The sequence below is a fragment of the Arachis stenosperma genome, chromosome 2, assembly GCF_014773155.1.
Source record: "Arachis stenosperma cultivar V10309 chromosome 2, arast.V10309.gnm1.PFL2, whole genome shotgun sequence".
NCBI lineage: Eukaryota > Viridiplantae > Streptophyta > Magnoliopsida > Fabales > Fabaceae > Arachis > Arachis stenosperma.
Genome location: NC_080378.1, coordinates 12,879,158 through 12,940,105, shown reverse-complemented (window position 1 = coordinate 12,940,105; position 60,948 = coordinate 12,879,158). Strand labels below are relative to the sequence as shown.

Sequence of the window (60,948 nt, the reverse complement as noted above, 5' to 3'; positions counted from 1 at the left end):
TATATCAAAAAAATAAATTATATAAAATATTTATTAAAATATAAAATATATATTAAAAAATATATAAAATAATATATATTTATATATAAATATCTAATATTTAATTTGATAATTAATCATATATATATATATATATATATATATATATATATATATATATAATATTTTGGGCAAAACACAATAATAACGTAAAGAGAATGAAATTTTACACAAATCAACCAAATAGAAAATCGGTTCATGAATCCACCAATGCACATTACTATATAGTTCGAATCAATATATTTTGAACTAGAATTACTCACACACGCAGACACATTATAATTCGAATCACCCTGATTCGAATTACACTCACACACCCTGTACATAGTAATTTGAATTGGCCAGATTCAAATTACTCATAATTTATTTCTATCCATTTTTTATTAAAAAAATTAATAATTGATTAAAAAAATTAATAATTTAAAATTAAAAGATATATATTTTATTTCATACATTAAAAAAAAGCTAATAAAATATTTAATTACGAGACTTCTTTAAAATATTAATGAGCTATCAATTTTTTTTTTGACTGAAATAAATTAAACAAAGAAAAACAAAACAAACAAAACAAGGAACTGCTTAAATAGAGGGACAGTCCTGTTTAAGATTACTCTTAAACTCCTCCCAAAGTGAAAGAAGCTCCACATGCGAAAGTTGTAACTTCATCGCCATCTTTTCCATAATATCTGCCACCGTGTTTGCATATCTCATAATCAAACGAAAGTCAACATGCCAATTTCAACGCATGATATCTCTTATTTTGAGCACCAATGGATCAATAAACCCAAAACCATCTTGAGTAACAAGATTAAATGCTTCCACACAATCCGTCTCACAAATAACATCTCGTTGACCCACATCCCAAGCTAAGATGTATCATCCCCAAATAGCAAACAATTCTCCTTGAAAAATACTATTAATCTCAATGATTCCCAAACACCCCTCTTTGTCAACTTCCATTACAATCTCTAATAACACAAGCAAAACCAACACTATCACCTAACCAGCATCACAATTAATCTTACAAGTACCAATGGATGGGGGATTCCAAAAACCATTTAGAGTAGAGGGAATGTATTCAAAAATATTCCTAAGCTCATTTTCTGAAGTTAATGCCAGAGAAATCACTTTTTCCGGAGGCCAAATTTCATGGGATTAAAGATGTCATTATTCCTTACTCGCCATATCCACCAAAGTCTCGAAAAGAACTTGAACGAATGCTCTCTGCTATTATACAAGAACTAGCTCTTCAAATCCAAAGGATGACAAGAAATATCCAACCTATGCCAGACAAGTTGAATTTTTTGACAATTCTAAATACAATGTAAAACCGATTATGGCTAGAAAGACATCTTGGACACCTATCCCGAATCTAATGAGCTATCAATTTGAATTTCATACAATACTCTTTTGTCTATTTTTAATAGTTCATGAATTTTTTTAATAAATTTATTTAAATTATACCACAAAAAATTATTTTATTCTATATAAAATAATTTTAAAAAATGGCTAAAAAGATGTTAGAAGTACTATAAAAATTTGTAATGTCCTTAGGACATTAAAAAAATACTCTACATAGTCAATAATAATTTAGAAATTAAAAAATATAGTTATAACCAATATTTACCTAAATTACTAGAATATTACAAACTTTTATAGTACTCTTAACATTTTATAAGCCATTTTTAAAGATTATTTTGCATAGAATAAAGGGCATTTTAAGCTATTTTAAGCCATTTTAAGCCATTTTTTATGCAAAATAATTAAAAAAAGGCATAAAAAATGTTAGGAGTACTATAAAAATTTGTAATATTCTAATAATTTAGGTAAATACTGTTATAACTGTATTTTTTTAATTTCTAAATTATTATTTTCTAATTATTATTGACTATGTAGAGTATTTCTTTAATGTCCTAAATTATTAGGACATTACAAATTTTTATAGTACTCCTAATATCTTTTAAGCCATTTTTTAAAATTATTTTGTATAGAATAAAATATGTTTTTTGTGGTATAATTTAAATAAATTTATTAAAAAAAATTTTATGAGCTATTAAAAATGGGAAACGAATATTGTATGAAATTCGAATTGATAGCTCACATTAATATTTTATTTTAAAGAAGTCTCGTAATTAAATATTTTGTTAGCTTTTTTTTAATGTATGAAATAAATATATATTTTTTAATTTTTAAATTATTAATTTTTAATCAATTATTAATTTTTTAATAAAAGAATGGACAGAATTAAATCATGAGTAATTCGAATCTGGCCAATTCGAATTACTATGTGCAGCGTGTGTGAGTGTAATTCGAATCACCCTGATTCGAATTTCTGTGGGTGTAATTCGAATCAGGTTGATTCAAATTATAGTGTGTCTGCGTGTGTGAGTAATTTGAATCACATTGATTCGAGTTACATGTAATTCTAGTTCGAAACATACTAATTCGAACTATATAGTAATGTGCATTGGTGAATTCATGAATTAATTTTTTATTTGACTGATTTTTATAAAATTTCATTCTCTTTGGTTTATTATAGTATTTTGCGCAAATATTTTTGTAGATAGGAGAGAAAAAACAGGGGTAATTGTTGATGAGAAACATAGAGCTTAGCACAGCCATGGAGGAAGTGCGTGAGTGTTGAAGGGAGATGCATTTTAACATGATTTTTTTTTTACATAAATCATGGGTTTTCTTCTATTATTTTTAATTTTGCAACATAAATGATAAATCATAAAAATTTTTCATATTTTATTTTTTTTAGCGTAAAATTCAGGTTGATGTCATAATTTATATTCAAAAGAAAAATGTTACCACTGTACACTATCAGTACATATGAATAGTGATACTCATATAAATTTTATATAATTTTTTAAAAACCTATAACATATTCACAATTTATATAAAAAATGAGAGGACAACAATGTTGTCTTTTTTTTGTGTAGGATAACATGATAATTAATAATTTTCACACTCGATTAGTTTATTTAAATAATTTATCCTTAAATTAAATTATATTAATATCTTTTTTGATAAAAAATGAGTTTATTTATTTTAAATTATTTTTTAATAATAGTGTCTTTTTAAAATTAATTTATAATTTATTCTGAAAACATAAAAAAATTTTGTATATAAATAATTAAATTTGAGATAAATAGACTAAAAATTTTAAAAATTAAAATTTATTAATTTAAGAATAATTATACATAAATAATTCAAAAATATTATTTTAAAATTTTTCAACGACTATGTTAATATTTTTTTAAATTTTTTAAGGATTGTTTTGTACTTCTCTCTAATAATTAATTTGTCTCGATTGCACAGGTAGACACTTAATGATTATATACGCGAGTTAACGTTTCGTGTTAGTAATTACTGTTAGTGACTAATTAACGAAAAAAACTATATTGTCTAACAAAAATAAATATTAAGAATTATTTTGTATATTTTAAAATGTAAAAGACTATATTGTCCAATTTAAAATATTTTTAAAATTTATTTGAGTAAAAATAATAATTTTTTATATGAAAAAAATAGTTTTTTCCCATAAAAATCTATTTTTTATTTATAAAATCATTTAAAAATCTAAAACTGATTTTTCTTTTCAAAAAACTGATTTTTTTATTTAAATTATACAAAAATGATTACAACTTATAAATTATTTTATAACATTTTAATAATTTTATTTTCGATAATATTTATCTAAATTTTAAATCTTAAATTTTATAATATTTATAATTTATAATAAATTTTTTTAATAATTTATAAAAAATATTTATAATAATTATTTTTTTAATTTATTATTAAATGTACTCTTTATTATATTCATTATGAATATTATTAAATGTACTCTTTATATACATTTGGACCATAATAAATCGAATTAACTTACATTCATTTATGTACTTTAGTAAATCGGTTTAGTTATTAACTTAAACCAAATTTTTAGTTAACTAAAATTAATAAATTTTGTTTTTTTGAGTAACCTTAACCGTATATAGCATGTATACCCCTACTTACATATGTTAAGTACTGTATTTTCGATTGAGTGTCACAGATAATAATCTTGCTTAAGAAGTTAATTACATATATAATTTTACTTAAGAAGAGAAAGAATATAATTTTACTTAAGAAGTTAATTACATATATAGTTCTTGTAATAATTTGTAAAATTAGAATAATGGAAACTTTAGTTGTTTTTTTTTTCTTTTAAATTATAAACTTATACTTCATTCCCTTGATAAAAACTCTTATTTTATTTCGTCCAATCGTTACTTAGAAGATACTTCAACCTAAAGTAGAACACAAAACACAGTGCCAACTTTCACTTAGCTTAATATATAAAGCTTAGTTAGAATGAAACCACTTGGTATTGTTTTAGAATGTGATATATGATTGAAGGACTTAGTCATAAGGTTTGTGCCTAATATTATTATTAGCTTAAACTAATAATAAATATATCTATCAAGTGACGGTTCAATAATGTATAAAGAAACCGTTATATGATCAGCTTAACATTGATCACCTAAAGAAAACATTATTATATGCTTCGTAAGCAACACGAACAGACACGTGAAAGAATACAAATTATTGTTAATTGTATGTTCCAAATGGTGAAGTTTGGAACAGTCAAACAATTAAGTTATTTGATGTATTCTAAGGATAATGAAGCTTACTTGTAACAAAAGAAATGGATGAGATATATACATCCACGTCATAAGCGTCTAGGCCATGTTGGCGAAAATAATTTTCTGAAAAGATAAAATTGATAAAAAATATAGAGTTTAATTTTGATGCATTAATAGTATAAAATATTTTACATAGTCATGCAATAGTATCTATTCTTTTAGAAGATTATTCACATAATAAATATAAAAAATAATTATTTTTACTAATATAATGTTACATAATTAGATATACATACAAAACTACTTTATACTGACATTACATCAAAATTAAATAGTAAAATGCTAATTATTATTACTAAATAATTTATAAGTTTTATATTATGTGTAACTTGTACTATCTAAAATTTGAGGTAATTAGAGTCTTGCTATATCAATTTTCAAAAACATGCATGACATAATAAAAATATATACAGAGATACAGGCATATATATTTAATTGTAGAAACAGATATAACATAATATATTTTCAGATATAGACTTAATATATTTTCTACATAAGAGACACAAATGTAATTAAAAAAATAAAATAAAATTGTTATATGCACAGTAAAAATTAGCTATCAAATAAATTATTATATATTTATGTATAAATACATATGATGTTTCATTTATTTTTAATGTGTATTATATATTTTAATATATATATGATCAGTAACTGATTTTTTTGTATACATATATCATAGTTGTCTTAAAAAATACTTTTTGCCGCTCAAATTAGTATTGTTAATTTGTTATTATATTTTTTTGTTACTCACGGTATTTTTCAATCTGACAAGTTAATATCCATTATAAATGGAGTTCTATTTAAAAGTCTGTCGTTGGCCAATAAATTACTTTATGCACAATTCAAAATAATACATTGGATTGGTGTGTGGTTAGCTCTTATGTATGCAATAATTCATTTAACAAGCAAAAAATCCTTAAATTAGGTTTTGATTTCTAATGAATTAGTTCTGGCCTGTGGAGTAAAGGATACTGTGACCCATCTGAAACTAAAATATATTGGGATAAAGATCACTTTTTTTTCGGTTGGGTGGATAAAGGTCACTTTTTGTTTTTTATTTTTGGTACACGGTGGGTCATTATCTTTCTATTTTTGGTACGTATTGGGTCAGTTTTGTAGTAGATGGAGTTTTATGGCCATTAAAGCCCAATTAGGCCCAAAATCTTTGCACACCAGCTTCAGACACTGCACAGAGACCCCGTCCAAAAAAAAAAAAGACACTGCACAGAGACATAGTTCAGTTCAGTGCTACAATCGAAGCTGTGTTGAATACAGCAACGCATTAGGGATGGATGAATCCATTAGAATCCAAAGATACGAAGAGCTTCCAACCTCTAAACACTTCCAATCCTTCATTGAATCCACTAATCTTCCCGCTGTAAACATTAACCTTCTCTCTCTCCCCTAATATTATTTATTTGAATTTTAATTCATTTTTAATAAAAAAAAACTGAAAAAATAGGTGTTCGTTGGATGCACCAAGAGCTGGAGAGCTTTCTCTCAATGGAACCCATCCAACGGTGGTCTCAACTACTTGCAGGTTCACAACCATTCATTTATTTGAAGTTTCTATTTTACTTTATTTTATTTTTCAAATTCTGTGTTATGTTGAATATGAAAATAACTGAATGTGTTTAGTTTCTGGTATATGCTTGTTGAAAATGAAACCTAGGCGCGGGTAGGTTCTGCTACGGTGGAAGCTATGGTGTCACAATCTGCACCCGTCTTTTATGGTGATCTTGGAAGCCATGACCGGGTAATTTCCCACGTAATCTTGTTTTAATTTTATGGAGCGAAATTTATTTAATATGGTTGTGGCTATGTAAAGTTTGAGTTTGACTTATATTTTTCAGCCTCTGTTTGGTTCAAGTGATTCAGTACTTGTTAATTTTGATGTTTGACAGTTTGAGTTGTGAATGATGATTCTATTCTTATAGGGTGTTAGCTTGACTCAAACTAGATCATTCTCAATTTAGTAGATTTTAATTATTGGTGGTTGAGACTGAAAAACAAACTTTTATTTTCACTTTCCCTTTTCGATTCCGTTGCTGGCAGGTTCCTCTACCGTTTTCTACCTTCATTGGTTTATGTAAGAAACGAATGCTGACGAAATGCAAGGACAGAAGAAGCTCTTGATCCTTGTCTTAACATGGAAAATCATGATGCAGAGTGTGGTGATTTGTCCTTGGAAGGTGTTCCTGAACAAATTTATTTAGCACAGGTTGGAAATTCAAGAGCAATGAGATAATATGTAATTTTGCCGATCAGTTCAAAGTGCTAAGTTCTTTTCTTTTTATTGTTTTGGGGTGAAATGTAACTTAGGTTCCAATTATGAACAGCGATCGCGAGGAGAGGGTCCAATTGGAAGCTCTAAGGGAAGACATTCAGACTGTTAGTACATTATCCAGCTATTTTGCTATGCTGTCTATATTTCGACATATCATAGCAGGAATTTTTGGTCATAGAAATCTAATTTATAATAGTTGTTTTCTGCAGCCTCCGATTTTGGAGGGAAAAGAGCTGTCTTCTATAAATTTGTGGATGAACAATGCCCAAGCCAGATCAAGTACCCACTATGATCCACACAACAATCTTCTGTGCATAGTTTCTGGCCGAAAACAGGGTATTAAATATTTATATATCTTTCTTTTCTTGATATATAACATTACATCCTGCTATGAATTTTTCCCTCTTTTGTGGAGGTTCTCTTGTTCAGGAATATACTATCAATTATTATAGGAACCTTTTACAGTTTTCATTGCTTGGTGATGTTTTGAACTACCTAATGCCTGAACTCTGAAGCAGTATTGCAGTAAATAATATAGAACTACCGTTGGAATTTTGGAACTTTTTATTTGCTTCTCCCTCTGTAAACATTTTCATTGTTGATTTTTCCAGAGCTTATCTGGTAAACAAAAACTAGGAGAGAAGCTCCAGCTGATTTACTGCTTTTTATTATGATTCGTCAACTATTGATTCTGTGCCGTGTTTCAATTACTTTGTTTTGAATAGTTTATTACAGATGAACTTTAAATTAGGGTGAAACACTAAAACTAAACACTGATAATTGTTTTAATCATGCTTATAAGTTCTCTAGCTGTTTTTATTTTTACAAAAATCCATTCCAACTTCCCAACTCCTTAATCCTTTCTGCCCTTCTTTAACTGGAATCAAATGCTTTGCAGTTGTTCTGTGGCCTCCTTCTGCTAGTCCCTCACTTTACCCGATGCCTATATATGGGGAGGCTTCCAATCACAGGTATGCTTTCAAAACGAATAGAGTGAAAGAGAGGGTAGATAGATATTTTTTGGGTACTTAGGTTCCCTGTGTGTATAGTAGTGAATGGGTTTAATACTTGTGTGAGATTAATAGAACTTTAGAAGTCAGGTCCATGGCACATAACACTAACACTTTATCACACTCTAACAATTCCTTTTTGTTTTAGTTCTTTTTTTTTTTTTGCTTTTTTTCGTCCCGTAATAAAATTCGTGTGGCAGCTCTGTTGCATTAGAAAACCCTGATTACTCAATATATCCAAGGGCAGAATGGTCGATGGCTTTTGCGCAAAAGGTTGTTCTTGAGGCTGGTGACGCACTTTTCATTCCTGAAGGCTGGTAAGATTGCAAATTCAATTATTTCTATGTGATCTTCCTCTGATTGAGGGTAGATTACTGCCCTTTTTAATTTGGGGAAAATGGTTCATGCTGGTTGGTTTTGATGGAGGTGGTTAACATGTGTGTGCCTCATATGCTCAATTGCTTATCCAATTGTAAAATCTAGAGTTTATTGAGAATACAACCTTTAGTCAGCTAAATGGTTTTTCAGACACTTAAAGTTTATTATGAGTTACACTTCTGCTGTAGACCTTCACTTCCTAAAAGCTCTTATGACTTCCACTTCTATATCTTTTCTTTGTGTAATCTTTATGTTGATTCTAGGATATTGATCCTGATGTAATAATTTAAAAAAATATCAAGTATGACCTTGTTCATAGATGCATGAATTTATCAATAAAATATTTCTCATACGCATGATAGCCTTCAAGATTTCACATTCTAGAAAGATAACGCACACTTGAGTACATGAAACAGGATCTTTCTCCTTTTTTCCCCTTTGTTATTTGTCATTTTGTTGTGGCCAATATAGCGTAAGATTCAAACTTAATATGCTCTGCCTTGTCAAGATACATATTTCAGATGCAAATAAACTGTTTGTTTTTGTCAATCACTTGATCTGGAATTCAAGTTCAATAAGAGGTATGCTAATATTCTAGCTTAGAGGTGAAAATTGGATATCATATCATCCTGCAAGTCACATGGTGTTAGTTCCTTGGGTGCATCCTCCTAAATGAAGGGAAAATAGAAAGAGATGTAAACTATAATTTCAAACTAGGTTGATGAAATGGAGTCTGTTTGAATTGTTGTTACTTATTAGTGATAAGAGATTGCCATTCAAGCTTAAGAGAAAATATACTGTATAACTTAACGTTGTAGGGATGTTTTATTATGTTGACTGAGTGCACACATTAGATAATATATAATTAGCAATGAATACATTTTAGAAAGAAAGCTGGGGTAGCATATGTGAAAACTATGGTAGAATTCTACCTTAGTAGTTAGATAATATGAGAAGATCACCTGTAATAGCCTAGGAAGAAGAGTAGAGTAGAAATTCAATATTGCAAATAGTTATGGGGGAATATGAAAGACTAGAAACCCTTAAAAATGATTTAGATTTTAATGGCGTTTCTATAAATATGGTTCTTGATAGGACCCATTTGATGCACATAGTTGATTCCACCCAATGGAAAAAGAAGTCTTTGTTGTAGTTGTTGTTGGTACTTGTCTTCCAATGTTGCTAAAGCATGGGATTTGGTGCACTATGCTTCATTTTCACTGCATGCTGTACCAGTCTATCTTTTTTTGTAATTTCTGTATGTTTGGTTTTTAAAATGCTTTTATCATATTGCACTTCTTAGTCTCTATGCTTCATTAGGCAATCTACATTTCCTTCATCTCTGTAAACTTGATAGATGTCACACTTTTCCCCCCTATATATCATTGGTTTATTATTTTTATTATTGTACAGGTTTCACCAAGTTGACAGTGATGATTGGACTATTGCTATTAACTTTTGGTGGAGATCCTACACAATGTCTTCCATGCAGGAACACATGGATGCATATTATTTACGCAGAATATTGAGAAGGTATTGGCTAGGATTTATTTCTTATACTTGTGATAGTCTGACTTATGAATAATGCTATTGTTTTATTTTGCAACCATCATTTGTGCATTGGCCAATGGACACACTTCAAGATTGATCGACAAAGAAATGGTAGGTGCTTCATTTGTATACATCATTTACTACAAATAATAAAGCCTATCGTTATTCATTCATTCATTAATCTATTGGGTGGTGGGATATGCCAAAATTGATACCTTAGGATTTAGGTCAACTTTATTAACTTACTTGTGAACACATCTGAATGTAGGTAACTGATTCACCTTTTCAAAATTCTTCAGATTATAGCTTTGAGTGCATTACCTTTACTTCTTTTTCTGTGCAAAGTAGTTCTTGCTGGCTGTAAATTTTCTGATTCATCATGATTTGATAGTTATTTGGTGTTGAATTACAATATTTAGAAAATTTTCATAGCTAAAGTTGAGGATTAATAGATTTGAGGGTAGTGTATAAATGGCGTGATCATCTAACTTGTCAAAATGCATTTTGGAGCTAACCATCCTGTGGTTATTTCTTTTCTCTTGTTTTTATTTTTATTTTTGTTTGGTAATTAGAAGTTTCTGTAAGGGGCTTGACATATATTTTTAATTTATAGGACAGGACCAGGTTCTGCTTGAGTTGGGGATGGCGAAAACTAGGACGTTAACACAGAAGTTGCCTAACGGTGGAGAAGCAGGTAAGTTAATTATAGAATGACTTCTCATGTTGAAGTTATTTTCCATATTTGTCATCTGACTAGAAAATAAGCACCCATCTTATGGTTTCTGCCATTGCCATTACCAGATCATGGGGATGACAATTGTGGTAAGATGTTAAAAGGAATGGATATTAAAGAGAAACGGCTGTGTGAGGGGAACACACTGGTTGAATTAGAACCTGCTGCAGTTCAGGTGCTTCATGAACTTGTTTCCTGGGTTCACAACTGCATTAGCGTGAGTCAGGATCAGGAATCACACTCAGCTTCTACAAGTGATCATAACCTAGGAGAGAATGATGAATGTAAGAAAGCAGTGACTGCTGACTTGAATGATGATCCAGTTGCTAAAATTATTTGGGATGTCAAGCCGCAAACTCTCCAATATGTCTTTCTTGCAATGGCAGTGAGTGAATTCTCTTACAAAGTTTGTAAATGTCAAAGCAGTTTGGTCTTCTAATTCACTACTTGGTAGTTTTAACTGTGGCTTTACTGCCTTAACTATTATTAGACAACATGACAAAGTAAAGATTGAAGCATGACATTATTATTTTTTACCAGATCACACCAAAGGAATCTAGGTTGACAGATATGTTTTGTTTTATATTTCTTCATGCTTTTGGGATGATTTATGCCATTTTCTTTCTGGGAGAATAACTTTCTTATTTGAAAGGGAGCTGCTTTTCCTTCAATATCTTGGGTTTCATTAGAATTTAGAATTGATTCTTGGAGTGGACAAGATTGAGAATTTTGTTTGTCTTATTAGGATAGGACATTATTGCCGCTTCTTTCAGTTTTATATATTGTGGTTTGCATAGTTTTCCAGTTATCCATGATAGTGTAGCTAGTTCTGCATCTGCAACTGAAATCATATGCTAATCATCTCTTTTGTTTTTCATCCATATAGTGCATATATTTGTTTCATAGTTCTAGCCTTCTAGGTCATATAATATTTGCTAGTTTCAAGCATGTTGGACCATTTACTATTTTCAGCACAACTTTCCAAGAACTCTAGAGGCACTTGTATTGCATGTACTTTCTCCAGTTGGGGCTGAAGTGCTTACTCGGAAATTTGATGAGATGGATCAACAAATACTTGAGGAAGATAGGTACATACTAATACCTATGGGTGTTTCACATTTTTGTTTGTAATCAAGATAACATCCAGCTTTTGCCTACTGTTGTGATTACAGGAATAGATTTTATGAGGTCTTCTACAGTGCTTTTGACGACCAATCAGCAGCAATGAATTCAATTCTAAAAGGGAAGGAGGCATTTGCTCAACAGGTAATTATTTCATAGAATCTTGTATTTTTCATTTATTGTTTTTAGTATTAATTACGAAACTGTTACGTTGTTTTATTTTTCTTTCCATGATTGGTGAGAAAACAGTAAAATATCGTCTAAAATTTATGTGTTTGGTTGGGTATTTGGGCCTGTTTGTTTGAGCTTTTTTTTTTGTTTTTATGTTTTTTTTCTATTCTTTTTAAAAGAAAAAAAGAAAAATGGGCTTCATTGATTCAAAATAAAAGATATTTTAAAAATTTAAGATAATTGGATAAGTTTCCCTTGAAATAAAGGCCAAAACTCCACAGAAAAAGAAACTCTTTCTTATGCTGGAAGCGTAATATCTGCAATGAAGCTCTAAAATAAAACTATATCTCACAAGTCTTTTTCTTTTTGGCCCTACGTTTAAATGGCCACAAGGGCAGTGTTGTTCATCTGAGTGTTAACACATTTAATAGATTTCTAATTTAATATTTTAAAGAACCTCTTAAGATTTTTTTTTCTCGTTGAGAATTTGTTTTCTAATTAAGTTAGTATATGTATTTACTTTCTCTATTTTGAGACAATGAACGACCTAGCAGCCTCTAAAAATGTGTACTGGGGAAGTATATCTGTTTCTTTTAGCAACCTTATTCATATAATCAGTTTACTTGGGTAAAAAAAAGTGAATATGGTTGTTCACAATCTTATTTATTTTCACTTTATAAATGTTACTCCATGTTTTAATTGCTGCTGCTGTGAATGGCTTGCAATCCTGAGATATTACACAGGATCAAATTTCCCCCATGCCGTGAAATACTCGATCTCACCCTCCCACTTGTGATCTTATTTTGATAGTTTACGCTAGGCACATTCTTGTTTCTATTTGGTCCTTAGTTCATTACAAGGCTACTTAATGGTTTCAATTTGGCTCTAGACATCTCTTGGATTGAGTAACATTCTGAATTTGTCTTAACAAGTCATGAATATAAAAATATAATTGTGTGAAAATTTTGCCTATCAACTGTGCCTTATCTGAATGGTGCCATTAATTGCATCACTTAAAATCTTAAATACATCTCATGTTATCTTCTTTTCTACTATGTGTCATTTTCAGTTTGGATTCAAACTCATTATGATTTCCTGACCAAACAAGCTGTTTTTCCATTTCTTGGTATCAAGTGATTAAGACAATCTTGACTGTCCTGTTTCATTTTTCTGTATTTTTTAATTTTTATTTTTTTTCCTCGAGAAGGACAGATTTCCTAAATATACTTTGATGACCACATCTTTTCTTTTTCCAAGTCTCTATCCTTATCATTATTTCAGTGCATGAGTCTCTGGCATTTGTTGCCCTGCATGTGCGTTGAGACTTTAGTTTCACTTTCATGCATCATGAGAGAGAATATATGCAGTTGGGTTAATGAGATTTCATAGTTTAATTTCAGGCTACTGTATGGTCCTTCAAATGTAGAATTTGTTAACTAAACCAGTCAAAGCCAACTATATCAGATGTTGAATAACTTTAGGCAATGTGTAATTTAAAGTGCATAAAATTGAGAATATTCATTTTCTTTTTGTTGCATGATGATGATGCAGGCATTTAAGAATGTGTTGGATAAATTTGTGGGAGTGAATCTTAAAAGCTAAAGCCAGGTGTCATTTTAGATGCTTAGTGACATGAACCTTATGGAAGAATTGGCCCACCAGGTACCCTCAGAGCAAAAAACATTGATGCATATTTGAAATACAATCTTTTTTTCCATTTGGGTCTGTACTATGTACTTCTTATATTTTGTCACTTTGTTTGAATTTCAGTAGATGATCATCACTGATTTGAACATCATTCAGTGTTGTGTATATATAAGATTACAACAATTTTTTATACCAACTATCTCTTTAATAGTACATTGAATTATCTCAATAGATTTTGAAAATCAAATTGTACTGAATATTAGAGATTGGTGGTTCCTTTCTTAAAAAAAAATACTATAAGAAAAAATTATATGAAATTCTTTAAGCCTAATGAAATTCCAACATTTCCACGTGCCTATGTCTCTGTTTGAAGTTATATTTGTCGTTACGAGTTAACATCTTGCACTCTGCAGCATAAGAGAGTGTCAAACTAGCATGGCAAATGTATCAGAATATATATTATAACTTCTTAGATGCCTAAATTGACATTTGGTTATTGTTGTATAAGTATGAATTTTACTTGTGTTAATGTTGAAGTTGAACTACTATTGTAACTCAAAATATTAGTATAATCTCATTTTTGGCTTTTATTTTCTTTATTTTATATTTTCAAGATTTTGTAAAGAATGTATTAAAAACAAAAATTAAAATTGTATTGTTTTTCGCTATATTTGCGTTTTCTTCGTAAAATGCTAAAAGTAGGAAATGAAAATAAAATTAGGGTAAATTACAGTAGCATTCTCCATAAGTAGGTAGTCGAACATACGACACTTCTGTATTTGTGAAGTTATATTTATTAGGTCTTTTTTTTACAAACATAAAACATGACAAATCAAAGAGTGTTCTGCCTAATATTACCTAACTTTCAGAGACATTCGGTATAATTATTAACTCTAGAAACTAAACACCTTTAATGTTTTTTTTTTTTTAAATGATGCTTAATGAAAATTAGTTTTCTGTTTTAAGTTCCAAGAATATTGGTTCTGAAATAGGGTGAGCAAAGCATATCACCTTCCAAGATTTTGCCATTTAATTTAACTACAACCTTTACATCTGTCAATATATTGTCTGATTCTTGTGTGTTTGTGTGGAGTGGATTGCATTGTGTCTAGTGTGCAAGGATTTGCAGCAGAAGGGAGAAAAAAGGGTAGAAAATATAGCATTGAAAAGAAAGTTTAGGTAATAATTAATTCTCAGTATTTTGTAAAGAAGAAAAAGGAGGTAGATTCCCTAGTGGAAGATGACATATGCAATTAAGGTGAAGAGAGGGGAATAGAAGAAAGAAAGAAAGAAAGAAACAAGAGGATGTTGGTTTTGTCTACTTGTGATTCTTCTTCTGCAGAGGGAGAGATATTTGTATTGAAAAAAGAGTCACTCACTCACACTAGTTCTTTTCTTCTTTAGTAGGCAAATGGGATGTTTTGTACCTTAACCCTGCAACTTATGCCATATACTTTCTAAAAGATTGGATATACCATAAAAAATAAAAACTTTTGTTAATCCCTATGTTCTTTTTTTGTTTTTTTTTTTTTTTTTTACCCTTGTAGTAATTGTACCTCCTCTCTTGTAGTTGTAGTTGCATATACCGAGGATTTAGTGGCAGTGAAACTTTTCTCCATTCCTTTTGTAGTTTTGTTTATATGTTGAGCACGCAAAGCTCACACAACTTTATTTAATGCCAACCTCAATGGTAGTTTCCAAACAATTTGCTATATTTATATTTTATTTTTGCATTTTTTTTTCTTTTGGCTTCATTTTTCAATATAAATTCCATTTTGAGCAGACATCACACTTTACTCCTTCAATTATTAAAAAAAAATTGAGAGGATTCATTCCTACTTTATTATGAGATAGCCAAAGCCAAATTATGAATTAGATTATACTATTAGGATCCGTCGTGGTAGTGGTCCTTTTTAAGAAAATTATGAAGAACTAATGGGTATTATTATTATTATTATTATTACATGTGTACAAAAAATTAACTATTAAATTAGCCATCTTATAAAATATATATCGAAAATAAGTTAAATAACACATATATTTAAACATAAATACATGACGATTAATTTGGTGGGTGATTTTTTATATGCATGTAGCATTTTTGTTGTTGATTAAGTGTACTCTTACTATTATTGTTAAGAGTTTGACAAACAATTGGTGGCTTCCTTTGAGATAAACATATGTTTAGGGCAAATGTAAGACATCAAAGACGAAAGTTTTCATCTTGAGATAATTCACAAAGCAAATCTTATACTTTTAAAATAAATTGAAGGACAAATAAGTCATCTGATCTCAAGAACAATTTGAAGTCAATATTTGTATTACACACAATACATATGATACTGAGTTTTTCATCAAATTGACTTAGCTAATGTTGAATTTGCATTTGTGGATTTAGTTGCCAACCAAAGGCTGTGTGATGTTGGGGGAGTGTGTGCACAAAATTTGATAAAGTATTAACAGAAAAGATTGCTCAGAATTTTAATTCAAGCTTTCAAAGCTACAATGACCAATTTTTCTTTCTTTCTTTCTTTTTTTCAACCCCCTTAACCGTTGACATTTATTTTTTCACCTTTTCCTTTAATTATTTTCTATTCTCTTCTTTTCTCTTTTCCTTTTTAATTGATTACTATCTTGTGTCTGGACCACTATTACACTTAGCACAAATATACATACATACATACACCATGGGCTTAATTTACCTTTTCACTCACGCTTGTAAGATTTTAGGGTTTGGAGCGTCACTTGCTTCTTTTTACAAAAAAAAAGTCTCCATTAATTTCTTAAAATTATACCCATTTCCCCCCTTTCATTTCTCTTTTTAATTTTTTTTTTCACTTAAACCCCCTTGAAAAGAAAAAGTGCCAAGGAAAAGAATTTCTTGGAATTTGGTGTAATGCTGCTTTGTTCAATAAAATTTGGATGGGGTTGGATATCCCCATAACATTCTTAAAATTCCTAAAACCATAGTTGGTGTATGATATTGCATTCTTCGTTGGAAGTGGAATGGAACTAGAAAATGGTTTTTACTATGAATGAACACTTGTATGTATTTAGAAATGCTTTTATCTTTGACTTGTCTGCTCCAAATTGTTAATAAGCTTAATTTGTTTGCAATGTCTTTGAATCTTTTTCAATTTTATGGACCCACATACACATAACTCTCATCATTGTAATATGGAATTTAATTATCTTCTTTAAATAAAGTTTGATAATGATAGTTTGAGACTAAAATGAATAATAATCTCAATGGTTGATAAGAAAATTAAAAAGCAACTGATTAATAGTATACATGCACAATCATCATGTTGATATTTATATTTTCTAAGAGTTTAATTTTTATAAAGTATAGATTTTTAAATTTTTAATTAGATATTTTTTTTAATAATTGCTGGTACCTACTAATTTGATATCGCAAGAAATTAAAATCATTTGACAATATTAAACTTATTAATATAAATTTAATTTTGATGCATTGTTAGTATGCATTATTTTTATATGTGTATTTAATTACGTAATATTATTTCAGTAAAAATAATTATTTTTTATATTGATTATGTGAATAATTATAATAATTATTTAAAAAAATAGATATAATTAGATGATTGTGTAAATTAAACTCTATTAATATTTAGTTAATAATTGATATTGTGAAAAGTTACACTTGAGAGGACTCATGATGCTTGGTTGCATAGTACAATTTACTTATTCACAATAGACTCACGGGCAACAATATAGAATTTATTTCACAAAAGAATATATATATATATGATGAGCTGTTTCGGTCTAAACCAGTAAACCTTCTTTCACATCCTTAAAATTTTCACTTGAGGGTTTTTTTTTTTTTATTTAAAAAAAAAGAAGTGGAGTGAACTTAAAATAATAATGGCCTACTTGACCCAATTAGGGAGCCATGATTTTAATTTGCAATTTACACAAATAAAGACAAAAGCTAGAGACGTGGAACCCTTTGGCATTTTTAGTAGCTAAGTCCAAAATTACGTCACTTCTTAAGAACAATCTTGACAATTGACAATCTACATCGTTCACTATCTACAGAGACTTGAACAAAATCATTGTCAAATAATGTCCCAAAAGTCACAAGTTTTCACCAACACCACTAACATATTTTTTGTTTTAGTATTTAAATTCAGATTTTCGTGATTAATTTAACCAATTGTAGAGGGATCAGGCAAGTTGATATCTTCTATATATACCTTTTGTTTTATTTAATGTTAAATGTTTTTTGTTAAACAACTAGTACATAAAATCTACTAAAGAATTAATTTGACCTTAGTTGAACTAACTTACTATAAGTAGTAAAGCTTGTTGTTGTTGTGGTTATTATTCTTAAAAAAGAATTTAAAATTTTGATTTTCATGCCATTTTTTGAATTTGGTTAAAAAAAATATTTTTTTACTCTTAAAAATTTGATAATTTTATACTAAGTGAATGTTTTTATAATTTTTTTGTGAATAACTGGATTTTTTAAAAAAATGAAAAAAATGTCTATAACGATTGATTTTTGGTTTGGTTATTTTTACATGCATATTTTAAATACTTATTCAAATGTTCACTAAAAAATGCAGATAAAATACATAAGTTATTTGTTAAATATAAAATTTATTTATTACTTATAAAATGAAAATATATTTTTTATTTTTGTTATATTTTTAAAATTTTCAGAATTTATTTATCATTTATATCATTTTGAGTTAATTTTTACCAGCGACATAAATTTTTAAGTACCATTTTACACGTTTATCTTATTATTTTCTTAAGATGGTGGGTTGAATACAAGGGCATTTGAGTCTTAAAAAATTGCATGGTTGTGGTTGACCTCTTTTGCCGACATGTGATAACCTCATCTATCCTCTATTCTCTATTCCTCTTCGACGTGATAACCTACTTCATACTCATAATTATTTTTTTGCAAAAGTAATACAAAAACTATGCCCTTCAAATTTTTATATCTTTATAACCTATTTTGAAATCTTTATTTTAACAGATTCAACTTCGTTGATCTCTTTGTATGTGTATGTATGATAAGGATGCGATAACCTATGAAATAACAATTATTATAGGTAAAAAATTTGAATAATACTACATGTACACTAAAATTAATGACCAAAATTAGTCACACAGCATAAAATACATATTGAAATATAAATACACATTAAAAATAAATTAAACCACACATGTATTTATACATAAATACATTGATAACTGATTTTAGTAACTGATTTTGGTGTACAAATAGCATTTTTAAAAAAATTTATACAACTACATCATTTGTTTATACATTTGTCACTAACTGAAGTTCAGTAGTTAACAAATTTAAATAATATGTAGACAAATCAGTTTAAGTTTTAGTATTTATGATAACAAAACAGAATAATGATTGGAAAGATCCAAAATCTTTTATGTACTTCTAATATTTTGAGATAGAGTTTTTAATTTCCAAGGATTCAATATTCTCATTATTTGATGAGATTTTGCTGTGTACCATACCAAATTTATTAGATATATATATGTACCCATCTGTTGTCATTGTTTTCCAATTTCCTCTCCGAATTTATAGCATATATAAATATATAGCTGAATTTTTGCTCATAAATAATTAAATATTTCAATGGAATGGAAGGGAAAAAAAAGAAAATGGATTTAATTTAAACAAGGTTACATCACTAACAAAATGTATCACTTTTAGTCGATATTCTAAACTACTAAGTACTAAATTTTAAACCTTAAATTCTAAAATCTAATAATATAAAAATAAAGTATTGGATTGATAAAAAAATATTGATTCCTAATATTTTTTAAAATAAATATTTTAAAGTTAATAAGTGTAAAATTTAACTCTATTTTTCTACTACACAATATCTTTTAATTAATTTCTAGTATAAAAATTGAATATGCAAAAAAAAAAAAAATTAAAATTAGGATTTTTCTATTATCAAAGATATTAAGGTTTTTAAAAATGTTGTATGTATACAAAAAAAATAATCATTAAATTAGTTATTATATATTTATATATAAATATGTTGTTTAATTTATTTTTAATATATATTTTATATTTTAACATATTTTATACTATTGATGGATTTGATAACTGATTTTTAGTATATACATAGTAAAATATATAAAGATTTTTATGTAGTGAAGATTTTAATAACTTTCAACATGCATCAAAAGAGATTAATAACTTAAAGTTATTATCTTTTTAGTTAAAGATTTCTATTAACAAAGAGTGTGATAGTAAAGTTGATGATGATTAATGTTGAAAGTAAAGAGAATAAAATGGAAGGGAGGAAGAAATAGAAACATAATATTTGCAAGTAGCAGAATAGAAGAGAATCAAAAGCTGTCAAGACAAAGAAAGGACATAGCTAGGTGTGGTGATAGCAACAAAAAGGACTAATGATTATGAATCTCTCTCGCATGTGACATTTTCTCTGACAACAAAAGAAAGGCCACCATCGTCCCCTCTTCCATACATGCCTCAACACTCATCTATACTCACTACATAAATTTAATTAATACAACATATTCATTCAAATTACTAATGTTTCATAATCCAAAACCGTTTGATAATAAAAACAGTTAAAATTTATTTTTATCTTTTTAATATTACCATTTTGTAGTAGACATATACAAATGTTTATATGTTTAACGAAAATACTATTTAATAAATTAATTATTATGTATTTATATATAAATATATAAATTATTTAATTTATTTTATATTTTAATATATATTTTATAAGAATAATTAGTTAACTTTTAATTTTATATAAGTGATATAATTATATATTTAATATATTTATTCGCAAGTGAGCGTTTTTTTAATACATCTAATAAGTTTTATTTTTTGCCTTACAAAAAATGATAGTAATAGTGGAGTTTTAAACATTTTAGTTATAAAAATTTGAATATGATATTATAAAATTATTTAAAAAAATATTAAGAGACCATCAGAATTTATTATTTTTTATTATTCTTTAATTATCAACTCAATTTTCTTAATTTAGTAATTTAATAACATATTTTATTTTAAACTTTTAAATATTAATAGTTAATCGATAATCAAAAACAATAAATTCTAATGGTTCTCTAGCATTTTTTAATTACTTATATGATTAACTATTTCAATCTACTTATACAATAAATAATGAATAAATATCAATACAATTCTTAAATGAAAAAGAACATATGGTAATTAACCTCTAATATAATATCAATAGACATAGCAAAGCTACTCATTTAGGTCCATTATATATTAATTGCATATTATAATATAAATTTGTATTGAAAGTTGATAACAACTAACTAAGCATTATAATTAAGTACAATAAAGGATTGCACCTTTAGGAAAGAAACAATAATAAAAAGGCTTAAAAAGAAGCAAAGACCGAGGAAAATAAAAACTAAATAAATTCACACTCATGCATATAGTTCATTCATTAACGAAAAATCGAAACAATTTAAAACCATTGTAACTAGCTAGCTGGTTCAAAGAGAAAGGAAATACACGTTCATCATGACAAGGGTATAAGTGACAATTCATATTCAGTTTCCGATTTTACCCCTATAGTTTTGCACTCTTGCATTGTGAAATGGGTTCGCGCAAATACAACTCTAACACCTCGTATTTACACGCATAATGCCGAAGAATACGAGATGTTAGATTTGTATCTACGCGTTAATTTTTCGAATATAATTGCATCATGATCAACAATTGCCCCATGATTCTGGGGCAGTTGTTGTTCCAAGAAATCCAAAACCTTGTTGTGGTGACTTAAACAACGGGTGTCGAAGATGATGGTGGTGTTGTTGTTGGTAATCTATGTTCCCGGTGTACGTTAGCATGTCCTTCACGTTCATGCTAACGTCAACTGCGCCAGCATTTCCTCCGTCACAGCCGCCGCCTCTTCCGCCGTTGTTATCTCCGGTTAACCCTAGAAAGTCTCTTGTAAGATCATCACTACTCTTGAGGCTCCTTGTGTTGTTGTTGTTAAACCCTCCCACTCCCATGTTGTTCATGAAATGAACCGAGTCAAGCTGAGTCATGTCGCCGAGCTCAGTCACGTGCTGGCCAACTCCAAGTGAGGCATTAGGGCCCGTGATGGCGGCCGCGCCCACCGTCGCGGCCTTCTGGAGGAGTGCAGTGGCTGAGAGATGTGCTGACGTGGCAGCAGCAGCAGCATTATTAGCAGTGTTGGATTGTGGTTGCATGCGCACGTGCGGGTTGTTCCTGAAGGGTGACGTCATCATGATGGTGTTATTCTTGCTGGGGTTTTGGTGAAGGAACAATGGAGGGGCATTATCGGAATTTGGGATGTGAAAGTTTTGAACTTCAGGCTTAATGTTGATGTTATGAAGAAGTGTATTATTATTATTATTATTAGGGTTAGGGTTTTCTTGAGATGATTGTGGGTCCCATGGATTGATGAAGTTGTTTTGGGTTGGGAAAAGGAAGAGGGATTGGAGTAATGGATTTGAAGGTGTTGTGATTAATTGATGCTGGTTTGCTGAAACTCTTGCACTCTCTTCAGCCAATGCATCACAGAATGCCCTATGAGTTATGAAGCTGTCCTTCCTGCATTTTTTTTTTCAATTCAACATCAAATTCAAAAATAATAATCAAAATTTCTCTTATTCCTTTTTCTTATATTCATTCTACTGTGCTTATAGTTTTATTATCACAAATCATGATAAAATGATAAGTAAATTGGTGAAGACACACAACACACGTGTAGTTGTCTTTGTAAAAAATTAACAATTAAAAATTGTTAAATGATAATTTAGTCAAACTTATCAAATTATTTAACCGTTCTCAAATATTAACTTTACATAAAGAATGCACGTTGTTATATAAAAAATAAGTCATTTAATCACTACTACTGTCGGTGAAAACTCAGGTGCAGTCGATTTCACGTGAAGTTAATACTTGAGAACTGTTAGATGATTTGACTGATTTGACTAAATTTTTATCTAACGGCTCTCAAGTATCAACTTCACGTGAAATTGACTTCACTACCACTACTATTGTCATATATATATATCTCAAAGGGAGAAAAAAAGGATGATCCAAAAATGTCTCATTATTGAAATATGGGATTTTTTTCTATTGAAATTACAACCATTTATTTTAAGTATCAACTGGACTATCATAAGGATGCTTTAAAGGAAAGAGGAGAAGAGAAAAAATTGAGTCTTACATGAACTTCTTGTATTCATAATACAAATTATGGGTGTGTTCATCAATTGTAATCTTAAATTAGGGTTTAAAGTTTAATATCCCAAAATTTCATGTTCATAGCCATGATTTCTCTCCCTCATTTTGAAATCTAACCTTCCTTGTTTTATAAACACAGGGAGGAAAATTATAGTGATGAACATGAAATTTTGAAAAACTAATATATTGATGATGTAGTAAGTTTGTAGCATATATTAGAAGAAAATTTAATAAAATTTCTGTCGTCTGAAATTAATATATATGTATTCTAAAAATATAAATTAAAATTATTAATTATAAAATAAAACATTTTAAAATTTTTTATTATTAATAATTAAATACATATTTGTAACACACATATTAACTAAACCTTGTGTAATGTAATACTAGGTTGAGGACTATATGAAATGAGGGTAAAATAATGAATGCACATACATACACAAATCATGCATGCAAAAATGTAATGTGAGGACATGACAAACAATAAGCAAAGTAGAATTATATTACGTCCTTGGGGATTGTGCTCCGTTTGGCCAAAAAGGCATTTGTGGGAAAAACAAAAGAATCATGCATAGTATTCCACACGCAATACCAAAGAGTGTGTCAAAGGGTTTAATTAATAGGGTCAAATTTTATGGGAGAGCTTTATAGTATCAACCATATAATCATGCATGGTCACAAATTAGATAGTGACATTATATATATATGTAATGCATAAAATTGGGTGTATTATATATTTGAGACACCAAAAAAAAAAAAAAAGAAGCAAAGAGAAGTGTTTAATTGAGAATATATATGTTGACACTTTTGACATAGAAGCTAAGGTACAATATATATATTTGGATGTGAAAAAATATTTTCCTAATTTGATGGCCTTTATACTTTGATGTATACATGCATGAAAACTATAGCATATAAAATTGAATTTAGTTTAAAATAATTTTTAAAAATATAAAATATTAATTTTTAGTTAATTAACATGATCTAATTTTAGTATTTATATTTATAATTTAGAATCTAAAATTTAAGATAAATAAAATAATTTTTAAAAATTTGATTGATATTAATTTAAAAAAAAGTAAGTTACCTAGCATTATTCAATAATTTTACACGTACATTTAATTACGTAACAACATATATATATATATATATATATATATATATATATATATATATATATCAAAGTGTATTGAAAATTAAATTGTATAAAATTATAATAATGGATAAAAATGTTGTGATGATGATGGCAAAGGAAAAAGTGTTTGGGAAGTAGAAACTCATGCATGACACACAAAGATAAGCATAATTGAAATGAGTAGCAAGTATCCATTGATGAAGAAGCAAAGAAAGCTACTTAGCATATCAGATCTTTGGCAGATTTATCAGATTTTCACAATGATGATGAAAGATCATCAACACATACACTACACAATATGCAAATGGCGTTTTCAATATTATAAAAAATTAATTATTAAGAGAAAAATTTAAAAAAGTAAGAAATCATCACAATTTTTTTAGAACAAGTATTGTGTATGTGCTTCTTTATTGCTTTTTTCAGTGGACAAAAATAGATGTTCATCATTTTCTTAGAGACTGCAGCCACTCCATTTACACACATATTTGTGTAGAAAGAAAAAGAGAAAGAGAAAGAAAATAAAGGAGAGAGAGAAATTAAATATTAAATAATAAAAATAGTAGTAGAAGTCTAGAAAACAATTGAGCACCAATTCTGACACACTTGGAATTTTTGTGTAGCCTAAATAAAACCCTATTAATTGAAAATTTTATAAATTTTTGGAACATAATGTAGAAATAGTATATATCATGCTTCTCATGCAGACATGCATGTGAATGCATCATAAGGTTATAAAATGCATTAAATAAATAAATTAATTAAATTTTTAAAATTAATTATATGAAGCTATTGAGTCACAGATAATACAGTAGATAAAAACAAAAGATGTGTGGATTGGATTTTTTGTTGTTGCCGCACATTCATTTGGCAGTTTTAGGATTCAGAAAACAGGTAAAAGTTTTTTTCAGTTTCTTCTTTACTTTGCAATTGACACTTGTATAATTACTTGTGTCCATTTCCATGCAAACTGCCATAACAATTAAACATTTATTGCATAGATAAATTCCAGGAGATACATGTAGTTTACCATTCTCATATAACAACAAACATCCACCGAAAACAAATAATTAAAATAATTAATAAAAATCCCCTTTTTATGTAACATGAGGACATCCCATGTTTTTTTATAATTACCCAAATAAAAAAAATAATAAAAACTAGCTAATCAATTAGGGTTAATTAGAAAAAGATTAATCCAAATCATCCAACAAGAACACATCAAACACCAAAAACCAAAATATAGACATTATTTTTAAATTGCTAGAAACATATTTGGTGTAATAATATTCATGGTTTTAATTAAATTGTGGTAAGTAATTATCCACAACATTTACATCAAAATGTAATTACGTATAATTATGTTAATAAAAATAACTGTCCGTTATATTAATTGCATAAATATTCATTTAAAAGAATGATAGTAATTGAACAATTATAAAAAAAGTTTGCAATTTCAGTTTATCAAAATTAAACTCGTATAAGTAAGTAAAAATAATGAATAGATACCTGGAGAAAAGGGTTCCACAATCACATCTATATTCTCTAGTACCACAAGTTTTAGAATGAGCCTTCCAATCAGATTGAACAGCATAGATCTTAGAGCACTTGTCACATTTCCACTTCTTCTCACCATGTTTTCTACAATAATGCTTCTTGATTCCAGTGAGGTCCCCAAGAGCCCTTGAAGGATTGTGATGGACACATGAAGGTTCAGGGCAAACATATGCTCTCTTCTTCACTTCCTTGTTGTTCCTTTGCTTCAGCTTCCATGGTAGATTGTGCCCTCTTCTATGAAGCTGAAGGTTTTGATCCCTTTGGAACCCTTTGTTACAGATCTCACACACAAACCTATTTGTTGCTAATAGTGTCTTTGGTGATAAAGCTATCACTTCAGCATCTGGGTCTAAAATCATATATATCCCCAAAAAAAAAAAATTAAATTAAAAAAGGAAAAAAAAATATATACTAAAAAATGATCAATAATAATAGCATGAGCTATTTTTAATTATTTTTTAATAATATAGTTAGGAATAATAGCTTAATTCTCAGGCAGACAAGATATTATTCTAAAAAACTTAATAAAATTAAACCAATAAATAATAATGATAATAATAACGAAAGCCTATATATATGATATATAAAAATTTAAATGATTGAAATTATTATTGGTATACCTGGATTTCCAGGGAGGCTTCTCTTTTTCTTGATCTTTTGAGGAGGTTGTTGTTGTTGTTGTTGTTGATGAGGAGAAATTGTTGAAACAACATGGTTTAAGGTAGCACCAAAGTCTTGAATTCTTGTGCCAGAAGAGACACTTGCTTCTTCAGACAAAGAAGTAGAATTGGACATAACTGCTGGGAACATTATGCCTTAAGAAAAATTCTCCAATTTAGAACAAAAAAAAAAAAAAAGAAGATAGTGGGGAAAGGGGAAAAAAAAAGAAAAAAAAAAAGAGGAAGCAAAGATACGATATTCTAATGTCTTGGTTTGTTTGTTTCCAAAATCATAGCTCTGTGTATATTAATTTCTTTGGTTGTGTCTATAATTAACAAACCAAATAAATATATAAATAATATTTAAGCTTTGGAACACAAAATAATTAAGAAGAAAGAAACCTTGCTAGTGAACATAGGTGGAAGATATATATAGATAGAGAAAGGAATCATTTGCTTTTGTGATGCAATATCATAAACAAAAAAAAAGATTTTTTTTTTAAAAAAAGGGAAATTAATTAATCTCGTGAAGAGAGGAGATGATGATGATGGTGGTGTGTGTATGTTCTTTTTTTTTTTTTTTTTTCAAGTCGCTATCTATGCCATGGATTACTTGTCTGAACAACTCTGAACAACTATTTCAGACATATCTCTTTCTATTTCTCTATATATGTGTGTTGTGTTTATATCTATGTAGAATTCATGAAGAGAATCATCATTAACATGCAATAATAATAATCAAAATTAAAGAAATTGATGAAAAAAACTATATTAAAGTAGAATTATTATATATATATAGCTACTTTTTTTTCTCTTTTTTTTTTCTTAATCTATAATTGAGTGTGCAAAGAGAAATTGTAATGAGTGGTATTTGTAAGAGAAGAGAAGAAGGTGATGATGACAATTAGAGACTAATAAGGAGGAAGTGGTGGCAAAAAATTGAAAAAGGCATGGAAAATTAAAATTTTATGAGAAACAAAATGAAAAATTAAAATAAAAAAAAACATGGGTGATTTGATGAGGAAAAGTTGTGCAAGGAGACTCAGAAAGAAAAAAAAAAAAGCTAAGAACTAAGAAGTCTTGAGAGAGAGAAAGATAGAGAAAGCAAGGCAAGGCAAAGACTAGGAAATATCCTAAATCACTTGACTCACAAATTTATAAATTTATTTATTTATTTATTTTGGAAAATAATCACTTTAATTTTTCTTTACTTTTGCTTTCATTCTTTTAAATAAAAATTAATGGTAATGTTAGAAAGACAAAAAAATAATCCGACTAAACAACTAAACTTGTTTTATTTAGTATTTATTTATAATAAATTCATTAAATAAAACTAAAAATAATACATTTTAATAATTTTTTACTAATATTTTTTATTATCAGATATTTTCAAAAAACTAAATTGGTTAATCCTTGTTTTTGATGAGAAAGGGCCAGATGCATGCATGGAACTTTCTGTCTTTTCCTTTGTTTCTGTTATAAAACACCCAAATCTTAAAAGAGCCATGGAATGATTTTAAAAAAGAGACATATATACATTCTGCTTAATTAAGATTTAAGAGAACTAAAAGTTAAATAATAATAATAATAATAATAATAATAATAATAATAATAAAGGGAGATGGGGGAAGGTAGAAAGGCAGAGATAACCCCACAGCAAACATTATTGATTCACTGATTGATATTCAACTTATACAGTGCATATATATAATCTCTAGCCACTATAATATTTTGCATAAAATATCTACTATACAAATATTATTTAATTATATGTGTTTTCACGTGAGTAAAAATATTTAGTATTCAATTCAATTACTTAGTATCTTAAAAATTTTATGAATTTGAGTAATGTTTCAAAGTTTTAATTTATCCTCTGATCTAATTACCTTCTTATTAATACTAAATGAGTAAAAATTTAAATACATATTATTTTTTGAAAATATAAAAAAATACAAAATTTCTTTATCTAAAATAAAAAAATTTAAAAAATGAGTTAGAACTCCTAATTTTTCTCTATTATAAATATAGTAATTCAATCTATCTATCTTCAAAATGTGAGTATATAATGAATTAAATATTTAGACCCTACACATATTATATATTTTATATGACATAATAGATATATAATAATCCATAATGTCATCAAAATGGCATGTTCATTTTTTCTTTTAGGTACATATACTTTCCTCATGCTTATTATTTGTTTCGTGGAATTTTATAGCAAATGATTGTTTTCCATTATAACACTTGAGGATTTTGTGTCACTCTATCTTTCAGTGTTATATATTATTATTCTCTTACATCCTAGTTTGTAGAGAAAGTGTGTGCTCTACAAACCCCACCAAGGAGAATTTGCAAAGGCTTCTTTTTTTACCCTCTTTATTCCAAACCCAAATCTAAAGCTACAAAAGGGGTGCACAAATTGTCCATTTTAAAGGGTAAAATTGTCTTTGTGGTCACAAAGCATTGGTTTTCATTAGGCACCATACCATGCAAAAATCACATTCCATATAAACCTTAGGCGTGTATGAAATAGGACCCATCTCAAATTAGCCCTTTGAAACTACCCAAGGACAGTTTTAGATTTCTTCTATAGAAAAATGTATATTTTTTGTTCTCCATTAATTTAATTTGGAATCCTATGTGGGCTGTTGTCCTCCAAGAGTTTGGAATCAGCTGGAATAATAAGGATTAGATTATTCATCCTTTTCTTTAATTATTTTCTCTATGGGAGATCAATGACAATGATGATATTATATATATGCTACTCAAGTGATCATTTAGTTTTGGATTATCATCTCAAGTTATTAATTATTAAAGTTAGTAGATTCTTAAAGTTAATAGCCTTTTCATCCCTAATAAATACATGCATATATATATATATAGTATGGACTATAATATTTAAAAAAATATTATTAAAATTAAAATAACATTTTTTATTATTATATAATATTTTTAAATAGTTACTTAAAAAATATGACTTTAATTTTAATAATATTTATATAATTATTATAATTACTATAACATAGTCATACCAAAATTTAATATATATATATAAAATATTTTTATTTATTTTTTCCGATAAACATAAATTTAGGTAAGGTAAAGTAAAAGTTCAAATTATCAATATTTTGGTAGTCTTTAGTACATGATAATTTATGAGTACATGATTCATCAAGTGAATTGATTTACTAAATAAATTGATCCGTTGATTTCAAAATTAGTATACCAAACTTTCAGTATATAAAATTTTTTTTTTTGGTGTTATAAACTTTTTAGAGATTTTACTTTTAAGAGATGTAATGTAAAATTTATAATATTAATCATACTTCAAAAAGTAAGGAATCATTTGTTTGGGACGTAAAGAATTATTTTCACATAATAACATACATAATCTAATTAATGACGTATCACATATAAGTTTGATCTGTACTATTTTTGAAATTGGTATCTTTTATATTATATTGATGATTCTTCTCCAAGTTTCTTGTAGGAATTTGTTAGTAAACTATTGAATATTATTATGGCTATTGAGTGGTCTTTTATTTTGACTAATTAATTGAGATATTATTCGATATATATGTGGGCGCCTAACTTTTATTGTTTTATGCAGAAAATTCAGTATTTTGCTGAACGGTATGCCAAGAAATTAAAGAAGAAAAGAAAAGAAAATCCATTTAATTATGTTTAAGATAAGAAACTAAAAGTTTAACTAAAATATTTCCTTAAAAATACTTTTAATAAAATAAAAACAAAAGAATATATTTTTCTAATTATTTCACCATATTAAAATTTTAAATATCTTATTAATTATTACCTTTTCGATAAAATTATTTCTTAACAAATATTTATAGCAATATATTCATTTCATTTTATACCCTCCGTTTCATCTTATACGGTAAGGGTATGTTATTGATGAATGAAGTTACAGGTTATTTGTCACTTTAGGTTTTGGATAAATACATAATTATCAGAAAATTTTAAAAATAATAATTTAAATATAATGTCACTAATAATCCTTAATTAATTAGTTTAAAAGACAATAATAGAATAAGAATTTAACTTTATATATACGGTTAATATAAAATAATTTTATATATAACTAATTGTGTATTATGTAAAAATGTGAGTTCAGAAAGAGTAAACACTACAAAAAAATAGTAAGTATTATCGAATTTACTGTTAGATTTAGCATGGCAAAATAGCAGTGAATTTGCCGTTAAATTCATCATCGATAACAGTGTCGAATTTGTAAGGTTATATAATTATCGAAAAATTATTTAAGTTTTCGATGGTAACTTCGTCCATAATTTTTGGAGAAAAATAAAAAATAAATTAGCGCGTCTTTTAGGGTTGAATTTACTATCAGAAAAAATCTGAGACAAATCAACTTAGTGAAACGATATATTTTGGTGACCCGCAATGGTTTATCGTTAGCTTTTTTTTACGGTAAATTCGACAGTAACTGGGAGATAAATTCAAAGCGCAAACCCTCTTTCCCTCATTCGAATTTCACTCTCTCTCTCTCTCTCACTTTCCCCATCACCACCATTTGCCACCGCCGAAACCACCACCAACACAGTCCGCTCTCTATGGCCGTCAACCCACCGCCGACCCTTCCCTTATTCTTCTTCTCCCCTCTTCTCCTTTCTCCTCGTAGCACAGCACCATTCTCCTTCTTCTCTCCTTGCCATTTCACCCTTTCTCTTTTCTCTTCTTGGAACTACCTCACCACAGAGCCATTGTCATCACGCCGCCGCTGCCTAGCTTCACCGCGAGTCCAGCCTTTAGCGTTGCCACTGCCTAGCTTCGCCCCTGTCCCAGACTCCTGGCAAGTTCCCCATTCTTTAGCGCCATTGCAACTCCTCTCTTTCTTCTCTTTTGTTTTATCTGTTGCCCTGCATCACAGATTTCTTATTAAATTCTGTTTTTCAAATTCTGTTTAGTCAGTATTGGTTCATTAGTTTGCTTTTAGTTAGTTTAGTTAAATTTAATTTTCTGTTTTAGTAGATTTTAGGTTGTTAAGATAGATTAGGTATAAATTACTTAGTTCTGAGATTGTTAAAAGTGGTTGGAGTATCTGATTATGTTGATTCATTGTGTTACAACTGATTTCGCTGAGATATGGATATTAGAATTGCTGAATTCTGTTTGATTGCTGCTTGTTTTGCATTAACTATTGCTGCTGTGTTTGTTGACTTGGAATTGTGATTGTATATTGATGCTTGGTATTGATGTTTGCTTATTTGATACTTTGACACGCCAAGTGTTCGATAATATACCTCAAATAGTTCTAAATGAAAATTTGGTTCAATCTTTAAAAATTCATGCTTGCTTTTACATGATTAGTGTTATTATGCATTGATGTGAATGTGAATGTTTCTAATTTACCAAGTTTAGTTTGATATGATGGATTGCTTGAGATGCTATTTCTCATTAATTGAGTTTTGAATATGTGTGTGTGTGTGTGTGTGTGTGTGTGTGTAATTGCCATGATTGAGTTTGTTGAGCTTAGTTTGATTTTGGGCTAACATATGATGACAAACATTATTTGAGTTAAAAGCCCAATGGTGGTTTAATATGTGTTTTTAGTAATGCAGACCCAAGTGTCCAAGTTCGTGCTATTTCAGCCCAAGTCTAGCATATGCTTCAGCAACTTAAAAAGCTAAAGCTCTTCTTTGTAGCACCAAATAGAAGATTATGTAGTTGCTAAAAGGAAAATGAGGACAGCTGGCCAAAGCAAGGACATGTGTGGCATTAATAAAGCAAGAAGGACAGAAGGACATCCCACTAACCCAAGGACATCAGCAGAGCTATACTTGGATCATGGTTAAGCAAAAACACAAACTTGCTAACAGCAGTAGCAATAGGGGTAATGGAGCAAAATGAAAAAAGAGTGCATGCCAAGGAAGAAAGCAAAGCAAAGGGCAACAGAGGTGGTGGATGGGCTCCTCAACCAGCAGAGTTAGTGGAGCATGTTGAAGAAGGACGGCATGCTAGCAGTGATAGCTCCAACGGGTAGCAGGGACAAGCGAATGGAAGAGGAAAAAATGAAGGCAAGCTGAAGACATATAACGAGCATCATTCTAACATTTGAAAACAAGAAAAAGAGAGCAAAAATATAGAACATCATCTCAACTACTGAGTTGAAATCTTTTTCTTCTACTTAAGCTTAATTTCTGATTTTCATTGTTATGGCTGTCTTGTGTCATGTTTTGTTTTGAGAAAAAGGCTAATCATGTGAGTTGTAAAAGCCAAGAGAGAAAAGGCAAGAGTGATGCAAAAAGAGCCACTGATTTCTGATGTAGTTGAGTTGTGGAACTAGGATTAGTTTTCCTTGCCAAGTTGGGTTAGCACATGGTGAGTTTGAATCTGTCTAGATTCCCCTTCCAAGTTGGGACAACACTTTGGGTTGCTAAGCTTTGGTGAAGAAAGCTTAGGGGTAGATACTAGTTGAATTACAGAATAATTCAATAGTATTGGTGAATATAATCAGTGGATTATAGTGAAAATTCCACCACGGTTTGTAGTGGAGACTGGACGTAGGATTCATTGCACTAAAAATCCAAACCAGGATACATGCTGGTCTCTTTCTCCTCTTCCATTCTCTTTATCTGTTCTGCACATGAGACAAAATAAAATAATATCCTGCAACTTAAGCTTCCGTAAAAATAGAGTCTGAAATTTTAACTTAGTGCAAACTTGATTCGACCCCCTTCTCAAGTTCTATCAGTACCATTAGAGTTATTTGAAAATTGAATTTCAATCACAACATCACATACTCTAAAACTATTCTTTTGTATACTCCGTCACATTACATCAATTCTTGATTGGCCTAAGTGATTATTGAGCCTTTTGTTGCTTGTTTTCTTATTTTTAACTCGCAAATATTTTGAAATCATCTTAGGTGCACTAATTGAATTGAATTTGAACTTTAAAAAGTGTTTGAATGATCAAATATTGAACTTAATGTTGTGGTATTAGTTATAAGAATTACATTGATATTATTATAATTTATTGTTAATTTTTTATTCTGAATTTCTGTTAATTGGTATGCTATTTACAGACATGACGACAGGTAGAGGTGTTGCGGATCAGGCTACGGGTCATGGTCGTGGTCGTGGTCGTGGTAGAGGGAGGGTTTCTTCTGGTACCCCTGAAAGTTCTAGTTCCTTTCCATCTACTCCAACTACTCTGATGATGTCACAAGTTGCGGGTTTATCGGACCAGCCATTCATTATGATCCTTAACCCGGCCCAACTACGTTCCTTCTTCTATGGCAACGCCGACTCCATCGACGGACACCATGGTCCTGGAATCCTCTCACGGAAGTGAGGCAGCTAATGCGCCTCCACCTCCTTCTATCGTACGGTTGACGATTTGGCCTAATGGCGAACGTGGTAAGTATCACTTTAAGTCTTCTATATGCTGAAAGTGTCTAACCATTGAGTCTAGTTTAGTGAATTTAAGGTTATAAGTTTGAATTACTGAAAGTTTTTCATATTTTCTGATTATTGAATTGTTGAAAGTGTCTGACTATTAATTCTAGTTTAGTGGATTTAGGATTGTAGGTTTGAATGGCTGAAAGTATTTCATATTTCCTGATTATTGAATTGCTAAAAGTGTCTGATTATTGATTCTAGTTTAGTGGATTTAGTGAATTTAGTAGATTTATGGATATTGACTCTTGATTATTGCCTACTGTTCATTGATTGTTGACATTTGGTGTTGTTTAAGTTAATTATTGATGGATCAAGTTTGTGGCGCATTCCAGTTATGAAACTCTGTCGAAGTTTCTATAAAAATCTCTATATATTATTGTTATTTGCTTTTGAAGTTTTAATTTATATTGCCATATTGGTTTATTTGTGGATTGTTAATAGGTTTGCGCCAAACAACAATGCATGTACTCAGGAGATGACTAACGTCATGAAACTGATGCATGACCATCCAAGACCTAGCTACAAGAAAATCCCCTCTGAGACCAAAGAGTGATGATTTTAGAAGTGGGTGGTAATTAATTATTTTTTTTAAAGTTTCAAACCTTCTTAACTAGTTTATATCTTCTATTTTGATTAACTAATTTTAAAGTTTCTTTGTGTAGTTGCACCTTATATGGGACTCTGAGCACGATGCCCTCATGAGGAAGATATATGACTATCAAATGGGTCGGCGGTTGCAGCAAATGCTAGAGGTTGTTCGTGAGGGGCAGGACCACCTTAGGACTTCACTCCGCTCGTAAATAAAAGAAGGCTCTGTTAGTTTACTAAGAGATTGATGAGGGGTTCAGGCATCGACATCTCACAAACAGTGTTATAGGGCATCGACCAACGTTCAAATAAACTGGCGGCTCAACGACCTTCATGAAGACTAGGGCTAGGCTGGTATATATTCTTTTTAATTTTGCTATTAACTTAGTTATATTCTTTTACATATCATTACTAGGCATCCTAATCATATTGTTTTAATGCAACATGTGTAGTCGAAGTCGTTAGATCGCGATGCGACATTGGCAAAGATGTAACACCCTACCATACAGAGTCTTATGCTTAAGTCATAATTCAGAGATGGCAAGGTATTACGACCTCAAAAATAAAAATTTAGTACGTATAGTAGTATGAATGATTGATTATAACTAGGAGCCTTTGTAGAAAAAGGGGTAAACAAAAATCGCAACTCGAAAGCGCAACACTCCGATCGATAACGTAACGAACAAGGATAACCAACGCGAGATTATATATATACAAAGGAGTGTCAAAAATAGGAATATCAAGACTCAAGATCCGGCTGCGAAGATAACCGGTCCGAGCATAGTAATATATACATATGATAAAATAATGAAAACCCCAAAAGAAACCCAAAGGGACACAAATACATAAAACCTATTCTCCAAAATCTCCCATAAGAGGAGTCATCACAGTTTGTATTATTTAATGGAGATAAAAGTATCTAAGCAAAATATATAAAACCAAAACATAGACCTGAGAACAAAGGATCTTCGCAAATCTAGAAGTCTCCAGCATGCCTCAGCGGGAAACCTCACGTCTTGCATCTGAAAACCACAAAATCCGCATGGGTGAGAACCAGAGGTCCCCACAGCTTCCACATATATAATACATAATAATAGAGGAAAGCCGAAGGCAATCCTAGAACTTCCTCCAGGTAATTCAAAGCTTATAAACAAGCTAAACCATATAAGGGCATCTGACTAAAGATTCTTCAGTCTAACTAATACTTCCCTTTCCAATTCCTTCAAACCTCCCAACTACCAGCAGGAGTATAGTGTAGCAAACACAAATATATCAAACAAGAAATATACAAATAGGAGCAATTAAGGCAGTTAGACAATTAGCAAATAGTATGCAGTCAAGTAGGCAGTATCAAACAATTCACATAATATGCATATGATGAATGCCTGTCCCTAGTGGCTGATGATATCATCTTGTCGGTTATAGAGCCAACCCGACAAGTCCTGGTCGCTAACCATTGGACTGTCCCTCTGTCACGCATCCCCAACTCGAGTTATACTCGTTATAAAACTCGATCATAATCATGATCTATATCCATCACCCTCACTGGTGAATATTTACAGGGGCGAGCTCATCCGGGTCTTTCACAGTGCCTGGCCACACTTACGACATAGGGTCAACAGAGTATCAAGTCTCAACCTGGAGCACGTGGTGGCTAGCCACTGCTACTACCCAGGGAAACTCGTATCTTAGATAGTGGAAGTGCAAATCACAATTATCAATAATTCAGCATAAACATGCATGAATTCTCATCCATGGATCAACATCCATATCAGCCATCCAGCTCACGGTTCAGTCCAGAACCAGCCAATATCCATATCATACACAGCCATTCCGGCTCACGGTTAAATCCATAACCAGCCACCTGGCTCACGGTTAATTCCATAACCAGCCGCTTCATTAACAATTACAGCCTTTCGGCCCATGGCATAACAAGCACTTCCACCACCATCCTCCACATCTCATATAATCATCTTTGATCCTCAGTGATCATTCATTTTTCCCTTGTTTCACTCGCAAGTTACCTCATTCACTAGCCCCTTTTTAATAGCTAGGCATGTCATAATGATTTAAGACATAAGTGGTGAGATCGGAGGCTTAGAAGTATGAATTTTGGCTTTTAAAACTCAAAAATCAACTTTGGGATGAAAACAGGGCCACGCGTACGCGCACTCCACGCGCACACGTGGATGGCCTCAAAAACTCATCGACGCGCAAGCGTCATGCACGCTAACGCGTGGATTAAAAATTTGCCAATCGATGCGCACGTGTCAACCACGCGTACGCGTGGGTGTTCTCGTGCCCCAGGCACAACACTGGCACAGTTCTGGCATAACTCTCTGGAAAATGGCTGGGCATTGGGTGCAGCACAATCGGCGCGCCCGCGCACATCACGCGCACGCGTGGATGGCGTTTTCTGGAAGATCGGCGCGTACGCGCCAGGTGCGCCCACGCGCAAGGGGTCATTCTGCTAAAAATTTTTCTAAGTTAAAAGCTGCAGAATTCACAGATTCAACCCCCAATCTTCCGACGGACATAACTTCCTCATTTTAAATCGTTTTTCACCCGTTCTTCGAACGGCATGGACATCCCGGATCCAATTTCATTTCTAAATAGATTTGGCACAAAACAGAGATCTGTAGTCCAAGTTATGTCCCATCAAAGTATGCCTAAAAACCATATTTTTCATACAAAACCACAAAGTGCCATTCTCAAAACAAGCCATTTTCAACTCTTTTCAAAATCAATCAAAACATGCCAATTTCATCCCTTTTTTTTGAAATCAATCAAAATATATCAAATTCAACATCAAGCCTCCTCAACTCACACATTGACACTTTACCACAATTTACAAAATCACTATCTCATCATTTTAACCCACTTCACCCAAGTGGCTCAAACTCAAACATATTGACATATCATATACTATTCCTCATGCCAATTCTCAACAACACCAATTCCAATAAATCATTATTGTACACAATCAACATCATACCATCAACATGGTTCAACCCACAATTTAACCATAACCATTCATCAAGCATATATCACAACATGCATATTTCTCATACATCACACCACCAAGGCATCAATAATCATCATCACACATATGACCACATCATATATCTCAATCATTCAACAACATCAACAATTCAATGCCTATCTTAGGGCCTCTAGCCTAAGTATTTCCTACCACATTACATATTAGATACGGAAAACCGAAACCATACCTTAGCCGATTTCCCAAGCTCAACCGGAGCACTTCCAAATCACTTATCCACAAGCTCTCAAGGCCTCAACACCTCCAAGAACAGATTTTCCACCACCAAAACCCTTTTTAAGCTTTCCAAATTCACCAATCAAGCTCCAATATTCACATATACACCACCTAAGCCACAATCATCATACCCATACACAACATCTCAATACCCAAACATCATAGAATAACAAATTACACTAGAGTTGAGAATCTTACCACACCCAAGGTCCAAGGAGACAAGATTAACCTCCTCCTTCAAGAGAGTTGGGTCCTATAACATCAAAGAGCCCAAAATCTCAACATTTTTGCTCATAAAACTCGAAAACAAGGCTGGAATTTCGAAGAAAAAAACGTGGCTTACCTCAAGATTAATTGTATGGGTTTTATAGAGCTCTCCGCGGTAAACGCGTGGCCGCAAATGGAGCGGCAATCGGAGCTCTAGATCAAAAGTTATGGTGGTTTGAAGATCAAGTGAGAGAAAGAACTTGAGAGAGTGTTCTTCCTCCCCTCTCTTCAATTTTCAGCATGAAATGAGTGTTGTGAGGAGAGAGAGTGCTGAAAACTAGGGTTTTGGTTTAGTTATGTTGGGCCAAGGGCCCACTTTGGGTCCGGTTGGCCCGGTTTGGCCCGTTCGGTCCAATCTTGGTCCGAATTCTATAAAATTGGTACCGAAATTCTCGTCTCAGTCTCCTCTATCACATTTAGCCATAAAAATCACATTTTAGGCTTTCTAGAATAAATTCTCATTTATGGGTTAATTAGCCGTTAATTAACCGGGTTTTACAAAAGACGTTCAAGTACACTCACACGTTGAAGGAGAACAAAATGAGATTTACTAATCAGCGGTCTCATATGAGTATATATACATCTGATCTTCTGATATACAATTAAAGATTAACTGTATAATTGTCATGCTAATCATAATTACATGTGTTACACAAGAGTCCTACACATAGATATTAGAGGCCGTGACTCAGCAATCTCAGCAAAACGGGGAGGATGCCGATGGCTCTACTGCTTTAATTGTCGATCCTTATGCGATTTGGCATGAGACTGCTTCAGCGTCATACAAGAACCGCGTATACGGGTTGGGATCGTTATTCGCAAGTAGCCTCCGCACCTCCACGTTGATGCCATTGTTCGCCTCTGCCACCAGTCGTGCCGTTGACCCCGAGAAAGTCATTGATTTGAGGATGCAGGTGCAGGAGCTCACTCGTAGCCTTCACCAGTAAGCTCAGAAGATGAACAATTATTGGGAGAGGTATCAAGAGATCCTCACACGCGTGACAAACATGGATGACCTCATGCTAGAGTAGGGAACAGCTGGAGCGACTTCAGCGGATGAAGGCTCATATAGAGCTATACCAGGCTCAGATGTGCACTGCTGGCATCATCTCTACTGGTGCCACACAGACATCACCGCCTTCTGCACCGCCTCATCAGGGCAACGCAAACAACGACGATGACTTCCTGGATCTTTAGTGATTAGTACTTCGTTTTTATTGTTTTATTGTATTTATTTGATTTACTTGACTTTTAATTTATTTGAATATTTGATAATTTATTTTAAATAATAGGTTTCTATTATTTATAAATTGACAATTAATTGTGTAAAAAATAAATTTAAATAAAAAAATTAAAATTGATCATTTATTTCACAATTTATTTTAAATAAAATTGACATTACTGTCAGATTTACTGAGAAAATAATCTAATGGTAATAGTGCGGGAAACAAAATATTATGACGCCAACATTACCATCGAAAAAATTTGTCAGTAATCAAATGATTTCTCGAACAGATAATCCGTCGGTAATTATCGTCCAACGAAAAAAATTTGACAGTAAATATTTACTGACAAAGTTTATACCATCAATTCCTTGTGACAATAACTTAATTACCATTAGATTTTATTTGTTTTTTTAACAAAAAATTCGACAATATCCCACATTTTTCTTATAATGGAAGATACAAGATCAGAAGAAAATAGATAAAAAGAAATTTTAAATCAGAAACAAGTTCCCTTTTACCATCTAGAGCAAGAAAATGAGATTTACAATAGCAAAAACTCAACTAATCTAATTACACTATCTAATATACATACTGCCTTAGCTAATCATGTGATAAATATCTGCTAACTAACTTTTCGCTACTATTATTTAAAGCTAAGTAACTAACTTTTTCAAAATTGTAAGGGTGTAACCAATTTGCGAATTAGAGCCCATTTAGGAAGTGACAGAAGTTACTTATTTTGACTTTTGAATTATGAAAAGTCACGATACGTATGTTTGGCACCATTTTAAAGAAAAGCTTTTAACTTCTCGAAAAGTTAATTTATAGCTTTTTGAAGAAGTAGAAATATATGACTTCTCTCCTTTTGTATAAGTCATTCTATCACTTCCGTGAAAAAAAATTGATTTCAAAATAAAAAAAATCTACTTTCATTCTTAATTCTATGAAAAATGTTTCCTGTTTTTGTTGGAAATACTGGCCATCCACCACCATTTTCACGCAAAGTTCCATTTTCTAGAAACACTGGCCTTCCACCATCATCTTCACGCAATATTCCATCTACTGGAAGTGCTGGCCCTCCACCACCATTTTCACGCAATGATTCATCTACTGGAAGTATTGATCCTTCACCACCATTTTCAGACAATGTTCCATCTGAACCATCTACTGCATATATTCCTTCCAGGTAATTTTTTTATCATTTTATCATTCAATTTTTATTATTAACTTTGTATTTAACATTGTGTGTGGTATGAAATCTCAGTTTTAATTTTAATTTTTTATATGTGATTTTATTTTTATATAACTTACTATTATTTTTATAGTCAGTTATAGCAAAGTTCTTGCTATTATTTTTATTTTTGTTTGATTTTGTTATGTTCTTCCCAACAAATTCATGAAAGTGGCAAGTCCAGAAAATAATTTAAAATTGATTGGAATGAATAAAATACTGTTATATTCATGAAAATATGTAAAGAAAAGATGGTGGCTAGAAATAAACCTGGAACACATTTTAATAAAGTTGGTTGGACAAATTTGAAAACAAAATTTTTGAAAGAGACTGTTTTGAATTATGAGTTTAAACAATTTAAAAACAAGTGGGAAGCTATGAAAAGAGAGTGGAGACTATGGGCTAAACTAAAAGGAAAGGAGACCGGTCTTGGTTGGGATCCTATTAAGAAGACCATACAAGCAAGTTGTTAGAATATATGTTAGAATATAATTAGAATCAATTATGATCAATTAGAATTATTTAGTATATCTAAATATTTATTATAGTATATTACGTCTTTATTATTACGATTCTCTTAGCAACTATAAATATTGTATCATTTTAGACAACTTGAACAGACAACTTGAATAGATCAATAATACACAAATCCTTCCTCCAATTTAGTATCTTGTTTCTAACATGGTATCAGAGCCATGGTATCCTCCCTTGAAGAGGATAGGTTATTTTTTCCTTGCGGTGAAATCAGCGTAGTTTTTGTATTTTTTTCTATGCCATTTTTCTTTTTCTTTTGTTACTCCTTTGATACTTTTTCACCTCACCGACTAGCCTATTTTGAGTTCAATGATAAAAAACTATTGTTATCCACTGCTTACCTATTCTCATAAAGAAATCATATAGTTTTCGTTCTCTCGTGGCAGTTCCATCTGCATTCTCTCGTGGCAGTTCCATCTGCGTTCTCTCGTGGCAGTTCCGTTTGTGTTCTCTAGTGACAGTTCCGTTTGCATTTTCTGGTGACAGTTTCGTCTGCGTTTCGTCATGACAGTTTCGTCTGCGTTTTCTTGTGGCAGTTCCGTCTGCGTTTCTTTCCGGCAGTTTCATCTGCACTTCCTTCAGATAGCGTTTGTTCCGTCCGCGCTTCCTTCAGACAAGCGGCAGTTCCGTCTGCGCTTCCTTTAGACTAGCGGCAGTTCCATCTGCGCTTCCTTCAGACAAGCGGCAGTTCTATTTACGCTTCCTTCCGACAGTTCCGTCTGCACCCGTTTGATCAGTTTATGTAGTTTTTTTTCTTTATTTCGTTGTTTTAAATAAGTTTTAAACTCAAGTTGTCACTTGAGTTTGAGGGGGACTTTAGAATATAATTAGAATCAATTATGATCAATTAGAATTATTTAGTATATCTGAATATTTATTATAGAATATTACGTTTTTATTATTACGATTCTCTTAACAGCTATAAATATTATATCATTCTAGACAACTTGAACAGATTGAATAATACACAAAACACTTTCTTTAGTTTGGTCTCTTATTTTTAACACAAGTGATGATGGGTGGGATGCTAAGATTCAGGTATGTTACCTTTTTTTAAAATAATTTCAGAAATATCTATTTTGTCGAGAGATTTTTAATTGTTATTTTATCGTCTCATAGGAAAATCCTGATGTGAAAAAATTTAGAGAGGAAGGTCCAAAACATCTTGACAAAATGGAGTTCTTTTTTAAAGATGTTGTAGATACTGGTGTAGGTGCATGGACACCTTCTAAAGATATAAATGATAGTTATAACGATAGGTATAATGACAAAAATAATGGTAATGAGGAAGAAGGTTTAGAAGATGAGTTAAACGATGAATCAACACCTCCTAGTGCAATGAGACAAAAAAGAAGAAAGGTTGGGAAGGGGTCGGTAGCTTCTCAACTTTTAACTCAACTAGAACGTATAATTAATGTGTTTGAAGAAGAAAAGGCTAACGAAATAGCTCATAAAAATAACATAACAAGTATATCTACTTGTTTAGCTGTTCTTAAAGAATTATCTGGGTTAGAAGTGGGGAGTGATATATTCTTTATAGTTACAAGACTAATCGCAAAAAGGTTAAATAGAGAGATTTTTATGGGACTAGAAGACTGCGTTACAACTTGGTTGGTTGAAGACTCATAGTTTAGTAGATGTGTCTGGTTAATATTTTTTGGCTAGAATGTCTCTTTTTAATATATTTTTGTGTTGTTCAAAAAATATTTTCTATGATTATATTTTTTTATTGTTTTCTATGCTTGTTTGCTATTTTATATTTAAGATGTGAACTAATGTTTATTTAAAGATTAAGGTTGACACAAGTGTGATTAATGTTTATTATTTGATATTAGTTTAAAATATTTGTATAATAAGATATCTAACAGCTCAACTGAAAGTTTGTCAATTGAAAGTTTGATATCAAATACAAATGTGTCAGATGAAGAATTTGAAAACAAACAAAAGGTCACAGCCAAACGTAAGAAGAAGACAATAACTTTAGTAACAATCACAACTTGTATTGATTATTTTCTAAAGTACGTTGTGAAAAATCCACGAAGAACTTCAAGATTGACAGGAAGTAGTTGGGTAAATGAACTTTTAAATGGGCATCCTATTCATTGCTACCAGCAATTTAGGATGAAAAAGCTTGTGTTCCTTCATCTGTGTGATGTTTTACAAAATACTTACAAAATGAAGACAACAAAAGAAATTGAAATTCATGAACAAGTAGGTATATTTTTATATATCATTGGACAACCAGGTTCAATGTGTAATGCAGAAGAGAGATTCCAACATTCAAGAGAAACTATTTCTAGACAATTTCATTATGTACCGGATGCTGTTTGCAAGCTTGCTCAACATATTATTCAACCAACTGATCTACAATTTACAGATACTCTAGTGAAAATTAAAAATATTGAAAGATATTATCCATATTTTAAAAATTACATTGGTGCCATAGATGGAACTTATATACCTGTTGTTGTTCCTACCGACAAGAAAATTTCATACATTGGTAGAAAGGGGGATCACAACTACAAATGTGATGGCAGTATGTGATTTTAACATGTGTTTCACATTTGTATGGTCAGGTTGGGAGGGATCTATACACGATACTAAAATTTTCAATCAAGTTGGGCGTAGACAAAGTCTTCATTTCCCTCTTCCGCCTAAAGGTTAGCATATTTGATACTAATATTATTTATATTAGATTAAACTCTTTATTGTTATTAACTGATTTTGTGGTGCACTAAATTTTTGCTAGATAAGTACTACTTGGTAGATTCTGGTTATCTGTGTTTTATGAGGTTCTTAGGTCCTTATAAAGGTCATAGATACTATCTTCCGCATTTTAGATTGGGTCCCAAAGCAAGAGGAAGAAATGAAGTATTTAACTACTATCATTTTAGCCTTAGATGTACAATTGAACGCTCATTTAGATGTTGTAAAGCAAGATGGAAAATTTTGGGCGCCATTAGACACACAAGTTAGAATTATTGGTGTTTGTATAGCTTTACACGATTTTATTCGACGGAATGACACAAGTGATGAACAATTTGAAGAATTCTATGAAAAAATTGATCTTACGGATAAAAGTAAAGGTGAAATAAAAGAACCAGTTTCTAATGATATTACGTGGAAAGAACCGAATGCTAAAAGTGCTAGAAAAATGGAACTAATTAGAGAACAAATAAAGAATCAATTGCCTAATCGATTGTAATCTTAGTGATTTAGTTATGTAAAATCAACCTTTAATATTGGAAAGTATTTGTTATCATTGTTATTTTAATATCCATTCTCTTGTATAAAAAAATTATATTTTTTGAGTTATTTATCCAATCGCTACAACTTTAAAATAAGTACTTTTATAACTAAAAATCCAAACACAAAATAACTTATTCATAAGCTGCTATTAATAAAAGTTCTTATACTTTAAACTCTTTTTCTAAAAGAACTTATTTAAATTATTTACCCAAACTGAACTTTAATTTAACTATTGTTCAACTGTTCACCACTCACGTGATAAAAATATTAATTTTCACACTACTGTTTTAAAAGTCATTTAAATACATTAATTTAATTGAATAACAGTATAAAATTTTTTAAACTATTAGTTTATCAAAATTAAGCTCATAAAATAACTTTAATATTTGTATTGATTAAATGTATGTTTGATAAATTCAATATAAAAATTTTACATAAAAAACTGAGAATGAAAATATCATGAAACTAAATAAAAAAGGGACAAAATAACATAAAAAATAAAGATGGTATATATTTAAATCTTTTAGAGTGAAAAAGTCATAAAAAAGATACAAACTATTATTAAATTAATAATTTTTATTCTAAAATAATTTTACAAAAATAATCTAAAAATAATTAATCATTATTCTTTAATCAATTATACTTGCATGTATATAAAAATAGCTTCAAAATCAATAATTTATATTATATAAATATATGATAGAATATATATATGAAATACATATTAATAATATGTGAAATAATATATATATATATATATATATATATATATATATATATATATATAACTAATTTAATAATTGATTTTTAATATAAATATAATATTAAATTTTTTTAAGTATATCACTGTACTGATGTTTTAGTAAATTTTAACTGTTAATTTTAATTATATATATTATATATATTTTTTATAATTAAATTAACCATTAAAAATTACTAAAATGTTAGTATATTGATATACTTAAATTTTTTTTTATAATATTTATATTTTTACTTTACAATTGTTTCTTTTTCAAAGTATCATACTTCTACAAATAAATTTTAGAAAAAAGTATATTTTTTATTATGTGATTTTTTTTAAAATACCTCTAACGTTTAATTTCATTTAATTTTATCCTTAATATTTTTTATTAATTCAACTTTATTTTTAATGTTTTTGATTTTTGACAAAATTATCTCTTAAAATTTTTTATTTTATTTCTAATATTTTATATGAAATTATTAATATTTAAGAATAATTTTTACAGAAATTAAAAATATTAAAAATAAAATTAAATTCAATTAAATATTATGAATGTTTTTTAAAAAATATAAAATATTAAAAATAAAAAATATTTGACCCTAAATTTTATTTGGAATATGTATATCAAACATTATCCCTAAAATAATGCACGTCAACAAGTTATATAGTTTTCTCTTTCCTTGAAAAAGAAAGAATGGAAAGGTTAGTGGAATTTGAAAAGTAAACAACACGGAAAAGTAAATGAAATCAACTAATAATCAGCCAAAAATAGAATAATATAATTAATTATAATTAGTTTTATTAATTTATAATTTAATTTGTTTGTTAAATTATTGTTGACCACATTCAAAATATGAGAGAAGATACGATAGTGTTAGGAGAAAATCATGGAACAGATGCTTTGATCATTCATTAGTTGGTTCCATATAATTAATTATGTTTTATTAATGCGTAACACATGAAACATAGAAATTATATCCAAAACCATCTAATTTACAAGAAAAAGAAACATCTGTATGTCTATCAGTAACAACATCCGATTAAAGTCACCGGTGCTTCTGGTTTACCAATTAACTGATTCTTGACTTATATAGAGTTGGTTTCCTAGCATTGTTGAAACGACACCCATGCTCCTTGATCACATATTATATATGTTATGTATGTGTGCGTGTGACAACGAATATATAGGAAAATTATTATGTGTTCCGAAAACATTGATATTCTAATAATTTTTTCGGTTGATTTTAATTTTGTATATGTTTTATAGTAAAAATTAATTATTAAAATTACTAAAATACTAATATTTCTTGAACATCTATATCTTCTTATATCAACTATGTTAGGTCGTAACCAACAAAAGATTAATCAACCTGAATTAATAATCCATCTAAAAAATTTTTTAATATCCATTATTTTTTTTTGAAATTAATTTTTTGTAATTTATTTTATTTTTCTTCTCAACACCTCAATTTCACTTACTATTACAGGCCATTTATCACCACCATCAGCCACCGTCGCGGCCTTCGGCCACCATTGTTGCCGCTGGCAACCACATTTAGACACCGCCGACCACCTACTATAAATCACCCTAAATTTTAAATTTAAATTTTGAGCTCTAAATTTTAAATATTAAATCGTAAACAATAATAAATCTAAACTATAAATTCTACACTCTAACACTGAATCGCTTAAACACTAAATTTTAACTTTTATTTGAATTTTAAATTTTTTATTATTTTTAATTTTAAATATTTCTTTTATTTTTTTGAATTGTTGACTATTTTATTGACTACCTTATAACAAACATTCTCATGATAATAGTGTTTCAGGGGCTTAGCTTCTTGGGTTTCTACTTTGATTTAATCCTATCACATTCACGAACATATATATAGTTCTGAAATATTCTGCACCCATGAGAGAGAGAGATGATGATGAGTAGAAAAGAATAATACTTGATAGTTGATATCTCTCCATGCGGGCCATACATCATTCACGGGTTCTTCTATTACTAGATTCTCTCCCATCGATCAATACACCATAATAATAATAATAATAATAATAATAATAATAATAATAATAATAATAATAATAATTATATTATTATTATTATTATTATTATTATTATTATTAAAAAATAAATATATTAATAATTATATCTCTAATATATAGTAAAGCAAACTAAAAAGAAAATTATGTAGAATTCACGGTTTGACATAAAAAAGAAATTCTTATTACGATAAAAAATGTGTTAGATTCAAGGTTATTGCTATCTTAAAGCTTATAAGTATAAATCTTTAATTAATTTAAAGTTGTTCAATATATTTTCAAGTACATTAAAAATTACAATATAAACATTCAAATTTACGTATAAATTAAAAATAGAAATTCTTTTGTCATGTTTTTATTGATACACAATTTTTAATAAAATTACGGGTAAAGTATACATTTTATTCTTAATGTTTACAATTTTTTTTTAAAAAATACCTTAAACGTTTAACTTCATTCAATTTTGTCCCCAATGTTTTTTATGATGTCAAAACTATTTTTGGAAGTTTTCAATTTTGTTCCTAAGGTTTTTCATGAAATTAATATCCAGGGATAATTTTAACTTAAAATTAAAAACGTTAAAGATAAAATTGAATGTAACTAAATGTTAAGGATATTTTTAAAGAAAATTACAAATGTTAGGGACAAAAAATATATTTTACTCAATTTTTAAAAACAAAATGATTTAACTATTATAATTAACTACAATTGAAAAATTGTTAAATTGTAGAAGTGATACCAAAATGTTGTATAATTAATTATGTTTATATTCACTTGATTTTAACCTTAAATTAATTAATATTAATTTAAATACAAAATAAATAAAAAAATTATCACAAATTAAACATAACTTGGCAAAACTTTGGCATGTGTAGTTGTTAGGACATGTAACAGGGCCCAAATAGTCAATATTTATTATGGATAGTTACAAGACAATCCAAAGCCATAAAAGGCCTCATTTAGGTGTCTTTGATATATATTATATTAATATGGGTCCCATGAACTTAGCCCATTTGCCATATTGCCCTTAGCATGCATGTTATCCGAAGCTGGCTCAGGTCTTTCTCTTTCTATCTTATTCAAATGAAAGAGTTTGTTAGAATTTAATCATTATCAATTTTATCCTGTGAAATACTATCTGTAATAATATAATTTTTCTTATCATAAATTTTGGTATAAAATATAATTTAATTTTGTATTATTTTTTATTTTTTTAATTACAAAAATATAATATTTATTTTATAATATTTTTTAATATAAATTACATAAATAATTTATCAAATTATATTATTTTTTAATTAATTAATATATTAATTAATTTATTAAAAAATTTGATATTTATATAATATGTAATAATATAAATCATTCAAACATCTTTCATTTAACTAAGATCAATTTAAAGTAAAATAATATTGAAGTTAATTTTACATATTCAACCATAAATTAAAAGTTTTACATAGATTAGTGTCTTTATAAAATAAAATATTCTTGAGGCTAAAAAAATTTGATATGGTAGTAGAATAAGTGTTATACTTTAACGTGGTGATTTCTGGTATTTTTCAAAACTATGGGGTATACAAATTGGAGTACATAAATTTTTTTAATTTTTTTAACACAAATCGGTGGTCCGATTTGTGTACTCCAAATTTTTAAAATTTTTTCAACACAAATCGGACGGTCCGAGTACAGAAATCGGACGGTCCGATTTGTGTACCTAAAAATCGGACGGTCCGATTTCTGTACCTCTTAAAAATCGGACGGTCCGATTTGTACTCCGTACATTAAATTATCCCACATTTTAAAAAAATACCACAGTAGATCACAATTTAGAAAAACATCATTATTAATCCAATATTGAAAATAAAAAAATGTCCTGCAGCTAGTATGTTATTATTATTATTTTGTCACTCTTATAAATGTAAAAAATAAACAAAAATCAGAAATAATATATAACACTAATTATGATTTTTTTCATTCACTTTTATTTAAAATTTTTAGAAACATTTTGGCAATTTTTTTTCTAAAAATTGGATATTTTTATCGTCTATGGTTCCATAAAAAAATAGCCAATTCATCACCTATTTCTCAAGCATTATACAACTAATTTTATCAAACCAAATAATAAGACATTTGTCATTTCTAAATTATAATGCAACTAAAATATAATAAATAGATCCATATGCAATTAAACCTAGACTAATAATATATCACCTATGTACAAACATGTATTAAAATCATAAATAATTTTATATGTATTTTTAATTGTCTAACCATTTTCATTGTCAAAGCACGCTATCAAAGAGTTTGCAAGGGCTTGTTGAGCTTCCAATTGAAATTGAGATTTCACTTGAGCTAACTCTTCCTCTTGTCATATTCATTGCTCTTCAAGTTTTTTTTAGCACATTTATTTTCTTTGTTAGCTCCTCACGAACTTGCATTACTTCTTCAAGTTGTACTTGAATTCTTAACTTAGTTTTTGACCCATTCTCCATATTTTTTTATGAGTAATAATTTGTCATAATTTTTGAATATCAGACATTCACCAGTTTTAGGATTGCGTTGCAATTTTTTTAAAATATAAAATATCACATGTAAGTGCAAACTTGACATATAGCAAAAAAATAAAACACTAAATTAAAGAGTTTAAGATTATTTATCCGATCACACCTAATAACTTAAAATGATTTTCGACCAGCAATATGTGGTACAACGTGATGCTTTCTGTTGTCTTTGTTTCTTGAATTTTTTTCTATAAAATACCAAACTCATAAAGAAAAAAGGAGTTAAGTTATAATTATATGATTGATTTAAAGTAAAAAGACAAGATAAGAACATTTCAATGGTTGTCATAATGAAAATCCAAACCTGAAAAGAAAAAGTTCTAAAATAGCACACCATCATCTTTTATGTCTTTGGAAGAACATTGTTAGGTAAATTATTTTGAAAGCGCTTTTCATCAGTTTGATACAACTCATAATGTTAACACCATCTTGAGTGCCAACTTCGATAAGCAATATTAGCTTTAGCTAAAATTATTTTGCACATTACTTACATGCATATTTGCCATATCAAATTTATTTTACATAAGTTTACTCAAAGTTAGTTAGTAAAAATAAGATTTAAAATAAATAATAGAAAAAAATGTAAATATATATTAGCAAAACAAGGTTGCATATTTTTTGTTTGCATCATCTCTAATTTGGTTCTATTTTTTACATCCAAAGGAGTATTTTATCTTGTAACAATACTCACTTCGAACACAAAAAGATCAGCATTGATGCCATTAGGTATTAAATTCTCCAAAGACATCGACAATTTTAATTTTTCATTTGTGCTTGTTTTCAACACCTTATTTATTACAATTCCATGTAAAAGTCTCTTTTTATCAATACGCGATGAAATAGGAGCAGCTATCGATGCTAAAACAGGGGATGCTGGTGATGAAATGGGATTTGCCGGGGTTAGAACAGGGGTTGTTGGGGCTAGAGCAGCTGATGGTGTTGTAGATATCGATGCAGTAGCCCTTATTTAAATCTTTCGAGATACTATTATGATACGTAATATATATTAAAACTCATAGAAATAACATGAAAAAAAAACATATACATAACTTTATACATAATTATATCAGAGAAAGCACATCAACAAAAGTTGGCATAATTAAAATATATTATACTTTTTAAAAAAGTTAAACAAAAATAGTAAAGAGTGGATAATTTAGCAATTATAAATATCATGTAAAATTCTAAAATTTAACTACTATAAACTCAATCACCATTGTTCATACCCTGGATCGAGCTGTCCGATCCGGAATGTTTTACAGACAAAGCGACCGACCTCTTCAGGTCAGGACAACCCGACCTCTTCCCAAAGAGCTCGGTCAAGTCCCTAGGAAAGCCTAGAGAAGGGCCCAAATAGAGGAACACGCCCCAAATCCTAAAGTGGCCCAAGCCTACAGAGAGAAGGGCGGTTCCCTTGAAGATAAGATGACCTCATTTAAAGATAAGATAAGATAACTAACTTATCTTATCCACAGAAGGCCACATCTCATCGTTATAAATACACTGGAGCACCCAGGTATAACTCATACTCTGATTCTACTCAATACCTGCTTAATACCCTTGCTAACTTAAGCATCGGAGTCCCTTGCAGGTACCCCCCACCCTCCGGGGATGAAGGATCAGCACCACCACCAAGTCCAATAAGTCGGACACACCAGCTCCGGCCGCTATACACCTGCCGGACACGTCGGCTCCGACCAACACAGAAGATCTCGTCCGAGATCGACCTACAGTTTCAGGTAACCCTCGGAACATTGGCGCCGTTGCCGAGGAACCTGGAAGTCATCCCATTAACATGGCGGATGACCATGACAACGACCACGATTCAGGTTTGAAAGACAGAATGCCGCATAAAAACGCAGACACAATACTCAAAGATACTCTAGAAACCAACGGAGACAAAAATTCATCAAATCCAGGAGTAATAGAAGCACTTCAAAATTGATTGGAGCAACTTGAGAAAGAAGCCCAACATCGACGTGAAAAAGAAGAAGATCTACGCCGGGAGATAAGGCGGCGCCGAGAATTAGAAGATAAGCTTATAAAACTCGAAGCTGATCTCAAAACTAAAGCTACTCGACCATCCACAGAGGATAGCTCTCAGAAAGATCAAGATCCATTCACCAGAGAAATTATGAAGACCAAAATTCCAAAAGATTTCAAGCTTCCGGATATGACTCTATATGACGGCACCTCAGACCCCAACCATCATCTCAGCAACTTAAGAAGTAGAATGTACCTCACTGATGCCTCAGACGCAGTTCGCTGCAAAGCCTTTCCAACAACTCTCACCAAGACATCCATTAAATGGGTTGACAACCTACCTCCAAAATCCATCTCGAGTTTCGACGACCGGGCCAAAAAGTTCCTGGCCCGATTCTCCATACAAAAGGACAAAGCCAAACACGCACCTAGTCTACTAGGGATCAAGCAAGAAGATCAGGAGAGCCTTCGCAACTACATGGAAAGATTCAACAAAACATGCATGGACATATAAAGTCTACCAACAGAAGCTGCCATTATGGGCCTCATAAAATGGCCTACGAGAAGGACCATTTAGCCAATCTATATCAAAGAGATACCCGACATCCTTAGACAAAGTACAAGAACGGGCACAGAAATACATCAAGATGGAGGAAAATTCTCGACTTGGCGAAGCCTCAAGGTTCGGTTCTACCTACCGAGATAAAGAATCCAAGAAAAAGGAAGATCGCTCCGGAGAGAAAATAAAAAATATCATAACTATACTCCTCTTAGGGTATCCTTGGTAGATGTTTACAAAGAAGTCTGCCATACAGAGAAAATCCCTCCAGCTCGGCCACTTAAAGGCAAAAGAGAAGGAGAAAATCGGAATGAATACTGTGAATATCACCGAATTCGAGGGCATTCCACCAACGAATGCTTCGACTTGAAAAACGTCATAGAAAAACTAGTAAGAGAAGGAAAGCTAGATCGATTTTTGGCCAATCGGGATGACAAACCAAGAAAAAGAAGAAGGGATGAGGATGTCGGACGATCTGAACGATCACCTCGCACACCGGAAAGATACGTTCACGTAATACACGGCGGATTTGCTGGAGGAGGAATCTCCAAATCATCCCGCAAGCGACACCTCAAAGAGGTGTACCACGTCGAAGGAAAAAAGGAAGCCCCAGACATCCCAGCAATCACGTTTACCGAGGAAGATGCATCCGGAATCATCTCGGGACACGACGACTCCATGGTCATTACGATCATACTGGCAAACGCTAACCTTCACCGTACACTAATTGACCAGGGAAGCTCTGCCGACATCTTATTCAAAACTGCCTTCGACAAACTCGGCCTAGAAGAAAAAGAGCTAAGAGCGTACCCGAACAGCCTGTTTGGACTAGGAGATTCCCCAGTTCAACCGCTGGGATACGTATCGCTGCATACAACCTTTGGAAAGGGGAACCAATCCAGAACACTCAAGATAGACTACATCGTGGTTGACGTAAACTCAGCCTACAATGCCTTAATAGGTTGGACAACGTTAAATCAACTCGGCGCAATAGTTTCAACTCCACATCTATGTATGAAATTCCCAACTGCGGAAGGAATAGCTACAATAAAGGCAGATCAAAAGATGGCACATCGCTGTTATAACGAAAGCCTAAACCTCCGAGGTGAAAGAGGAGAGTTCCACACAATCGAGCTCGGTGGAGTTCAGAGGCGAGAAGAATTCCGACCACGACCCGAAGGAGAAGTAGAAAGAGTCCAAATCGGAGACACCTCGGATAAAACAACTAATATTGGCACGATCCTGAAAGGAGACACAAAGGAATCACTAATACGGTTCCTACGAGATAATGTTGATCTCTTTGCATGGAAAGCTGCCGACATGCCAGGCATTGATCCCGAACTAATGAGCTACAAATTGGCAGTTTACCCGGGATCCCAGCCGGTACAACAAAGACGAAGAAAACTCGGACCAGAACGAGCTCAAGCTGTAGAAGAACAAGTACAGGCGCTACTAGAGGCAGGGTTCATAAGGGAAGTTAAATACCCACTATGGCTAGCAAACGTCGTCTTGGTGAAAAAGTCAAATGGGAAGTGGCGAATGTGCACCGACTACACCGACCTCAACAAAGCCTGCCCAAAAGACCCTTACGCACTCCCAAGCATCGACGCTCTAGTAGATGCTTCATCAGGATATAAGTATCTCTCGTTCATGGACGCATAATTCAGGGTACAACCAAATCCCCATGTATCCACCAGATCAAGAAAAGACCTCGTTCCTAACGCCGAAAGCAAACTACTGTTACATCGTGATACCTTTCGGTCTCAAGAACGCAGGAGCTACTTATCAAAGGCTAATGAATAAAGTTTTCTCAGATCACATCGGAAAAATCATGGAAGATTATGTAGACGACATGTTGATAAAGACACAAAGCGAAGATACATTATTATCCGACCTGACTCAAGTGTTTTACACTATCAGGAAACACAACATGCGGCTCAATCCCGCAAAATGCACATTCACAGTAGAAGCAGGCAAATTCTTGGGCTTCATGCTCACACAAAGGGGGATTGAAGCAAATCCAGACAAGTGTCAAGCCATACTGAACATGAAGAGCCCAACCTGTGTCAAAGAAGTACAACAACTCAACGGGAGGTTGGCCGCTCTATCCCGATTCTTAGCAGGAGCTGCGATAAGATCTCTTCCCTTCTATGCTACTTTAAGAAAGGGATAACAGTTCGAATGGACGACAGAATGTTAGCAAGCCTTCTTAGGACGGCCACCTATCCTATCTCGGCCACGAGAAGGATAACCACTCAAATTATATCTCGCAGTAGAGAGCCAGACAATAGCCTCAGCACTAGTCAGAGAAGACGAACATGGGCAAAAATCCGTCTACTTCATTAGCAAAGCGCTACAGGGATCTGAGCTGAACTACCAGAAAATAGAAAAGTTTGCCTACACTCTGATCCTCACATCCCGGCGACTTCGCCCATATTTCCAAGCGCATACCATTAAAGTTCGGACCAAGCAACCCATAAAAGGGATATTGCAGAAAACAGATCTAGCAGGAAGAATCCTACAATGGGCAATCGAGTTGTCTGAGTTCGACCTCCAATACGAGGCGCGGACAGCTATCAAATCACAACACCTGGCCGACTTCATCGCAGAATTCACAGACACCCCGGAAATTCCCATAGAGTGGAACATATACGTGGACGGATCCTCGAATAAAACAGGAAGCGGTGCGGGTGTGATAATCGAAAGCAACCTAGGAACTCAACTTGAGCTCTCCCTTAAATTCAGATTCCCGGCCTCAAACAACCAGGCAGAACGAAGCACTATTAGCTGGTTTGAAGTTGGCTAGGGAGGTTGGAGCTCGAAAACTTAACATCTACAGTGACTCACAAGTCATCACCTCACAAATAACAGGAAGCTACCAAGCCAAAGATCCGACCATGAAAAAATATTTGGATAAAACCAAAGAACAGCTCGGACAACTCGGGGAATATAGGATCTACCACATACCTCGTGAGCAAAATGCCCGAGCTGACGCCCTTTCAAAATTAGCCAGCACCAAACCAGGGGGCAACAACAGAAGCCTCATCCAGGAGATACTACAGAACCCGTCAATAGCGGAAGAAGAAAAAGTCCTAGCCATAATAGGTCGGGATCAAGGATGGATGACCCCCATAATAAACTACCTCAAAACAGAAGCACTCCCTACAGATGAAAAGGAGGCAAAGAGGCTAAAAAGGGAGGCACAGTACTATACTATCATAAACAACACACTATACAAAAGAGGGATATCAACACCTTTACTAAAATGCGTACCGACTTCTAACACAAAGGAAGTCTTGGAGGAAGTGCATAGCGGCATTTGTGGTAATCATTTCGGAGCGCAAGCTCTCACCAAAAAGATACTCCGGGCGGGATTCTATTGGCCAACTCTACAAAAGGAGGCTACAGAATTTGTGCGGACATGCCCACCATGCCCGAAGCATGCCAACTTTCACATTGCCCCACCAAAAAAGCTCATCAGCGTGACCTCACCCTGGCCATTTGCGAAATGGGGACTCGACCTTCTCGGACCCTTCCCACAGGGATCGAGTCAAGTAAAATTCCTCATTGTAGGAGTAGACTATTTCACAAAATGGATCGAGGCAGAACCCCTAGCCAATGCCACCGCTCAAAGAAGTCGAAAATTCCTATATAGGAACATTATTACGAGGTTCGGGGTACCATACTCCATCACCACGGACAACGGTACCCAATTTATAGAGACAGGCTTCAGAAAATTGGTGGCCGACTTGAACATAAAACACCAGTTCACCTCCGTCGAACATCCCCAAGCCAATGGACAAGCCGAAGCGGCCAACAAAGTCATATTGGCCGGACTAAAGCGGAGGCTACAAGAAGCAAAGGGAGCTTGGGCCGAGAAACTTCCACAAGTCCTATGGGCGTATCGAACAACTGCCCATTCTACTACAAACGAATCACCATTCCGACTGGCATACGGAGCGGAGGCAATGATTCCAATAGAAATCGAAGAAGGATCTCCCCAAGTAGTCCACTACAATGAACAAGCAAACTCCCAACTTCAGAGAGAAGAGCTCGACTTGTTACCCGAAATCCAAGAAAGAGCTCGAATCAGGAAAGAAGCTCTAAAGCGACGAATGGCTTCCAGATATAATCAAAAGGTAGTGCCGAGAAGTTTTGCAGAGAATGATCTCATCCTAATCAGAAATGACATTGAAACAACTCGACCCGAAGAAGGAAAGCTGGCAGCAAACTGGAAAGGACCCTACCGAGTCATTGAAGTACTGGGGAAGGGCTACTACAGACTGTCCGAGCTTGATGGACGAGAGTTTCCCCGATCATGGAACGCCTGCAACCTAAGAAGGTACTACAGTTAGAAAAGGTAAAGGATCTCACTAAATGAATGCGCTCTTTTTCCTGAAAAAGTTTTTTAATGAGGCACCATGTAGAGACCTTGATCATACCCGACTTAAAGGGACAAGTTCGTAGTTCTTCTCATCACCAGAATTGCTACAGACACTATGAAACTGCCTAAGCTGAGTGCAAAATTCAGAATCAGCCAGCGAGACACACAGGAGAACCATGGAGTCCACCCAATCGGCCATACCCGCAGGAACTTGGGAAGGCATCTCTACAACGTTATTTCGGGAAGATATGAGGCCAACTAAATCCTACAAAAAGAAAAGAATAGTGGATTACTTAAAAACATCTCGGGCATGGGTCAAAACATCTTGACGGGCGGATAAACCAAAAAGGGAAAAACCCCAAGACTCAAGATAAAAAGTCTTGGAGCATCTCTTGGGTCGAGCTGTCCGACCCGGGATGTTCTACAGACAAAGCGACCGACCTCTTCAGGTCAGGACAACCCGACCTCTTCTCAAAAGAGCTCGGACAAGTCACAGAAAAGCCCAAACAAAGGGCCCAAGTAGAGGAACACGTCCCAAATCCTAAGGCGGCCCAAAGCCTACAGAAAGAAGGGCAGTTCCCTTAAAGATAAGCTGACATCACCAAAAGATAAGATAAAGATAACTAACTTATCTTATCTAAGAAGGTCACTTTGCACCCTTATAAATACACTGGAGCACCCAGGTATAACTCATACTCCGATTCTACTCAATACCTGCTTAATACCCTTGCTAACTTAAGCATCGGAGTCCCTTGCAGGTACCCCCACCCTCCGGGGACGAAGGATCAGCACCGTCACCAAGTCCAACAAGTCAGACTCACCAGCTCCGGCCGCTACACACCGGCCGGACACGTCGGCTCCGACCAGCACAGAAGATCTCGTCCGAGATCGACCTACAGTTTCAGGTAACCCTCGGAAAATTGGCGCCGTTGTTGGGGAACCTGGAAGTCATCCCATTAACATGGCGGATGACCATGACAACGACCACGATTCAGGTTTAGAAGACAGAACGCCGCATAAAAATGCGGACACAATACTCAAAGATACTCCAGAAACCAATGGAGACAAAAATTCATCAAATCCAGGAATAATAGAAGCACTTCAAAATCGATTGGAGCAGCTCGAGAAAGAAGCCCAATACCAACGTGAAAAGGAAGAAGATCTGCGCCGGGAGATAAGGCGGCGCAGAGAACTAGAAGATAAGCTTGTAAAACTTGAAGCCGATCTTAAAACTAAAGCTACTCGATCATCCGCAGAAGATAGCTCTCAGAAAGATCAAGACCCATTCACCAGAGAAATTATGAAGACCAAAATTCTAAAAGATTTCAAGCTTCCAGATATGACTCTATATGACGGCACCTCGGACCCCAACCATCATCTCAGCAACTTCAGAAGTAGAATGTACCTCACAGATGCCTCAGATGCAGTCCGCTGCAAAGCCTTTCCAACAACTCTAACCAAGACAACCATTAAATGGTTTGACAACCTGCCTCCAAAATCTATCTCGAGTTTCGACGATCTGGCCAAGAAGTTCCTGACCCGATTCTCCATACAAAAGGACAAAGCCAAACACGCACCTAGCCTCCTAGGGATCAAACAAAGAGATCGGGAAAGCCTTCGTAACTACATGGAAAGATTCAACAAAACGTGCATGGACATACAAAGTCTACCAACAGAGGCTGCCATTATGGGCCTTATAAATGGCCTACGAAAAGGGCCATTTAGCCAATCTATATCAAAGAGATATCCTACATCCTTAGACGAAGTACAAGAACGGGCACAAAAATACATCAACATGGAGGAAAACTCTCGACTTGTCGAAGCCTCAAGGTTCGGCTCTACCTACCGAGATAAAGAATCCAAGAAAAAAGGAAGATCGCTCCGGAGAGAAAATCAAAAAATATCATAACTATACTCCTCTTAGGGTATCCTTTGTAGATGTTTACAAAGAAGTTTGCCATACAGAGAAAATTCCTCCAGCTCGTTCACTTAAAGGCAAAAGAGGAGGAGGAAATCGGAATGAATATTGTGAGTATCACCGACTTCGAGGGCATTCCACCAACGAATGCTTCGACTTGAAAAACGTCATAGAAAAACTAGTAAGGGAAGGAAAGCTAGATCGATTTTTGGCCAATCGGGATGGCGAACCAAGAAAAAGAAGAAGGGATGAGGATGTTGGACGATCTGAACGATCACCTCGCACACCGAAAAGACATGTTCACGTAATACACGGCGGATTTGCCGGAGGAGGAATCTCCAAATCATCCCGAAAGTGACACCTCAAAGAAGTATACCACATCGAAGGAAAAAAGGAAGTCCCGGACATCCCAGCAATCACGTTTACCAAAGAAGACGCATCTGGAATCATCTCGGGACACGACGACCCCATGGTCATTACGATCATACTGGCAAACGCCAACCTTCACCGTACACTAATTGACCAAGAAAGCTCTACCGACATCTTATTCAAAACTGCCTTCGACAAACTCGGCTTAGAAGAAAAAGAGCTAAGAGCGTACCCGAACAGCCTATTTGGACTAGGAGATGCCCCAGTTCAACCGTTGGGATACGTATCGCTGCATACAACCTTCAGAAAGGGGAACCAATCCAGAACACTCAAGATAGACTACATCGTGATCGACGTAAGCTCAGCCTACAATACCTTAATAGGTCGGACAACGTTAAATCAACTCGGCGCAATAGTTTCAACTCTACATCTATGTAAGAAATTCCCAACTGCGGAAGGGATAGCTACAATAAAGGCAGATCAAAAGATAGCACGTCGCTATTATAACGAAAGTCTAAACCTCCGAGGCAAAGGAGAAGAGTTCCACACAATCGAGCTCGGTGGAGTTCAGAGGCGAGAAAAATTCCGACCACGACCCGAAGGAGAAGTAGAAAGAGTCTAGATCGGAGACACCTCAGATAAAACAACTAATATTGGCACGATCCTGAAAGGAGACACAAAGGAATCACTAATACGGTTCCTACGAGATAAATGTTGATCTCTTTGCATGGAAAGCTGCCGACATGCCAGGCATTGATCCCGAACTAATGAGCCACAAATTGGCAGTTTACCCGGGATCTCGGCCGGTACAACAAAGACGAAGAAAACTCGGACCAGAACGAGCTCAAGCTGTAGAAGAACAAGTACAGGCGCTACTAGAGGCCAGGTTCATAAGGGAAGTTAAATATCCACTATGGTTAGCAAACATCGTCTTGGTGAAAAAGTCAAATGGGAAGTGGCGAATGTGCACCGACTACACCGACCTCAACAAAGCCTGCCCAAAAGACCCTTACCCACTCCCAAACATCGACACTCTAGTAGATGCTTCCTCAGGATATAAGTATCTCTTGTTCATGGACGCATATTCAGGGTACAACCAAATCCCCATGTATCCACCAGATCAAGAAAAGACCTCGTTCATAACACCGAAAGCAAACTACTGTTACATCGTGATGCCTTTCGGTCTTAAGAATGCAGGAGCTACTTATCAAAGGCTAATGAATAAAGTTTTCTCAGATCACATCGGAAAAATCATGGAAGATTATGTAGACGACATGTTGATAAAGACACAAAGCGAAGATACATTATTATCCGACCTGACTCAAGTGTTTTACACTATCAGGAAACACAACATGCGGCTCAATCCCACAAAATACACCTTCGCAGTAGAAGCAGGCAAATTCTTAGGCTTCATGCTCACACAAAGGGGGATTGAAGCAAATCCAGACAAGTGTCAAGCCATACTCAACATGAAGAGCCCAACCTGTGTCAAAGAAGTACAACAACTCAACGGGAGGTTGGCCGCTCTATCCCGATTCTTAGCAGGAGCTGCGATAAGATCTCTTCCCTTCTATGCTACTTTAAGAAAGGGAAAACAGTTCGAATGGACGATAGAATGTGAGCAAGCCTTCCGAGACTTCAAAGAGTTCTTAGGACAGCCACCTATCCTATCTCGGCCACGAGAAGGAGAACCGCTCATATTATATCTCGCAGTAGGGAGCCGGGCAATAGCCTCAGCACTAGTCAGAGAAGACGAACATGGACAAAAACTCGTCTACTTCATTAGCAAAGTGCTACAGGGATCTGAGCTGAACTACCAGAAAATAGAAAAGTTTGCCTACGCTCTGATCCTCACATCCCGGCGGCTTCGCCCATATTTCCAAGCACATACCCTTAAAGTTCGGACCAACCAATCTATAAAAGGAATATTACAGAAAACAGATCTAGCAGGAAGAATCCTATAATGGGCAATCGAGTTGTCTGAGTTTGACCTCCAATACGAGGCGCGGACAGCCATCAAATCACAACACCTGGCCGACTTCATCGCAGAATTCACAGACACCCCGAAAATCCCCATAGAGTGGAACATATACGTGGATGGATCCTCGAATAAAACAGAAAGCGGTGCGGGTGTGATAATCGAAAGCAACCAAGGAACTCAACTTGAGCTCTCCCTTAAATTCGGATTCTCGGCCTCAAACAACCAGGCAGAATACGAAGCACTATTAGCTGGTTTGAAGCTGGCTAAGGAGGTTGGAGCTCAGAAACTCAACATCTACAGTGACTCACAAGTCATCACCTCACAAATAACAAGAAGCTACCAAGCCAAAGATCCGACCATGAAAAAATATTTGGAT

General features: G+C 32.2%; 2 protein-coding genes across 2 annotated transcripts; one reads left to right on the top strand and one right to left on the bottom strand.

Moving 5' to 3' along the window:
* Window positions 1–5,965: 5,965 nt before the first annotated feature.
* On the top strand, window positions 5,966–14,093 carry LOC130960168 (lysine-specific demethylase JMJ31-like). Its single transcript, XM_057885472.1, is given in 16 exon segments — window positions 5,966–6,108; window positions 6,193–6,270; window positions 6,403–6,486; window positions 6,786–6,862; window positions 6,864–6,951; window positions 7,053–7,121; window positions 7,227–7,353; window positions 7,916–7,988; window positions 8,228–8,344; window positions 9,819–9,938; window positions 10,049–10,067; window positions 10,575–10,650; window positions 10,758–11,074; window positions 11,662–11,777; window positions 11,862–11,955; window positions 13,534–14,093. Coding segments are annotated over 16 exon segments (1,596 nt in total). The 5' UTR covers window positions 5,966–6,018; the 3' UTR covers window positions 13,585–14,093.
* Window positions 14,094–21,045: 6,952 nt separating this feature from the next.
* LOC130960310 (protein indeterminate-domain 12-like) lies at window positions 21,046–27,269 on the bottom strand. Its single transcript, XM_057885686.1, has 3 exons — window positions 26,177–27,269; window positions 25,509–25,905; window positions 21,046–22,228 (listed from the first exon to the last, which is right to left on the bottom strand). Exons 1-3 carry the CDS (start codon window positions 26,364–26,366, stop codon window positions 21,361–21,363), a joined length of 1,455 nt encoding a protein of 484 aa, XP_057741669.1. The 5' UTR covers window positions 26,367–27,269; the 3' UTR covers window positions 21,046–21,360.
* Window positions 27,270–60,948: the final 33,679 nt, after the last annotated feature.

What these genes read in the sequence shown, in the direction of transcription:
- LOC130960310 (XM_057885686.1), bottom strand. Translation starts at nt 26,366, where the DNA reads ATGTTCCCAGCAGTTATGTCCAATTCTACTTCTTTGTCTGAAGAAGCA. An exon ending in AAGCCTCCCTGGAAATCCAG is followed by an intron (nt 25,906 to 26,176) that starts GTATACCAATAA and finishes ATATGATTTTAG; the next exon opens with ACCCAGATGCTGAAGTGATA. An exon ending in TGTGGAACCCTTTTCTCCAG is followed by an intron (nt 22,229 to 25,508) that starts GTATCTATTCAT and finishes AAAAAAATGCAG; the next exon opens with GAAGGACAGCTTCATAACTC.